The sequence below is a fragment of the Buteo buteo genome, chromosome 17, assembly GCF_964188355.1.
Source record: "Buteo buteo chromosome 17, bButBut1.hap1.1, whole genome shotgun sequence".
Lineage (NCBI taxonomy): Eukaryota > Metazoa > Chordata > Aves > Accipitriformes > Accipitridae > Buteo > Buteo buteo.
Genome location: NC_134187.1, coordinates 21651983 through 21724071, shown reverse-complemented (window position 1 = coordinate 21724071; position 72089 = coordinate 21651983). Strand labels below are relative to the sequence as shown.

Below are 72089 nucleotides of genomic sequence, written 5' to 3'. Positions count from 1 at the left end.
GAATAGTTTTACTGGGAAGCAGTTTAATCAGTCTGATGAAAACTTTCTTGGCTGGAAAGATTGAAACTAGGTAATGAAACTGCAAATGTAAGACTGCTTGTGAAAAATGTTTTGTTTCTGTGCCTGTTTGCAAATGTAATATTTGGGAAAGAATCTTATTAGATTTTAAATTAACTGGGTGGGAGGAGACCCAGCTACCTAAGCCTCCTATCTGTAAGCATCTGGTATCACCCTTTATGTGATAGGCATATTAATTCAAGCTAGTTGGGACTTTAGGAAAATTACTGTGGGATTTTTAAATTGGAAAATGCTCATTACATGCTCATCCATGCTTTGCAAGTACAAATCCATTTCTATAAAGCTTATATCCCAGAGGTTTTTTCAAATTCAGCACAAGAGAAGGAATAGGTGAAGAAAGCCCCTCTAGAGAAAGCCCATTATCCCAGTGCCTGGTGGTTGTATTTGACGTATAGGAGGATCCATTACCACGTGGACCTGTAGCTTCCCCTCTTTTTTTCCTTTTAGAAGAACTTTCACTCTGGCATATAATGAAAAATAATGCAGAACCTGTCCTGGTATCAGCTGGGATAGAGTTAATTTTCCTTCTAGTAGCTGGTATAGTGTTATGTTTGTGGTTCAGTATGAGAAGAATGTTGATAACACAGTGATGTTTTCAGTTGTTGCTAAGTAGTGTTTAGATTAAGTCAAGAGTTTTTCAGCTTCTCATGCCCAGCCAGCAAGAAGGCTGCAGGGGCACAAGAAGTTGGGAGGGGACACGGCCAGGACAGCTGATCCAGAGTGGCCAAAGGGCTATTCCATACCATGTGACGTCATGTCCAGTATATAAACTGGGGGGAGTTGGCCTGGGGGGATTGCTGCTTGGGAACGAACTGGGTGTCGGTTGGCGAGTGGTGAGCAATTGCATTGTGCATCACTTGTTTTGTATATTCCAATTGCTTTATTATTGTTGTCATTTTTTTATTATTATTATCATTATTATTTTCTTTCTTTCTGTCCTATTAAACTGTCTTTATCTCAACCCATGAGTTTCAGGGGTTTTTCCCAGTTCTCTCCCCCATCCTACTGGCTATTGGAGGGGAGTGAGCGAGCAGCTGTGTGGTGCTTAGTTGCTGGCTGGGGTTAAACCACGACAGAACCTTTGGGGTTTGTGTGTGCTCTTTTGTGTGACAAAATTTTTGGCTTTTCAGCCAATGAAGATGAATCTTTGTAATCCTGCTTTAGGAATGATTCCTACCTGCTACCACTGCTCCAGGCTCATCATCTATTTTGGATGCTTTGCAGTGGCAGTAAAGAATGGCTGAAGGCAGCTGTTCACTTCAGTAGTTTGCCTACCTGAAAGAACAAATACACTACAAAGAAACCCTCTCAGATTTTCACCTTTCCCTTTAAGCCATTGAATGCTATGGAATCCTGCACTGCACTCTTTCTACACAATAGTCCTTGCCAGGACTATATTGATATTGATATTTATTTAATTTTAAAGGGCGTTTGGGTATCAATGGTGTCAGTACATATGCCTGCCAAAGAGTATAGCACCATGAGCATGTATTTAAAAACATTATGCACAAGAAGTTATGAAACCTATATTTTTCTAAGCATAGTTAATCACTATTAGGCAAAGAAATACTTTTGGGAGTCTCTAAAACATCCCTGTTGTAAGTGCTGACAGAGGTACTCTTAGTGCCTTTGACAGCCCTCTCAGATGCTTTTCCCTGTAAAGCTGATGGCAATATCCTCACCAAGCTCAACAGTGCAATTTGAGTGGAGCCAAAACCTTGATTGCTGCTAGCTGTGTTAGCTAGCATTAAATTCTGTAACTGATAAGGAAAGGCTTTCATATCTATGAAGTAGCCCATACAGAGTTCCAGGTAAGCCTGGGATTGTAGTCTGGCCAACAATATCTGCAGCATGGTGAGAAAAGAGATGTCAAATATTCTTTTATTTCCAGTAACCTTGAAGTGTCAATTCCTGTGCTGGAAAATCTTACACTATTATGTATTATAAAAATAAGGTATAACTTCTTGAACTGTTTAAAATAGGAATTCCCATCATGAAATACATTTATTCAGATTTTAAAATGACAAGTATAACTGTCTGAAAACTAATTACTCATTTCTGGTGGTATCTGTAAACTTTCAGGATTCTGAAAAGAAAATGAAGTTAGTATCTACTTATGTTAAATTACTGGACTGAAATGCTCCCCTAGACCCCATTTTGCCATGGCAAAATTCCCATTGACATCAACTGGACTTTTGTAACCATTAATTTTTCAATAATTTCTATGGAATTTTTTAATTTCTATGGAATTTTTTAATTTCAATAAAATTTCTGGTGAATTGGGTCCATATCATATACACAGGGCTCTAACTTTCTGTTTCATCATCTTCTAATTTTGATACTTTTGTCTAGGATAGGGAATTTAGGAGGAAAATAGCCACCAGATAGATATCAACAGTGCTAAGAGTTAATTTTTATTTAAAAATACAGTATTAATTCACAATTTTCACAAGCTCAACAGGTATAACTGTAGGGAATTTATTATATTTATTATTATTTTAAAAATTTTTATTCATTATAATTACCTCTGCTTTCACTGCAAGAAAACTAAAATATTATTGTAAAAAATAGATGAGTAAAGTATTATATTAAAATCAGTGGGGGTTTTTTGTATGGCAATGAGACATTATATATACCACATGGAGTTTTTGTTAAGTAGCAAGACGGGTAAGATGTCGTGTTTAATATCCATTAAACAGTAACAAAAACAGATTCCACAAAGTAAAAAAAATTATTTGTGAAGCACTGGGATAAAAAAGGTAGAGAGAAGATAGTCTACCTGTGGAATAAATTTTTTTCTCAATATTTTCATGGCCTTTTAAACTCTTGTCATGCAGACAACTTCGCATTTATAAAGCTTTGTCTTTCAACAGAACTTCCAAGACAAATTAAAAATTACAGGGAAGATTTTTTTCCACAAGTACCATAAGTACAGATACTACTTTCCTGGTTAAAAATAACATGCTGCACAAAGATTTGAAAAGTATAGTTTTGAATGGACTGGCGAAACTTTCAGGCTTTGCCACTTTAAACTTCTGATACATGCCAAACAAAATAGAGCACACTGTACATGTTTGGCATATGGTGGAGCATGGTGGTCTTTAGAAAAAGATCCAGCAACTTTTTTTTTTTTGCCTATTACTAATTTGGTTTTAGCAAATCCAATAATTTATTTCAGAGATTAGCAGAAAATTGGAGTCTTTACATATTTTTCATGATCTTTTTTCATTTACATGAGTGTTTAATGCAAAGCTTAAGGGGCATAAAGATAAATTCTACAAAACTAATTCAGACAAAACACCTGTTGAATTCAACAGAAATTTTTCATAGCTAGGCTTGGGGATTAGCTTTGTTGCAACTGAAAATCTGTTACATTGAAGGTGGTCAGACACTGGCACAGGTTACCCAAAAAGGTTGTGGTGCCTTCATCCCCGGAGATATTAAAAACCCACTCACACAGCCCTCGGCAACCTGCTCTGGATGGCCCTGCTTTGAGCTAACTCAAATGGCCCAGCTAACTCCAGAGGCTCCTTCCAGCCCCAACTGCTTTTTGGTTTTGTGATTCTGTTCTAAAACCAACATTTTTGAAGAAAGACAATTTTTCAGATTTTGCATATTGGCTTTTGGAAAACTGAGTTGGTACAAAGAAGGAAGATAAAAGTTCAACTAACTCCCTGAAGACAGGGAAAAACTGTTATAAAACCTCTTATGGTTTGTGAGAAGACACAGTCAATACATTTAGAAGATCATTGCATCTTCTTATTTAGCTCTATCCAGTTGCTCAAGGCATAGACAATCAAAGTTCTCTAAAAAAAGGTGCAACAGATGCAGCTAGCAAAAGAGAATGGTTTGGCGAGCTGATTAAAAGACAACATCCACCCTGGTAATATTCCTGATGCAAGGGGGAAAACAGCCTGTAAATGGCAGTGAGTCAACCTAATGACCAGGGGCAGGTATTCAAAAGATTCAAAGCCTTAACCAAGGCTCCTCCATCCATATTTTGTAGCTAAATAATGTCCTGACTTTCAGGCATGTTGACCACAGGAGAGTAAAAAGAGCTGCATTGAGTAAGACCAAAATGTCGTGCCCTGTCTCTGACAGTGGATGGTCAAGGACACTTAAGGAAGAAGTCTAATAACACAACAAATAGAAAGTGTTATTTCCTTCACTGCAATCTCTGAGCACCCCACAGTGTCAGTCTGGAAACTTTTTGAGCGAAAGTGCCACAGTACTGAATTTAAGAACCAAAAAGTGTGCTGTGGCTGTGAAAGATATAAGCCCAACATCAAAGCTGTAAGCCAAAGAATTTCTAGACACATAACAGTGAATCTTCAATTACTGAGATTGCTCCAAGTCGAAATTACTGACTTGTGCTGTACTTCTAATTCATCTTCTTTCTTCCAGATGATGTCAGGGCAAGAAAAATAGCTTACCACATTGAGATCTTGTTGATCTGATCTGTAAGTAATGTAAAAATAGATACTCTCAAAATACAGGACCTACTTCTACTTTCAATAAGAAGCAATAATGATTTGACAAACATCTATCTTTCACCTTTTAAAAGGAATGAATTCTCAATAAAAATATTAATGGGATAACCTGTACATCAGTTCCTATAAGGTTATCCTATTTTTTTACTGTAGATGATCAAATACATAAGGTACTGGGGCCTTTACAGTTATTAGGAATGAATTATAGGACCCATCCCCTTTAGATTATTGGTTGGAATACAGATCAGGTCACTGATTAATGAAAATTGTTACTTTTTCATGGATGTTCAATGACCTATCTGGAATGAACTGATGGCCTCTGTTGTATTTCAGCAGGTGTATGCTTATATCTGAAAGCCAACAGAATTACGCAGGTCTCCTCCATATCTGACCTGGAGAGGTCATGGATTTAGTAGTCCTGAAAGCTAAACGCTTCCTTGCTTTTCAAGACCTTTTCTCTGAAATACTGGTGACTTACGGTGCGATGCCATGATTGCCTTTATTGGTCTGCTGTGAAGCTGAGAACTGTCAGACAGAAGGAAAATCTTTCTAGATGAAAAGGCAAGTACTTGAAAAAATTGACAGGCTGGAATTACATTTTTAGAACAGTTTGGACAAATATCTATCAGGAATGGTTTAATGTCACAGGCTTGTGATACATAATTGAGGTTCAGTTGGGCTGTGAATTGCTTGTAAAGCCTCTGCAAAAAAACTAAGAAGAGCAAGCCCACATTTCCTATAGAGAGAGCCAGAAAATTTTTTGGGGTGCACAAATGGAACAAGTTCAGACAGAGTTGATGCTGCCTGACAGCAGGAATGTAGAATAGATGATTTCTTGGGGTCATTTCCAGCCTGTTTTCTATGAATCTATGATTTCATAAGATTATTCACTTGACTCTTTCCATCAATTCCACCACCAGAATTAGATGGAAGTACATTATCAAGGTAAGTAAATATAAGAATTGTAGGACTGAATGCCTGTGTAAACATCAGAGTGAGTCCCCAAAGGAATGCAGCAGAAGTGAATATTTGAAAGATAATTCTGATGGCAAGATGACAGCAAAGCATACTTTAATAAATACATAACAGTAAATTAACATGCTACAATTTCAAAATCCTGACAAGAAGTTGGGTTGCCAGTTGGGAGCCTGTATGCTTGTGAAATTTAACAGTAATTGGTTCCTATCATATCTGTGACACACACTGTGCTACATTACCTATTGTGTGTCCTTTAAATGATGAATGTGTTTGTCCCTCACAATCTCATGAGCATAATGATTTGTTTGCTTTTGTTCACTTTCACTGTTAATCCATGTTAGAAATTTTAACCTAGTAAACAAACCAAAATCCAATCAAACAAAGAGGTAATAAGTGTCTAGAAGCCTGAAGCTAGGCTAGCTAACAAGACTGCTTATCAGAACAAAATCTCAGTGGTGTAACTGTTTGTTAAAATGTTGGTATCATATGCAAAAACCCGTGAATTTTCTCCAGGTAGACATTTAACCCATCCACTTATTTTCCTTCCACATAATAACAGATCATATTTCAATAACACCATTGCCATAAACTGGTAAGCTGGTGTTATAAAATTTGCCATAAAAAACCTTGAAATTGTTCTGATTTATCAGAGGCTTAATCAGTTTTGAAAACTGTTTTGAGATCTATACTGCAGTGATTTAGCCTTGAAAGGAAATGCTTTTGGTTTTCAAGCATTTGTAGTGCATCTTCAGAAAGCCTGATGTATTGAACTTCATGCAAGGTAAGAAAAGGAGATGCAATACACTGGTTCCCAAACTGAGTGGAAAGAAAGTTTGATTTATTAGCACTTGGTCCTGTGAATCATGTACCCACCCACAGATTCACAGATCAGATATTTGCAGGTCTAGGTTTGAGCTGAGAATTTAATGAAACAGGATTTGATGAATTCTATGAATTTTTTTTCTCTATTGGGAAATTAGGTTTCTATACATACTTATGGAAACAGAAGGATTTCATTTCCAGTTCTCTCTCTTGCTATTTTTCTTTGTAATGTTTAGATGCTAAAAATTAAAGACTGAAACAGGGACCCAAAAAGTTATGATCATGCTAGTTTATCAAAAAGCAAAGGACATAAGAATATTAAGTCCCTACCCTTGTCTTCAATGTCTTCAACCAAGTCAAACAGAAACCTGTGTATCTGTTTTCTTTCTTTCACCATGATGGAACTACTGCTAAATATACCACAAATAAAATTTTAATATGAGTGTACCTGTATTTATATATTAGTGTTTTGCTACATGATGCTAGTTTTGATATTGAAGTGTGTCCAAAAGTCATATAATAAGTCTTGCCATATTGTTTTTGTATTTACAATTTCTACATTACTAATATAATAATGCTTTATTGATCTGTAAGCACTCATTTGATGGGTAGTTCAGAAATTGCCATTTCTGTCATTATTAAAATAAAGAGAGAGACTGTTATTTAGGTATATATGGGGGATCAGGAAATTTTTTGCAATATTACTTCAAAATATTTTTCAAGAAAGATGCAAGCGTTGCGATATTCTCTTAAGGACATAAATAAAAGCTTGACAATTTTTTAATTAGCACACTTTTAAACAGGTGATAATAATTTCTCAGAGCTAGAAAAAGTATATTTAAAGCTATACCAAAGTTAAGAGGAAACTGCAGAACTGGGATTGAAAAGTATTGACAGAAAGGAGAAATGAGAATCAGACAGGGTCTAAGAGTACAGTATGTGAATTACTTCATGGTAAATTAATAGTTGCTCCATTTCATTTGTTTACAGGAGGGAGCGAAAAGGGCAAGAAATCAGATCAATCAGATACATTAGTTTGCTGACTAAGACTGCAGGCCACAGTAGATTGTGAGTAAAGATAATGGATTAATATGTTTTTCATGATCCAGTTTTCTGACAACCAGTTTATTCTATCTACACTATGACACCACTACTGATACACACCACCTCTGAGAATAACCTCAGCTGTAATTTGGGATGCGCTGGCTATGACAAGGAATTCAATTCAACTGTATATACAGAATAAATGTTCAAACCTGAGTTAGTATTAAAAGTCAGACTTGTTTACCCCTTTTGGCATCAGGGTTGTTCTCATGTCACTCTTTGCAGAAAGAGCTCAATACATGCAGTGTAAATCTACATTTTTCCTGATTTTAATCTCATGAAAATATACATCTAGTAAATATGGCTCAACCATATAGAAGTGCATAGAAAAGCAAAGTGTTATTAAATATGTATACTACTGACTTAATTATAGGAGTTAAGGGGAAACTTGAGAAAACTAGGATTTTTTGGTATGTTTTTCTTCTCCTTAATCTAATCAGACAACACTAAAAGCCCAAGAGGTATATAAACTTCAGTAACTAGTTATATTAAACCTGTGTTTACTTAGATGATTTGTATGAGATAAATAAGTAATTACCCAAAGGACATTAAAAAATGGAATATATGAGACTGCATGTGAGCAAACTAACACAAGGCAGAGAGCTTGACTGGTGCATATTTAATAAGAAGAATTCCCTGTGCTTTTATTTCCTCTTCCATTCTATAGAAGTCCTTATATCACCTTTATCACCATAGTAACTCAGCACTTTGCAGTCTTCTCCTTCTATTCATCATATTATTTTATCAGTTTAGTAAAGGATAAAGTGTTTCCCTGATCATCTACTATTTGGTACCCTGCCTTGTGGGCATTCTGCTGAGAAGTATTGTGAATAATGTAATAGTTCAGCAATTTTCTACAGAATGAGAAGCGATCCCTGATTTATATTACTGTACAATCAATTTCTCATTGTATTTCATCCTAATATTTAAAAATAATCATGTGAGCTTAACATCTTTTAAACACTTGATAGAATTTCTATAGCCTTCTGAGTTTGGAGTATCAATTATTATAGTCATAAACCTTGCATGGGTTGAAGACTGGCTCTAAATTGTCTCTGTCAGAAAGCTGCATTCAGAAAAGACAGTCATTATTTAGGTTTCCTTGAGGGTATTTTTTTTTTTATCTTCCTCTATTATAGTACCCCCAAAAGGAGGGAAGGTGCCAGGAAAGCATGTTTTGTAGCCCCACTTTGCTATATTATTAAAATATGAACAGCCATAACAGACTAGTAAGAATAAGAAAGTATTTTCATTTACATCCATATCTAGTCATTTCCCTTTGAGCTATAGCATATGAAGTTAGATAAATGTGTAGTTACTAATTAAACGTTACATGCTCTCAAAGTACATACATCAGTTAAAAGGAAAGAAAATTTGCACTTAACTAGTTCCATACAAACAGGAATGGCAAAGATTGTATCAGTGAGTAAAAACAGTTTAATAGAGTGGACTCAAAAATTTAGGATATTTCTATTTCATTTAAATATTTTTTTCAAAGATACCACCTCCATAGCTTCTAAATATGCATTTGGCTTACTCTTATTTATTCGTACTGAAGCAGTGTGCCGAGAAGCTTTGTCAAAAAGCTTCAGTTTATCTGCATGAATACATACTTTACCACTTTGAAACAAAGCTGACATTTCTGGGGTTTGATCATTTAGCTGCAGACTGTACATACATGTGTCCTAGCTTTTATCTAACATTGCAAAGCATTCTTCTCCTGTGTTACAATACTTCAGTTCTGTGTTCACTGGTTAACCATAAGATATGATAGCTAAGCTGGATGATCCAGAGAAGCATTTTAGCTTTTATTCTGAATGCAAGTTCCCAAAGTCTATTTTGATCTGTTTTTATGCTTAATAGGACTTACTTCTTTACACACAATTTTCCTTACTGTTACTGACTAAGCCTTGGAAGGAGAAAAATGTTTTTTTTCAACTATAAAGTACTATTGGTACGTCAACAGATATCTGGTCCACTAAACTCTGCCATAAGAAATTTAATTTAAATGAACAAACTAGTTTCAATCCGTTAAAATTACTGTCATGACTTGTGCAGTTTCACTCCATTAATTTCAGTCGTGATCTGTTCTTTCTCAAAGGAGGAAGGCAAGGTACAAATAAAAGAGTACAAAATTCATCCCGTGGTGCTTCAGCCAAGAACTGCAATAACCATACAGCTCACGAGAGCAACTGACTATTTGTTCTAATTAGCAGGGTAGGTGGGATCTTTTGGTCAATGCAGCCTGATAGAGCTTCAGGATCTGACTCACAGATTTTAAAACACGAGATGAGGAGTGACTGAGGCAAGCTAAGTTGTTCAAACTACGCTTAAATACTTACTGTGATATTTCCTGCAAATAAAGAGTTAAAGACTCCTGATCTAGATAGATGAACCTAACATTTACAGAGGCTTATTTATCCAGCACCGTAGACTCAGTGAGTCTCTTTTCTGCCTTGCCTCAGATGGCATTTATATACTTTCTCCACTGTAGAGAGTTTTCCTAGCAGGGTTATTCCACCGAGATTACTGATTTCCTTTTTCATACTCCTCTGATTACTCTTCTTTTATTCACCTGACAGCTGAGCATGATTAAACATCAACGAAGAAAAGGAAAGATTCCACGACTAGATTCTTGTGAAATGTTAATATTTATTTTTAATCTACTTGGAGAGCTTATTTAGCCAAAGGAACAAAAGAACAGAAATAAAACCATGTAAACTTCCTTTTAACATATACAGTGCCCTTTATTTATTAGTTAGTCCTGTGTTGGCTCTGTTTTGATCTTAGCTCCACAAGCCTGCTCTTGCTGCAGAAGTTCTGGTTCTACTTTCTCACAATGGCAATGTTTGGTGTGGACTCGAGAGTTACAGGGCTAACAGTGATGAAGCAACACTGGTTCCAGTTCTCATGAGCCACACAGGCTCACAGTCCCTAACAAACCTCTCTAGAGCTTCTGCGGGTGCTAAACGGGGATGCAGCGTAGCTCTTCTGTTCCTAGCAGCAGATGAAAGAAAGACATTTTCAGACTCTGATTGGACAATAAAGAAGCTAGAAAGTTACAGAAATATTGTCTTAAAAGAAAACTTCCCCAAGTAGTGCCAGAAGAGCTTCCTTTTTTGGGGTATGTTAATGTGGATTGCAATTATTTATAATTTTCTACAGAATGCAGTTTTAAAAAAACCCAAGTCTTAGCTGCTTGTTTCAGGAAGTGAGTCAGTTTTGCTCTGCTTTGATTATTTGGCAAGCACATATCCCCTTGCTATTACGTACATTTTAGTCTGCATGTCCATCACTGGAACGTGAATATGATTATGTTTGGCCCAGTAGGTTCATGTCTTTTAGAACTATAATATTACTTCACTTGAACAGTTATTAGGGCTGCAGAGATGTAACTACAATTGCTAAATGGGATAATGCAATATGAATGAAGTGAAAGAACCCCTGGAGGCTTCTTGATGTTTACTCTTTCAAGTAATGCACTCTTCTAAGTCTGTCAGCTCATCACAACAGAGAATTATTTAGGGAACTGTGTGAACAGTATTGCTTCACAAGTCTTACAGCCACCCAGAATATAAAGTGTACAATACAAGTCATAAATAGACATCTCCCTGTTTTCTGCAAACCACTCTCAGTACAATGTCTTGTCTCATTACAGCAGTCCAAATGGGAAAGCAAAGACATAAAGTAGCAGCATACTGTTGTGGTTTATATACTATTTGCCAACTCTATTTACTGTCATAAATAAAGCTAACCTACTAGGCTGATTATCACTTATATTCTTCTGAGGATAAACTAAGACTGTGACATTTCATTCTTACCCAGTATCTTTTAATAGGTCAGCCACAGTAATGCCATTGCTAATGCTGCTAGAGATTTTAATACTGAATATAAATTTATGCAAGTATAATTAGCTTTATAGCATTATAGGTGTAACATGAGACAGATGTTACAATTTAAGGATGTACAATCCTTGTGACACCATTGGGATCACATGCAGGAAGAATTAGTCAAGCACCATTCTTTTGTGGAGTTTTCACACACGTGCTTAAAAGACAGCGTACAGTACTATTTATCACTAACAGAATAGAGATAAATATTTGAAGTGAAATACAATATATATGATTTAACAACAATAAAGATGTTTAAATAATAAAGTAAATAAGTTTAATAACAATAAAATAACAATCTCTAAGGAGATCAGCCTGGATGATCTTGTGAGTTTCCCTCCAAACTAAATGGTTCAGTGAATCTATGATCTTTGGGGTCACACAGGCTGCCTGTAACCCTAACCTTTACACTTGGCACCAATGATACATGAAAAAAATTCAATCATCTTGTCCATGTTCTTTCCACTGGGTCAAACAAGGAAGTAACGGGAGGCTGAGGTGATAGCTTTTTGCTGGAGGATGGAAGTACAGACAGACCTGCTGTCTGCTGAAGTTCTGAAATGTAAGTTTTACCTTTGTATCTAAATTAATTGATTCCAGAATTATTTCAGGCTCGAAGTAATGAATCTGACCTAGAGTCTTAGAGCTCTGTTTCATGAATATAATTGCTTCCATTTCCTCCTAAACCATGGCATGGAAGGGACAAAATATACCATAACTAGCTTCTCTTCTCTGAAGATTCCAACATACTTATTTTGAAACAATTGGATTCAGAGACTTTGATGTCACTGGCACAGTGGCAAAATGTACAGATTACTATTTCCTTACTCTTGTTTGACTGCTGTTGCTGTAATTCTTTCATTTCATTTATATCTTATTCCACTGATGTATCTTAGAACAAACTGTTAGTGTACTTACATGCTCTGGGTGACAAAGCTCTATTGTGAAACAGTCAGTTTGCTAGTCTATGTTTAGCATTTCTGTGTTTATTTATAATTTATTCCCATCTCATCACCCTATTACAGGCAATGAATGTATAAAATTGCAGAGGCTGATGTGTTCCTTGACTGTCCCCAAAGAAAACCCAGTCAAATAGATATCCAGTTGAATGATGAAATATTAAAATAAATATGCAACAAGCATCCATAGTAAATGCTACCTCAATCTTCATTCCTGTATTCAGAGAGAGAAGACATTCCTTGATGAAAAAGCTTAGGATCTAGCTTTGTCACTGTTGACAAGTTTTGGGGGAATTAGGATGTTTCAATTCAAATGTGCAGAGGAAACCATAATCTAAACAGTTCACTTTTCCTACCTCAAAGGAAAACCAGAAAACTCAAATTACAAGCCTGTTTTCCCATGGACAGAGAGTGAAGTATGTATGCTTTCTTCATCTACTGAATTATTCCCCACTCTCCTTTTTTTTCCCTTCCTTTGATGTAAAGGACTCCTGTCTTCTTTTCTTCTCTCTTGTTCTTTGCATACTTCACTTTCCCAGGTCTATTATACATTTCCTAATTTGGTTCTTGTTTATCTAGACAACTTATATGAACTTCCTTTAATAAGGTTAATTTTTTTCATGTCTTAATATTTACTATATTAGCCTCACAATGACTCTGTGAAGTGAGAAATTGCTATAATTCCTCTTCATTAATAGGAAAATTGGGCACAGATCCACAATATAACAGTGGTGCCTGAAGTGGGAGTTGGATATATAAGTCAGTGAGGGGATATCAACATCTCTCCTTCCAGAGAAGACTTTAGTCATGAAGTAACAGTTTATTCCACATGAATCTGAGTGAAAAAGGAGGTACAATCCACACCTCCTTTGGAAGCTGTGCAACTGTTTAGAAAATAATGTAACTGGATCGTGAAAAGCACAACTGAATCCTCTATGTTTAAGCACGTAATGCTTAAAGCTTGCTGTGCATGGAGCTCAGGCACCTAACTTCAGTGTAGAGTCCTCTTAGGAGATGGCACAGCTCCATTAGATGTGGCATTTTTAATACATTGGTTTCCTTCCCTTTGCAGAATCCTGTGTCTCCCTTCTCCCGTCTCCTTTCAGCTTTCTCTGGCTCCTGCTGCCTGTCAATAATGTGATGGCACTAGCTTGTGCTTTGTCCATCTTTTAGCTCAATGTCCAGAGCCCCAAGCAACTCTGTTAGAATACAAATAAATAATAATAGAATCTACTAGCTGTTTCTGTTCTTGTCCTCAAGGCATTGGCCCCAGACCCTTCAGTCTCTTACTATGTGAATTCAAAGAAAGGCATGTTTTTCCTCTTAAAAAAATATAAATCTATGGAACAAGTGAAATTAGTCTATTCATAATAAAGTCTGTATTTAACTTTGACACAAAACCAAAACTTTGATGGCCTAGAATGTTAAAAGCTTACTCAAAAGCTTGCATGCTGTTGCTTAAAGATTTAGAAGGGTCTTTCTGTAAATACACTATACCAACCACTGTGCAGAGGACATGAATGACAATCCACTGCCTTCCAGATTGGATAACAGTTGTTTTTATCTTCTGACAGAAAAGCACAGAGAATCCAAGGAATTTCATAACCATAATGTGTGACATCAAGCCAAACTTTGCACATACATAAAGCCACAGTTAAATCCAAGCAAGCAAACCCATCCAAACATCTCTGGCACCACCTACAGAAGTAATTCAGTATTAGCTTTAAAGGTTTTCTGTTGAAAAAAAAACGAATAAAGACAGAAAAATGAAAAGGAATAATAAAGAAAGAAAGAATGAAAGGAAGAAACAAAGAATTTCAGGAACTAGAATTATATCGTTGCTCAGCCCCCTGTCAATGAAGTGCTGTTTATTAGTAGCTGCTCTGCTTCCCATGCGACGTATTCAAACTCCAAAGTGTGCTTACATGCTTGTGAATGGTCTACAGGAAATGATTAAGTGTCACGATACAATCTGTAATGTGTGGAAATCAGTCTGTACTAAGGAGAACTTACTTTCTAGTACTGGAAGACTATGTATATAGATTAATCACATTTCCACAGCTGGATTTTTGAATAGAGCCTCATTAAACTGGTATAAATATACACCATATTGTTGTGTCGTTGTTTTTTTTTTTCTCATCAGCATCAAGATCACTTTGGTACGGAAGAACGCTGTTTCATTATATCCACTCCAGCTGTGCTCTTCCACAGACCTAGCATTTCCCAAATGTAAAACTTGGCACTTGCTCACAACAGTAAGCTGGTAAAGTTGATTGAATGGGACATAATATGGAGAACAGACTAGGTAAGGGATAAAAAGAACTTTAAAATGGAGAGAAAATTTTGGTTAAAAATATTTTTTGTCCCTTTGGTAATCGCTAAGGGTGCTGTGGTTATTACTGTAAATAAAATAGACACTACTGAGCCCCATACCAATAAAAGTAAAAAAATATATATGTTTTGCCCCAAATGACAGATAGCAGCAGAAAATCCTATATAAGATCATTATGGTTGTATAAAAAGCTACAGAACCTGCATGTTATATAGTTGATATTGTGCTCAGACCTCTATAAAGAAAGTACTTCACAGTAACAGTGATCTGAAAAGCTCAGTAAAGGCTTAAGTATGGGCTTAAACCTCAGTAAAAAAGATAATAAAAAATCATGAGCTCAGTGATGTTAAGGCAAAATATCTCTTTAATTTCATCAGGGTCAGATTTCATTTGTGGATTCCTTAGAGGTAAAGCAGGTATTTGTATGTCTTCCAGAGGCAGTTCTAAAGGATGCAGTCAGTTGCGGGGCTGGATGCCCAGGAGGTGCAGGTGGACGGCTGGCTGGTGGGTCTCTTGTACCCTTAGAGCTGTTTACGCTTAGCTATACCAAGTATGCAGCCTCTCTGTGTCAGATTGTGCTCCTCACCGGGCACTTAAAGAAAAGCAGCAAGGTGTGAATATGTTTATGGAGTAGCTTAGCCAAGATCTTTGTTTTTCATGATGTTTTACAATTTGCCAGCTTTCACTTTTGTCCTGGAAGTTACTGTGTAGTCTCCAGGTAGGTATAAGATTCAACACAATTGCTGCATATATTCATATTTGCATTCTTCACAATATTTTATGGGTATATAAAATGTCTATAAACATTCTTTATTGATACTCTTTATTGAAAGTAGCTCCCTGATGAAATAATTTCAGTTGATTGCAGTGAGGTAGCTCAGAGGGAAATTAGCCTTCAGATTGATTTTACATCATTGCATTTCCTTAAAGATTTTTCTCTTTTACCTAGAACAAGTGACATATAACCATTACATTTTGAAGTGAATGAGTAATTATTAAACTGGAGATTGTTATGATCCCATTAAAATAAGTCTATTCCTGTACTAAGAGCAATGATTCACTGTTCACAAGTGAGCTTAAACCATTGACGTTAAATGCTAATCCTCCAGCCAAACCAGAGCTAGAATGATTTTATTCTTGAGCTGCAATATAAAATTCCAGTAAACAAACCATTTAACCAGTGTAAGAGTGCAACAAATATCAATTAGGAGTGAGATCAAGTCCCATATTGTCACAGAGGGCATCAGAGAGCATATAATCCCACCCAGAGTGTAGGGAAGTAGGAAGAGCTTTAGCTGATGGACTGCAGAGTTCTATTCAGGTAGCAACCAGTATCCATCTGATGGAAACAAGGGTGGAAAAGGAAGGGGATGACAACCTAGTTAATGCACCAGGTTCTTCCAGGTGCAGCATGTAATATAATTATGAAAAGCAACATGCTTTTGTTCGTGGGTGAACAGTTGACTTGCAGTGACATCATCGCCTGCTGTTACCAAAAAAAAAAATAATAAAAATCTGTGAGATTATTATAACAGAAAAAAGATTTTGGAAAAACCAATCTCTCATCTATTTTCAGTTCATTTGCTTTATACATTTGATAGCACTTTTGGTATTGCCATTTTCACTTCTCTAAATTATTAAGTTTTCTCTTCTCAAAGAAAAAAAAATGTCCATCAGGCTTTGGTTGCTTTTATTTCATTTTTTTTAACTGATCATATTTCACACTCATGGCATCTCCACTAACACATTACAGTTAGGAACAGGGAGGTCTTTTATATAAGGAGTACAAGATATGTATCCTACTTTATTTACCTAATCTACTCTATGTTATTATTTCTATAGCAACTATTGCAAATTATTCTGTATTTATCCAGTGTATGTAACAACAATTCCTTTCATAACAGGAAGTTTCTGTAGAGAATAAGTCAGTTTTACATGCTCTGGGTAGGTTTCATCCAATTAATTTGAGATGCCAATTAATATGAGCCACATAGCAGGTTTTGTTATTGGAACAGTTTATTAATGCTTTCCCTTGAGTGAGAAGATGATTTAAAATCGATCACTTAGCAGCTAAGAGGTCTGTCAGTTACAGCTCTACTTCCAGCCTTCCATGGACTAGGTGATTTTTGGGATGCTATGGCAAATGATTTTCATATAACTGTTTTCTTCTGAATTCATGGATTTTCTGTGTCACTGGTGAGAGAGAATTGTTCTTATACTGTTGACTGAGTAGTATTTTGGCAGACTTCTAGCAACCCTGCATACTCTCAGTGACAGAGTATTGATTTTTACTCTTCCTATAAGATCAGGCAGGGATGGAGAAATTGTTTTCTTTTTCCCTTTTCTATTGTTTGGAAGCACATGTTTCCAACACTGTGGATGTCATATTGGCAGTGAAGATTATGCTTTTGTTTTGGGAGGCTGATGCACTTCTGAAACTTTTTTGCTAATTTATATAGTGAGGTTACATTATGTTTTCTTCTAATTTTTTTGCTTTGGACTCCTTAGAGTGTAGTATGGCCCTCTAACAAAAAATCAGATTCATATCACAAATTTAACTGCTGGGCTTGAAGAATAAGCAAAGAGAAATTTGTAAGATGCCACAATCCGTGACTATGATGACTAATGCCCCAACAAAGCAGCGGAAAAATTTTACTAATAATATCCAAGTGGTGTATTCCACTAACCTCATGCCACTGACTCACTGCTTGATTAGATACGGCAGGCAACAGCTCCAGTGAACACAGAGAGGCAGCCTTCAAGGATAGATTGCAAGGCTCTTATCACAGACCTTCAGAAATCTCTAGAAGGTAGCTGATCCTTGCTTGCAGTTCCCACTGTCATTTACACCTCATTTTTCACTGTATCAATATTTGCTAGCTCTTCCAAAATATGCCTGCAATAGGTAGATGTGCTGATATCACTCAGGCGCACAAGCTTAAGCTAGTCCTTGTAGTTAGCATTAGAAAGCGTTGTGGTTTTCAGAAGTTACTTGTGGAGTAGGCACTTCTCTGAACCTTAAGTCCACACATATGCAGGTATGTAATCAAATATAAATATATTACAATATATTTCTGATTTAGAAAAGACTGGAAGTATGATAAATCTCAATCTTGAAGCTGAAAATTAATAAAATTTCAAACCGGGAGTGTTAAAGGGATGTTTTCATCCTTTTTTATCTGAAGTTTGAAAAATTATACTGCTTTGTGTAGAGAGTATATATTTACTTACACTGTCTCATGCAGCACATTGCTAATAAAAATAGAGTAACCAGAGTATTCATAGTCTCCTTAGGAGTGAAATGCCATATTGACCCAAATTAACAGACTCTGGAAACAAATGGATTTTATTTCAGAAATTAAAAATACTGAACTGTCTTCTTTAATGATGAAAAGATACAACAGGTTCTAATAAGCCATCTGGCAGAACTTGCCATAATTGCATCACTTTCTTGGAAGGTAAGATTTTAGGGAATATTTTTTTGCTAAGCCTGACCTAAACTATATTGCAATTTAAGCCTGTTCTAACTCCAAAGGGGACAACAGGTTGTTCACTTCCTTTCTTCAGCAGCCTTTCATAGATCTGAAGAGTGTTTTGATGTCTTGCCTCAGACTTCTCTTTCTTCTACTCAGCAACTCCTCCACATCTTTCATGAAGAGCAGAGCTCCAAACCTGCACACCACTTCAACTGAGGAAACAGTTTTGAAGAGGAGGAAAGATTATTTTATATGTCATGTAGGCTATGACTCTCTTCACATGCTACAGGCTGTTCACCTGTAGTTCTAGAGCATGATATCACTGGCTTTACATTCATTGTATTGGCCATTATAATCTCTAAATAGTTCCTTTCTAAAACTGCCAGCTTGTTAGTTGTTCTCCATTCTGTATTACTGAAGTAGATTGTCTAAATAAATCTTACTTTTTACTTTGTTAAATATCATAGTGTTTTAAGACTATTTTTCCAGCTTGTCAAGGTCATTTTGAATTCTAATAGTCTTTCAACATATGGGCAGTCCTTCCCATATTGAACATCATTGTCTGCTGTTTTCTCATCACTTATTTGCAACTGTTCCAATTCTTTGGTTTACTAATAGTGTTTCTTTCTTACAACTGCAAAATCAATATGACAAAATGATCCTGCTTCTGCTGATCCCTAAGCAGTTCACTATGTCTGAACTACAAAGTTGAAGTATTCACAGGAAAACATTCATGAAATACTTACATATTATTAATGGAATTAATCAACCCAGAATACAGTCCTGGACACAGAAGGAAACACAATTTTTCTGTGGGTAATATAAGTAGTATCAAAATAGTCTAGATGATTGCATGAATAACTGATTTTTTAATATTGGTTAATTCGGATATAATTATTTTTTCTTATAGGAAAAAATAAACAAAACTTTTTTGCAGTCAAATAAAATGCCTGCTAGACTGATTCAGAACATTTAATTTGGGTGTTTTGTTTATTTATTATTATTAGGTTTGTTGGGTTTCCTATCACTCAAAAATGAACAGTGAGTAAATGTATAATTGAAATACTTGTTTTAATTAATACTTTATTTATTCCTGTTTGGTTTTTTTTCAGTTTTCTTTTTCATTATTTTCTGAAACTACTGAAGACCTACTGCAGGACTTCAAAAAAGAAATCTTACAATGAGACGGTTAAACACTGAAATAAGTTCACTAAAGATATTGTGAAATCTCCAACCCTAGAGACTTTCGAGACTCAACTAGACAAGGCCCAGAGCAGATGGATCTAATTTTGATCTTTGAGTAGGAGGTTGAACTATAGGATACCCATAAGTCCCTTCCAATGTATATTTTCTTGTATTCTATGTAAATTAAACAAAGGACATGTATATTAAAGAGGAAAAATAGCAAGAATTTGCCTACTTGGTAAATGTCAGAATCCATTGTTTCTTCCAAAATTAATAAGCTAGTATTTTTGTGCCCAGTGTGCTTGTTAAACACTCAAATAGATAGGTTTATTCGCTGAAGGCAGGATGATTGGAGTACATTTCTTGCACGTCTTGATAACTGAGGAGATGATCCTGATTCTTGGTGGGAAGTTTCATCACTGCGTCTCTGAACATCAAAGACTACCATCGGTTGTTGAGATCCATCAATACTTTTCTCTGGAGTGTTGAAGTTCTAGTTCAAGGACTGAGCTGGATTTGCCAGCTGTGTTTGTTTTGCCTCGTGGCCTCATTTTATGAATGTGATTGTGGGTGTGGATGTGAGGGTGGGAGCACAGACTTCACTCTGACTTTTAGCAATTTTATATAGATAACTTTCATTCCTCTTGTACTAAACAATGCCTGTCCTGTTTTTCATTTCTGTCTCTAGACTACTAATGGAGGTTTATGACAATATTGTTTATCTATCAGCTAATTAAATCAGGTCCTTATTCAAGTTTTTGGATTCAGCTGTGGTGGTCCATTCCTCATAAAGAGCAAGATCAGCGGATGCTGTTACAGGTGGCGGCCAACAGTGGGGCACTTGAACTGACTTGGAACGGAACAAAACTTATGTGAGAACAAGTGAGCAGCAAAATTGTTGCAGATAGGTTGCACTAAGGACCTGAGGAAAGCAAGGTTTACAGAAGCAGGTACATCTTCTAGAAAGTGTTAGAGCTGGACAAAGCTGAGAAGCGCAGCTGGGGACCACCGGAGCAGCCCCAGCCCCAGGCATCGGGCACCTCGCTGGGGACGGGGACGGGCTGAGGCCAGGTCGGGACACGGCCCCACGGGTGGACCTGACTCACCAGGACCCATGGCTGGGCTGTGGGGAGCTGGAGACCGGCTCTGCTGTGGCATCACTGGAGCAGGGGCTGACGGCCCTGGGGACTGACGTGAGGCCCTGGGCTGTGGGCAGGGTGGAGGGAGGCCATGGTGGGGGGCCGGCAGGGACTGTCAGGGCTGGCGATGCCCTTTGTCCAGACCCAGCACGCCTTGCCCTCTCAAACACCCACCTAGCATGAAAATGACACCCAGCAGTACAGAACATGAAGCTTCAGCATCATGATGTGAAAGTACCATGCTGGTGGGCTGTGGTGGAGCCTTGCTGTCGTTCCAAGTACGCTCAGTGAAACGCGCCCCCCCCGAGGAAAAATGAGCGTATCTCAGCAGTGCTCTGTGGAGCCCAGGGGGATGCGAGCCAGAAGCTATGTGCTGCAGCTGCCAGCAATGCCAGCAGATGAAGATGCCAGCTCTGAGCCATGTCCACCTACCTCACCACTGGCTCTGGGGCCAAGGTTCTCCTCCTGACCCAGTCCATGCCCACAGTAAGGATGTACTTTCTGTTCAGCCTTGAACCGGAGACAGTACCAGGCTAATAAATCCCAATACACAGCATGGTTACTAGAAGGAAAGACCGAGCGACATGCAGCTGTATAACCTGAGGTCAGACACTACAGGTGCCACTTGGCAGGCTGTCAGAGGCGTTCTACTTGCAGCCACGCTCTCGTGCTTGCAATGAGGGTTGGCAGTCTTGTCATAGTGTTTCTTCTGCTGGAGTGTCCTGGTATACAGTTATTTTTTAATGGTTTCAGACATTGCTATTCTCAGCTTACACAGTTTGATAGATGCTGCCACTAAGGTTTTGTTCTTTACTAAGGCTTTATTCTTCAACTGCTCATCCTAATAAATCTCTGTGTGCTGTGGTGTGAAAGTCTACGCCAATGAAGGGTACAGCTCTGTTGAACTCAACTTTTTTTCATTACTATTCAAAGTTCTTCCCCTTTTTAATGACTTTGCTGTTCACTCCCTTGGCTATGTCCAGCGGGGGACTGACATCAAGTTCTAGGAACAACTTATTGCATTGTACATGGATTGTCAGATCAGTATACCTGTGGTTTACATTTTCTGATGAAAGTTTACTAGTAGAAATGGTTTAAATCTCCTTTCTTTCACCTTCCTTCTGCAACCAACCATTCTGTTGGAGAGATGAGCATAAACGTGAGCAACAACCTATGGGAAGTATCTCAGTAAATTTATTTTTAACAAATACTCTGTTTGGGAGTGTCTGTATAACAACCTGCATTCAACCTCCAAAGTCCCTTCGAAATGTGCTTCATGGTGTATCTGAGTTTAAATTCACTGACTAGAACAGCTTTTCTTTTGCTCAAGGACAATGCCACAGTTGACCCATGATCAGCCAGCTTTTCTGAAGTAAAAAATGTTTAGAGTTAAAATCTATGAAGAAAAAACAGAGGTCAACACATAAATTATAAGCTATAGTTTACAACTGTATAGATGTTCAATAGTTCCAGTTCACTAGCTTTTCACATCATTTTTTTCCAAAATAAGTGTGTCAGTGTCTCCTCATCAGGGCTGTCTCTCAGTGTGCATTGTAGCCTCTCTGCTTTTCCAGGCTTGTTAACCAGAAGTGACCATGATGTATTATCCCCTGGACCTCAGTTGAGGTGATACTTTCACAGATTTCCCACCTGCAAGAGTGATTTGATTACCCCCTAGTGACTCCAGCTTCTAGAGGAAATAGTTTTGTTAGGCACAGGTACTCAAAACATTTAGAACCTTGCAACGGTATTAATGGTTCATTCATTTACTGTACTGGCCATGTCTGAATACAGTTTTCTTTAAAATGCTCATCCTCCAAAACACCACCTGTCTCAGGATAGTCTAAGGTGCCAAGCAGAATGTGTTCGTAACTTGCATGTGTTCTTACATGCTCTAATTCTCTATGTGAAGAGAGAGGTTGCCTGTATTAGATCCTGTTTGCTATGTGGCATTGCTGATAGTGCTGTGAATTAAACTAGCTTAAATTAGCCTACTTTGCCTGTACAGTTCATATTCTTCCCACTTGGCATGTTTTGCTTTCACTCAGACAATTTGCATAATTATAAACCTTCAGCTGATCCCCAGTATATTGTGAGAATTGTTGAAACCTCATAGCACATTTTGGAGCTCTAGTAAATGCAGTAACTAGAAGTCTAGATACACTGAAACCAGTGGAAATACTGCCACAGAGTCCAGGTCAATAAAACCAGATCACACTCAATGAAACTGTTCCTTCCCTTCTTTTATGCATCCTCAGATCACTATCTCTGCAACAGTTGTTTTGGGAAGACAAGCAGGTTGCTCACTAGCAAGAACAGAATTTGGAAACATCTTGCTGGATGCATCAGGTGGCTGTGATTTATTCTAGGGCTCGGTCCCCGATTGTGTGTGTGCTCCACATACCTAAAAGGTTGCATCCAGGCTCCAGTCTGGGACTTGCCTTTGCAAAAAAACCTGGATACCATTGAAAGGGTAGTTTGTTCTAGTGTCCATTTGCTAGAGCCAACATGAATACCAGCAAGTCTGAACCAATTCACTCATGGAAAAGGCTCAGTCCCTAGCATGGTATAGCAAAGATGCTATAGAAGCAGTCACTGTGTGCTCTGGCTGAGAAGGGGACGGGCCATTTTTCAGCAAGGATGTTTGAATGAAATCTTGTGATTATCTCAGCCATTTCTGTAATTTCTCTACTATTATCCAAAAATCATTCCCAAAGTTTTTGAGGTCTGCTTCAATAAACTACATAATTGCGATGGAAGAAAACTGTGATTGCAATTACATTGAGAAATGTTGCTCAAATCAGCAAGATATGACATGACATTTCACCCTCAAAAAAATTAAAATAGAGCTGATTGTGAAGAGACACAGATGCATTAAGCAAAAAAACCAGAACCAACAGAGGCAAAACCACAAGATTTTTGTTCCCATTCTCTTTAGTGAGGTTAGCAGGGAATTTTTGCTTTCTTACAGGATCATTATCAGTTTTACATTCTAGCATCTTTGTATTCCTCCCAATAAGACTGCTATATACAAGTAGTAATAGTGTGGTCAGTGCAATAGTAGTAGAGTAATAGCTGCTTTAAAAGGTCAGGAATATAAGATTTCTAGATGAGCAAAGTTTGACAGGGAAATAGCAAGAAAATCATAACTTTTTGTTCCATAGTATTAGGAGCTAACAGGTCAAATTACACAGACAGGAAACATTACAAAAGAAATAGGCTTCTGTAACTGAAAACAAAGAACGTGGTATAATCAGAAAGAGGCATTACCAATAAGTTGCAAAAACGAGACTTCATTAGAAGAAAATAGAAGGTGAGGGAAAAGCTCATTTGGGTTTTCCAACATTCATATTTTAAATGTTTACTTCATTTTTCACCTGTGCTGGTAATAAAACAGCTGTTGTCCAGATATCTCTTTTGTGTGATCCTGCAGGCTAGCCAGGCCAGATCAGTGACTCAAAGTAGGATTAAAAGAGCTGGGCAGATCCATTAAGTCATTGGGAGAAGAATGTGAAGAAAAAGAGATATATTAAGTGGGATAGTGTTCTTTCCTTTTTGTTTTGGTTCTTTTGAACTGTTAGGATCCATTCTTACACTTAAGTCAGAAGAGATGTAAGATCTCAAGTAAATTAAGTGAATGTAAAGTCTTCTTTAAAACAACAGAGAACAGGGAACTTTTATACATAAATGTAGAATCTCTAGTGTCTAACAGATTGAATACACATACTTTAAGTATGTGTTTTCAGTAAAAAGAAATCCAGACACTGGATCAGTACTAATAATCTCAAATTAGAATCTACTGTAAACTCATTTTATCCTATTAGAAATATTGATTTATGAACAATTCACAAACGTGTAATTTTAGTATCCACCCAGCACTACATTGCAAAAGGGCTCATTTGCTATTTTTGAGCAATTGCCCAAATTCTTATTTCCTCTTTAGCTCCAGGAATTTTAGAAATATTTAACTGCGCATTCAGGAAATCCAATACACATCTGATCAATAACAATTTTACTCACTTACCCAAGCTGCCACCTTTTTGGTAGGATGCACTTCCACTAAAAAAAGAAATGAAGCATTATACTGGTAGTATTACAATTTTGTTGAATAATTAAAACAAAATGTCTTAAAAGGCAAAGGTTTCCTAAAACTGGCACAGACTTATTTGAATAATGTCCTGGAATAAAAAGGTTAATTGTATGTCAGTTACATGTAATTAATATCATACAATACTGTTCATGCTACTTTTCCTGCATCTGTCTCTAAAAGATTATGACATGTTGAAGTTATCAAAATGGATGTGTTTATATAAACTTGACAGTGATATGTAGTAGAGATGACAGTTCTTTGAAGATCATACAAAAATAGAACAAGAAGATACACTTCATAGAGACCCAGAAGGATCATGGCTTTTAAAAAAAAAAAAAATAAAAAGAGGAGAGAGTAGAAAATACAAAACTCATGAAATTTTTTTTTAGTTCTGCATAATAGTTGCTCCTAGGTAGTTGCACTAGCTGAGGTGTGTTGTTAATTGTTACGCGATTGATTTTAGAGTTGCCCAGAAAATCTTGAGACCTTATGGCCAAAAGCTTGCATGACAAGAAAACAGTATTTTGCAGAGGCTTCAATGGTGTTAGATGGAAAACAGTGTTTAGACTGTCTAACAATGGTAACCTTGGGGTAAGTGTCATGTACAAGGAGTCTGGTTTTGTTTTACAGTTAAAGCTGATTTTGGCAGAGAGGCAAAATTGGAAACACTGAATACAAATGAGCTATTTATGACACTATTGTAATCAGGATTTCTCCATGCGATGAAATTAAGTATGGCAAAATGGGTTCTCCAATAACTGTGCAAATAAAATTAAATTAAATGAAAAACCATTAAACATTGTTATCCTTATCAATTCTTAAAGAATAAACAGTTAGAAGTTAAGATCTAAATTGCATCCTTTAATTGCTTATTAAACTTTAAAGTTACATTTTAAATATGAAAATATCAAATGTGAGAGAGATATATATATATAAAATTAATCATGCACGTTTAAACTTAGAGTTGTAAGTAATCTACCACCAATGATTAACCAGAGAAATAATTCAGATAAAGGTTTTTTTGCAGTCACAGTTAATATCTTTGTAACATATTTTTTAAGTGACTGAGAGTTCATTTAATTATAAAGTGTGTTGTGTTTCTTTGCTCCAAGATAGGTTAACTCATACTCTCGGGAAAAGAGTAAGTGACCCTTTGCTTCCCATGTTGATGGTCACCTGCAGATGGGGAGCAATGGCTTTCTGGTAGCCAAGAAAAGCAGCTTCCTCACCTTTCTCTCTCTCTCCCCCCAGACAGAACATGTACATCCTTAAACTTGGTATATGTGCTGTCTTCGTGTATAAAAGGTAATAATGTTTACTAATCTTTGTGAGATGTTTTCAAGGTCGGTGGAAGGAAAGTCACGTATAAGAGCAAAGCATTAGGATTTGATAAAGTTTTCATTAAATAAACCACAATCAATTGTACAGCAATATTATTCAGGCAGCTCACCAGTCATTTTCACAGCTTGCTTAAACAAGGATGAATGGTATATTGGCAGCAGTGAGATATTTTTAGCACCCTTTTTCTACCTGGATTCTTCCAGCACTTGCTGCTCACCAGGCATTCACACCCTGGGGGTGTGCAACCTCCCCTCCCCGCTGGCAGGAAGGGCAAGAGCAGTATCTTCTAGGACCTGAAGACATCTCCTCCTGTGCTGCACCCGCCTCCGGGGCATCCTGGAGCAAGCGTCTTTCTTACCCAACCTTCGATCCCGCTATACTTCATAGTGTTGCTGTGACTTTCTCTGTCATCTCATTTCAAGATATTTAACTCTCTGACTTTTCTCTTTGCAGCCAAAATATTTGTACTTCTAACGTGACAATGTGAGACTTCAGTTAACTACTTATAATTTTCTTATCTCATTCCTGTCAATTTTCAAAGAACAAACAAAACTGGTTATTGCTAGAGGTTGTTGTGAAGATGAAAGTTACCTGAATTTTATTGTCAGAATTTGGGGGTGGGAAGAGATGGGGGGAGGGATGGGACAAGGGAAATGCATATGTAGTAAGAGAACAGATGGGGGAAATCTTATGCTTCATTGAGGCTGGTGCTCACTTCACTACCTAAGGAATGTCCCTCCTGAGAATCACAGCTGAAGTCTGTGTCAGGTTTTGCCCTCAAACTGTAAGAGAATTTTAGGCATAGCTTTGACCTACAGGTTGTGAGTTAACTGCCATATTTTTTTTATAATTAGAGGAAATGAGAACTTCTAAGGTAATGCAAGCAAAGGCTCTCACATAAAAAAATTTCTCATGTTGATTTTACAATTCACATGTTGATTTTACAATTTAAAAAGCATTTGTGATGTATACTATACAGCTTTGTTCTTTCATGCTTTTGGAAATAACATCAAAGTTTGTGCAACACTAAGAGGCAAACTATTACACAAAACCCCAAACCAGCATTCTTTTCTTTCTAGAAAAATAATCTGGCTAATTTCAGGCACAATTTTGGTAGGGAAAAGCAGCTCAGAATTTGTCAAAACTGTTATATACTTATTCTGACCAAAATTCCAAACCATAAGAATTTATCCATTTTTCATAATGCTTTTCCTGTCAATGTCTTTGCCTGAGTTTCAGGCAAAATTTGACAGTGGGACTGACACAAGTGAAACAATAACACAGCAACACATACAACATTGATGGACATTCAGAAAAGCCTGTGCATTAAGACTTAATTTATGTTCTTATAATACAAAAATTAGGTATCAAGAATATTGAAACTGACCAGCAGTGGAGCATTTAATAGTACAAAGCAAATAATATATTGGCACATGATGATACTGTCTCATGTTCTGTGTATTTTAAGGCTGCAGTTTTCTCATATGTTAAAGTAATCAATCCCACTTGCACTATAAATGTCAAGTACTATATATGAAGGTTAATGTAAATTTCCCCTCTTGCAACAAGAAAACAATATTCTGTAAAACTGGAGAAAAGCCACCATATAATACTAAAATGTTTTCAACAGTTAAGCAGGAAAACGCTGTCAACAACAGCAAGAATAATGATCATTTAAGCTGTTACAAAAAGATTAGCAACAGTCCTTCCTTGCCATATGCAAGTGGTTAAAAGTTAATTTTACTGTACATATTGACAGTCATCATCCTACAAATTCCCATGTACATGAACAATTATAATCAGGTAAGAAAGAAGATTATTTAACAAAATTATGCATATATATAAGCTTTTGCAACACTATATTTTTTCCTTGAAAGTTGTACAGCAATCTTTTTAAAAAATAACAAAGCTTGAACTCTGAATTGTTACTACTGTATCTTTTGACACTTTGTTTCAAAGATTTCTTGTTATTAGCCAAAATATTATGAACATGTAAACTAATGCTACTAATTCTTAAATTTATTTTGCAGTGATTTCCATTTTTTTAGTGATCCAACTAAAAAACTGCCTACCTATTTTCACTAGGATACTTAAAGTATAACTTAAGATTTATTCAAGCATTCCTAAAAGCATTTCCAAAATATATATCCTTTATTTACATTTACAGTCAAGACAAAATACAATAGAAAGCCTCATTCCAGAGTATTTTGATGGCTAGACCATTCACCAAGGTTGGAGACAAACAACAGCCATGACTGCAAGTGCACCTTGTCACATCAGGTTAGACTTTGAACCAGGTTTTCTCATTGTCTAATAATCGAGCTTTTTCTCTTGGGCTAAAGTGGCCCTTGACAGAAGACAGTAAGAACAGGCTGCCCACAAGATCTAAGAGGCTGCTGCTAAATGCACTCCACTGGGGTGAGTCTCAAGCTTGTGTCTAATCTAGGTCAGGACTGTGAATCTAGTTATATCACTTTCTAAACGACGGTCCCATTCTTTGAGCTGTGAGTTACCAGGAGGTTCCCTCCATCTATTTCTGTCTGATCTTTATGATCAGCAGTTTCAGCTTAGACTTGAGAAATCTTTAGCAACAAAACTGTTACTGAAAAGAGCTCATTCTTAAAAAAAAATCCAACCCAACCCAACCCAAAAAAACGCAAAACATCAGTTTCAATCAATTATTGACATATACTTTGCCAAAAAAATCCCACTCACGCCCTCTCAGGAGGACAATAAAGTAGACACATTATACATTCACATTGCATTTGTCAAGCTATAAGGTAGCAGGCCAGATTGGCATCCACTTATCATTTTAAACAGGGACCAGATAGTCCAGTTGTATGGAACATGGTACCAGATCTCATGTACTGTGTACAAGTTCACATGTATTCACATATTTTGATTTCAGAGCTGACTACAGGTCATTAAAAGCTTGGAAAATGCTGAAGAACTTCAAGCAAATTAGCATTATCATTACTAAAACTTTTAATGAGTTAAAAAAAAAGAAAAAAATCTTGGAGTAAGAAAGTGCATCAAAGGCTACTTAGCACCAGTGTTCTTACCAGGATGTCCCACAGCAAAACTCACCAGGTGGTGTGCGGTGGGATGCTGGGGTCATATGATTTTTTTGTTCTTACATGCTTCACAAAATAACTGCTATTGGCCACTGTTAGAGACATGGCACTGGAATGGATTTGGTCTGATCCCACAAAGCCTTTATTTTATTCATTTTTCCTACTACCTCTTAGTACAGGAATATCATATTCTGTCTTTATAAATCAGTTATTTTTATCCTTTAGAAAAACTAGAAACATAACCTACACAACGAAAAGACAAGCAGTATTCTAATGTCAAGTAATGAGAGTCTTGTATAGTCCAAGCGGTGTCCACTCCACAGTGTGTAACAGTGTCCTGGTTTCAGCTGGGATAGAGTTAACTGTCTTCCCAGTAGCTGGTGCAGTGCTATGTTTTGAGTTCAGTATGTGAAGAATGTTGATAACACTGATGTTTTCAGTTGTTGCTCAGTAGTGTTTAGACTATAGTCAAGGGTTTTTCAGCTTCTCATGCCGAGCCAGCAAGAAAGCTGGAGGGGCACAAGAAGTTGGCACAGGACACAGCCAGGGCACCTGACCCAAACTGGCCAACAGTGTATTCCATACCATGGGACGTCCCATCTTGTTTAGGAACTGGGAAGTGGGGGTGGGGAATCGCCACTCGGGGACTAGCTGGGTGTTGGTCGGCGGGTGGTGAGCAATTGCACTGCGCATCATTTGTACATTCCAATCCTTTTATTACTACTGTTGCCATTTTATTAGTGTTATCATTATCATTATTAGTTTCTTCTTTTCTGTTCTATTAAACCATTCTTATCTCAACCCATGGGTTTTGCTTCTTTTCCCAATTTTCTCCCCCATGCCACTGGATGGGGGGGAGTGAGTGAGCAGCTGCATGGTGCTTAGTTGCTGGCTGGAGTTAAACCACGACAAACAGGTTTCTAATTTATTTATAAATGAAGTAGATAGCCATAAACTCCAATAAAGAGAAACAGTAATCACTTCTGAAAACCAGGATGGCAGGGCATAAAATCCTGAGATGATCTCAAAATGAAGAGTGGAGGGCAATATGTGAGTTTACAAGATTACTTCCTTTGCTTCAGTGAGAAGGTCCTCTCCTGCATTTTCACTTTGCTTGGAGCCTGTGGGCAGAACTGGAAGCATCGGCCACTGGTAGAAGGTGGAGTTCCCTGCTGCGAGAACGCCTACAGAAAGGCTAAGCCACAATCAATTTCCTAAACTACAAACAGTGATGAACAGAGGGTAAGGAAAAGCACAGTGCCTCTTACTGCAAAGCTGGATGCATTCTGTCAGGCATCAAATTAAGGGATGTTAGTTTTCATTAGTCTGGATGATTCTCTGGCCTTGAGGAAGGGTAAGAAAGAGAAGTCTTGTTGGGATCCCTGATAGGGTTTCCTATTCTTCCTTACACTGGATAGATTATAATGAGCTTTTCAAATTGGAGTCAAAATAGGAATCCAAAATAAGATAGCTTTTTACAAGCATTTATCCCAGAGACTAAAGTGTGAAGGAAATGTCTGTTAGAAGAAAGAAAATGGCACTTAGTAAGTTTGGACATCCTAAATGAAGAATTTGGTAAACTTTATGGAGTGGACTCCATTTCCCAGCTTTCGGCAGAGAAAAAAGAACTTCTTTACTCTAAAACTGTCAGTGTCCTTAAAGATTTGAGTTAGTTGCTATTTGAAAACAGAAAAATTCTTGAATACATTGAGGCTGAAATTTTGGACAGGTCTGAAGTATTTTGATCTGGAGGGACTTGTCATCTTTTTACATTTTCTAGTATCAAATTAAAAAATCATTTAAGTGGAGGAAGTAGCCACTGAGAAGTTCAAGCTAGTGGACATTGAATAAATCCTTCTGCCATAATTTGTTCTGTGACAGCCTGAGTGCTTGCCAGCCACTCGGTGTTAATTTGACATGCTTGTGTGGTTCCCCCACTATCAGTGAACAGCTAGCTGGTTTAAACCCAGCTGAGAATGTCTATGTGAATTGTGATTGCTGCATTGGATCATGTAGATGTACTTAAAAAAATCTCTGCAGCTGTTTCATTCAAGAACATTAAGCTAAGAATTTATGCTTCAAAAATGAAAGTAAGAAGATTTAAAATGTGAAAGAGGGTTTATAATTCTCTTCCAATATCTGCTTCTCTAGGAGAGTTATGCTACCCTTCTTCTGCCTTTTGTGTCATAAAAGGAAAGGCTATGTTTGTCTTATTTGTATTTTTCTATTAGCCTTTTTAATAGAGAATAGAAAGTTACATCCATAAATGTATTTTGTGATATTACTTAGCATTATTTCAGTATTTTGTGCTTTTAATAAATTTTAACAAATAGTTTACAGTACATCTTAGTGAAGGTGAATAGATTTCAGGCATTCCACAATCTATATAAAAGAAAGGTATAATTGCAAATGAGGTACCTTTGAGACTGCAGTCTTAGAAACGAACATTGAATACTTCATCTTTGTATTTAAGTGGTGAAGCAGATGCTATTGTAATAGTTATATTCTTTGAGAACGAGGATTATAGCTTTTTTCCATTTACCGACATAAGGAATTGGAAAGTTTGCAAAGTAAAGCGGTCAGATCATAGAATCATAGAATGGTTTGGGTTGGAAGTGACCTTAAAGATCATCTAGTTCCAATCCCCCTGCCATGGGCAGGGAAACCTTCCACTAGACCACGTTGTTCAGAGCCCCGTCCAGACTTTGAATGTTTCCAGGGATGGGGCATCTACCACCAATCTGGGCAACATGTTCCAATGTTTCACCACCCTCATTGTAAAAAATTTCTTCTTTATATCTAGTCTGAATCTACCCTCTTTTAGTTTAAAACCATTTCCCCTTGCCCTGTTGAACACGCCCTGCTAAAAAGTCTGTCCCATCTTTCTTAGAAGCCCCCTTTAAGTACTGAAAGGCTGCAATAAGGTCTCCCCGGAGTCTTCTCTTCTCCAGGCCGAACAACCCCAACTCTCTCAGGCTGTCCTCACAAGAGAGGTGTTCCAGCCCTCGGATCATTTTTGTGGCACTCCTCCGGACCTGTGCCAAAAGGTCCAATGTTATTACCAATTACCGGTTTGTCTTTTTTATTTGGAACATTGGCCACACAGATTTGTCTTCTATCTTCCTCTCACTTCACTATTTGTACTTCCATCCCTACCACTAACAGTTAGCATACTGTCACACTGCAGTTAGGCTACAACTGCTCTCACACCATATTTGGGAACCTTTTCTCTTTTGTTGCTACACTACCATTTGGGAAATCATAACTAAAGTTCATATGTTGCATAATGTGTAATGTTTAAAAGACATAAGCTGTCTTGAAATCTTGCTGTAGTGCAAAGTTTATTAATATTTTCAAGTTGTAAATCTCATCTAAGACGAAAATACTGTTTTCAGAAAAGTCAGAAAAAAAAAAGGAATATCCCAACTGACTGCCCACTGGTCTCTACTGTTTTCTGTTTCTCCTCAGTGTCCATCTCGTTCCTTGTAGATATCACTGTACGAATGCTTTAGTAGTACCAATTTACTTCTGGATATGGTTGGTTTTTTCACATCAGAATTGTAATATTGTTCTAATAACTTACTGCTAGTTCTGTGCAAACACTTTCCAGGGTTAACTAAGTGCTGCTTGAGGAAAGGAAGTGCTGGCATCACCTCAGGGTAGGAGAGCAATCATAAAAACTGGCAAAGTGAAATACATCTGATCCATTACCTCCTTGCCTAACCAAGAAAGAACTAAAAAAAATGAATTTGGGAGATCACACCAAGATAGATACAAGCAAAATAAAGCTTCAAAGAGTTTAAAAAAATACTGGTCTATACTGTCAGCTTAGGGCCCAAGTCAATACTCCTTGATTATCCAAACTGTTTATGTGTTGGCTCTCACTCTGCCTAACAAAGGAACAAACCTAGGCCCAGCAAGAGATCGGCTTAAATTCAAACCCTTCTAGTTAAGAAATTTGAGCCATGTGGTGTAAAGAAGTGAGACAAATCTAATGGGCTAAACCATGCCAGAAATACCTGCTATAAAGTAATGAGGGCAAAATCCACTCACTGTGATTGAATTGGTCCATGAGGAAACATTCCTGCAGTAGTATGGCTGCTTGCATTTGTTAGGGCATCATCATAACATACCATCTGCTCTTTTATATCCTTCTTTATAGCTCTGACTTTCAGAGAGATGGTAGTGATTACCTCACATCTTTATTATATAAAAAGAGCTGTTTGCTAGTTCAGTGTTCAGAGGAAAAAAAAAAAAGTTTTTGTCAGTTACTCATCAATTTGCTCATCTGTTTGTCCTATGCAACATGATAATTTCAAGTCTGCTGACACTGTTACCCAAGGGAGTATGATTCATGCAATAATTTTTCTTCCTTCCTGCCTATTTCTTTTAAATTTGCTGGAACTTTAATATATCCCATACATATTTTTCACCTTAAAACTATTCTATCCTTACTAGCACTACAGTCATTCATTTCACTTTAAAAATCTTATTTTCTTATTTTAGGTAGGAGGCTTAATAGTATTAGAAGAATACTTTAAATTAAGAGGGTGTAAAATCTTGGTTTCTTACTCTTAACATCCCATTCTTGCCAAGATACCTTTTTGCTTTTTCTCTGCTTTTGGAAAATGAACTCCTTCTTCAAGAATAAAGACTAATATTCATAACAATACCTTTTTGTTTATAGTGTCCATTATCACCAAGGCTATGAAAGAATCTTAGCAATGTGGGTATTTTCCCCCTTTTCAGTAGGGAGGTCATTTAGCATGCTCCAGGATGCATAGTCAACCAGCGACCTTCTGAATGAGTCTCCTGACACGGAATTCAGTAGCGACTACAGCATGGTTTGTTGTAAGGAAACCCATCAGGGACTTCTGGGTGGAGCAACACAAGACTTCCCATTCCACTGCAAGGGAAAGGCAGCTGAGCAAGAGATCACGCTGGCAGCAGCTTCGCTTTGGAGAGCTCAAATCAGGTGAGTCTGAAAATGCACAGCAAAGTATTGATCTTGGCAAAGGCACCTCTTCATAGTTGCCTCATTTGTGAGCTAAAACGGTCATGGCTAATTTCTTCATGCTCTAGATGAACTGAGATGAGGGAAACATTTTGACTCATAAAGCACACCCTAATCCACAGAGTAAAGGAACAGGGAGTAATATCTTGTGGTCAGTCTCCCTCTTCAGCTGAGTGCTGGAGGCAGTGCGTGAGGTTAAATGGCTTTTAACTCTCAGCGCTGATCTATTTATTAAGTGTTTGCTTGCCATTTCCGAAAGAGAGTTTTCATTCTCATGTTTGGATGGGTTTAGAAGAGTTTCCAGCTTACACAAGCAAGGTAATTTTGGTCCCTCTCACAGGAGCTCTTGCGGAGGATCTTTATGCACAGGCATGTGCCAGTTTCTTCCCAGAGAAAGCTGGCAGGCTGTAAGGAACGCTTCTTTTTACTTCATTGTCCATTTCTCTTTTCCCTCAGATAACTGTCTTCTCCTTTCCTTGCACCAGATGCAGAAATGTCCAGCTGCTCTCCTATTTCCTCAACTTGCCGCAAAACTTCCACCTCATCATGCGATTTTTTTTTTTCATGCAGTTTTTCGTCTGCTTATTATTTGCCTTGGTTTTCCTACCGTTTCCTTCAAAATATTAGCTTGTTTAAAAAAAATACTTTAAACAAACAAAAGCACATTTGACTTCAAAGCCTCGTTTCACCCAAGTTAGTTTCTATGCACGCCTCACTTCCAGTTCCATTCCAGACCCCTTCCCATTTGCTGTGTGTGATGGATCCTAAGGGAACCATCTGTGGAATTGCAACTGTCCTTCAAGGTCTCTCATGTCTCACTTAGTGTGGCAGCCCTCACTTTGGCCTTTAAAATAGCATCTTCTTCCAGACATAGACAGTCAATAGGTGGATGCAAGTTCACTGTTACCACATCTGTGCTCGCTCTGCTCTTTCGTATCAAACACTTCTTATTTGTGATGCTAGCCCTTTGCTAGAGCTACTGTTACTCTTAGCTTTTTCATGCCTGTAGAAAGGAGCTGAGTCACACCCAAATCCCCTGGAAGGAAGAAAAGGATGGACTCTTACACTTCCTCCCCAACAAGAGATTTGTTGTTTGGAGGCAACACCCTGGCCCAAGCTCTTTAAGTACATCAGCTTGTTAAAGAGAAGAAAAAAAAAAGCTGCAGTGCAACGCTGTAATTTACACACAGACTCTGGAGGGACAGTGAAGCATTTGTAAAATCATGAGAAATTATTAAGTCATGATTTAATCATTTTGCCTCTGGACCAGTCCTCATGCTTGTGAAATTTGGGAACTGAGAATCCTGTCACATTTATGATACTAATTCGGTAAATCTATACATAACAGCTTTGTAGACATTCTACTTCATCTCACAATCCTAAAGCTACGTCATCAGACCTTTTAACCAGCTTGGAAGGTTCTGCACACGGTTAAAACCATGTAAACAGAGTTAATATAAGGCCTAAATTAAATTACAATAGATGTCAGAATACGTTAAAATGTCAAATTAGCCTATTTTCCAGTACTACATAGCAATGGAGCCCTCTAAGGGTTACAAAGCAAACTGATTGCTTTCTAGCTAAGATGTAAGACTGCCAATTATGTATGTAATTGAAACAATTATGTATATCCTCTTTTTTGATGAGCTAATACAGCTATAGTGTATCACACTTAACCGGGTTAAATTTAAATGAGATGACCATTCTGTAAGAGTATCTTCTACGATAACAATCTAAGTTAATGATACTGAATGATAATGGCTGTTGCCAATTAGACTTGAATTAATATGTGTCTACCTAATGGGCATACATACAACAAAGCCAGAAGGCTTTGGTGTTGCTTAATTGAGTATAATATTCTGACTGGTAGTATTTTAACCCATAATTTGCTAGGTAAAATAAAAAAAAGAAATGCAATGAATATTCATTTTAATGCAATTAGTATATCTTTAGCATTTTCATTCAACATTTTGTATGAAGCCTCAGCTAGACTTTTAAAAGACGGTAGTTTTTATTTGAGAGGACAAGGTCTCCATCTTTCAATTGAAAGGATTTTTGGCGACATTTTTAAGCTATTGCAGCTTGGAATTTGTCAATAATGATATGTATTAACATGCACAAGAATTAAATAAGCAGTCAGTTGAAAAAATGTGATAACAATGTCCATTTTTTCTGTAATTTTAGCTTATTTGGCATTTATTTTATACTTCTTGATCATGATACAACCATGACAAGATGTCTTTAAGTGTATTGATATGCACTTTACAAATATATTGATATGACTTCCAGTCTATACTATGAAAAAAATCTGAAAGACTCCAATGTATCTCACTCCCCTTAAAGTGTCAAAATTATGATTTCAGAGTCTTTTTGGATAATTTCTCTTAACATAGAAGTCTTGAAAGTCATAAATTGCATGAGTTTCTTCAGAGCTTGGAGAAGAGCTTGATTCCTCTTTTCTGACATAGATGTATAAATCAATCTCTCCAGTATATTTCATTCTAATATAAAACTTGCCAAACTCTTTATAAACTTTATACAAGTTAATGGTTTAGGGAATTTCTAAAAGCGTGTTTCTACCATATTAAAACCCTTCCAAGCTTAGTGTTCCTCAAGATCAAGCTGTATGAGTCCTAATTATATGAAAAACTTCACGCCCTGCCCTGCTAGCTGAAACTACCTAAGTGTATTTATTACACAATCCTGAGAGATAAGTATTATTTCAGTGAAGGGTCCTAACCTAGATACCTCTTTGTCCAGCTGAACTTCATTCTGCCTCCCCTCGGGTCACTGTGCAAACCCTTCTGCTCAGGTTTTTGCTGGATCAGAAGACAGAAAAGGTATACAAGACTGTATTTCTTTGATTCAGGGCTGGATTAACAAGAGTGTTATAAATGACACTTGGAACTTGTCCATTTTAAGAAATGTGCCTTGTTTCAATCAGTTCTGCTGAATGCCTTGCTAATTATTGTAACGTTTTCAGATGAAAGAGGCAACACATTTGATCCTGATGTTGGTTTCAACTGGTTCTAACTCTGGACAGTGCCAAAGAAAACAGGACCATGATTTCAGTGGGACCACTTAAAGTCAGTGTTTGTAGCAGTGTAACATATTACTAGTTACAGCTCTTTTTTTGGCTTCATTATGCCTGTGAAACTATACGAGAAAGGTTCCTACAGTTCATATTTGTATGAAACAATAAACACAAATATAGGGAACACAGAGGTCTTCCTTTTGAGTCCTCTGAGATATCTCCTATTCAGTACAACACTGTTCTAGCTTTGCAGCAAAAGTGTGGTATACGCACGGCCACAATTTGGAGGAACCGGTCAGAAGAACATAGATTACAAAACAAAGGTCCATAAGGCACATCAGTTTTGAGTCATGAGGCTGGCATTTCACAAGCATGCTGGGTTATAATTGTCTAATCTTTACAGAGTCGTTATGTGCATGCATGTAAATCACAGGAAGGGGACTGAAGTCCATTCAAACTGAAAGTCTATACTCTTAAAGAGGTGGCGTGTGGAAACAGAACTCAGATGAATTCCAAGGATAAGTAAAAACAGGCTTAAAACCAGGTACGCAAAGGGGAACATCAAGTGGAAAACTCTGCATTTACAATTTCTCAAATGAAGTCATAAAGCCTCTGAACACTGCTAAGTATCGTTTGCCAGATGGTGGAGAAAGACTGAAGTGACTCCTGAGAACCTTGATCATGACCATAAGTGACTGCTAGCTATGTAACATACTAAGGACAGTCTTGGTAACGATGCATTATGCAAAGGTAAATCACAAAGAAATAGAAGACGTGCATAAACTCTGTCAGTTCATGAACCAGACTGCTTCAGTAAGCTTTCCTGCATATTGTTAACACAATGTAATTATTTTTCACTGTTATACTTCTTTTTAATTGGTTGAAGACAGGCTCCGCCATAGGAAACGCCAGTATAGTGAACAGGGTATTTATTTCCTTGCCACATTAAGAAGCTTTAAACCACAAAATACTCCCACAGTCCTGGCTCTGGAAGCATACGTGCACATCATCACTGCTACGAGAAGTACTTTTTAATGTAAAAAGCAAGAGTGTCAATAAACACTTGAAAGTGACTGGAGATCTATCTTGGAGCTCAGACAACAACTGATGCTTTCAGAGGTTACAGTCCAAGCCTTCCTGGCCATTACGAAATGCTTCAGGAAGTATGAAGCTATGGTGAAAAGCTCTACAGAACCGGCTCAAAAGGAAAGCTTTGAGTCAGCTTTTGCGTGTAAGATAGTGACATCCAGTGGCCAGTTCGGTTAACTGTAATGATCTCTTCCCCTGATGCACAGAAAAACACCAATACTTGTATTTTGTTGAAACACACTGAAATATTTAAAACATATTGAAAAATATTAAAAACATTTAAATAGAAAAATATACACAATGTGAGATTCCTAAAGAGAGATACTTTGATATATTAATGATAAAAATGGTGTGTTCATCTAAGTGAAAAATTACATTTTGCTTGTAATTTTTAGTCAAGCTTACAATAACAGTAAGCAAAAATGTTTAGCTGTTTTTAAAGAAATAGAACATTCCCTACATTACAGCTGTATTCTCTTCTATGTCGTTCACACAAAGAATCACTACTCCTTTTTTCCCTTGCATTACCAGTTCCCATAAAAAAAACAGAGTTCAAGATTTGAGCTTATGATTCTCAAAATCCATAAAGCAATTCTCCATAGACTCTTCCTCCATTTAGGATTCACAGCCACAGCAGATCACCATCTAACATAGCTTTTCTGGAGTAGATCCCTTCTTTTAAGATCCAGCTGATGAAAAGTAGTAAGACTGCCCTTCATAGTTCTTTATTTACAATACACACAAGTATGCAAGAGACCTCAATTTACTGTCCTCCCGTGCCTTTCGGAGATATGTGTTTTTTTATGGGAGATGGGGATATCTAAACCACATATCTACTAAGCTAGCAAATACTCCTGAGGAACAGACATTCAAATTCCCTTATTGGATCTGTTCCATTTTGCCTAGAATAATGAGATTCATTGGACCAAAAAGAGGTGAAAATACACTCTAAGCTAAGGATATGGCATTTCAGTGGATGTGGAAAAAGAGAGAATTCTAGGTTTTCATTCTTGGAAACTCATCTCATCTCAGTTACTACTTTTCCACAGGGAACAAGGCCAACTTCAAACTCCAGGAAGTGTGCCAACTAAATTCTGCTAATCTATCTTTTCACAGATTTATATGCAACAAACTACTTACTACTATGGTAAAGTTGCCAGGTTAATATTACTTTCTCCCTTTTAATGTTTTTCCACACTGGCTGACACCATGTGCTGTTGTGGAAAGAGACATTAAGGCTGAAGACTTGAATCACTGCCTGCAAGATACACAGAACCAGTAACAAATCACCTCTGTCTCGTCTTACTCTCCCAAGGATCCAACTGAGCAGCTACCAGCTTTTCTGTACGCACGTTCCAAACTGAAATAAATAGGGTCTTTCGCAAGCAACCTAAATTCAGTTCTCCCAATTAAAAGCAAAGGTATTCCACCAGCCTTAAACATTTGGCTCTCACTTATACACACAAAATTCTAAGCAGGCAAAACAGTCTCTAAATTCATGATGTAATTATTTTGGTTTGTCAGCAAGCAGGCACTTACATTATGTTATTGCACTATCACTTCATAAATCCAGACACATAACGAAGAAAAGCCACGCTTTACTTAATTCTGAGGGTTTCTCTTATGGTTAAAGACACCTACTTTTTTTTTTTTTTTTTAAACTTAGCTCTTAAACTTAGTGTTTCTTAGGCAGGGTTAGCTAAAGGACAACTCAGATAAAAGTTTGAGTCTTTCTGAAACGTAGAAAATGGGAATATTTTCTGACAAACATATATATGGAAACCACATATCTGTGTTTGTGAAAATTTATCCTATATAACTGTTACATTTACTTATAGTTTCAGTAGTCAGGGAAGGTTTAAAAACACCAGGCTTACAATTCTGAAGTGTACATTTTGAGATGTTTGCACGTCAAAGAAATACTGATTTAATTGTGGAATTTGGAGCTGTCTGTACTTTCACTCGGCAATACTTTTAGAAGAGAAAAAAAACCCCACCATGTTGATACTTTCTAAACCAAGTATTATCCACCCCCTAGCTCTCGCATTATGTCAGTGGTATCAGAAATCAAGAGATAATATACAGCTCAAATGGATTTTTACTTGCTAATTAAAAATAAACTGCCTGCCACTCACACTCTAGGGTTCTTTGCTCTTCAAATTTGTTAAAGGGCTGTAATGACCTGGGATCTTATATTAAAGGGCAAAATTACTCTGGTAATGCAACACAAAATGAAATACTGCCTGAAAGGTCAACTACACTGAGAGGAAGAGGAAAGAGAATTTAAGCAAGCACAAGACTTTTTTTTTTATTTCCCTTGGGATCACCAAAGGTAGAGAGAATTTCTCTAATAAATCTTGTGCCAAGCCAGAGTAACACAAAATCGGACAAAACAGAAAAAGTAATTTCTGTTATCTTGTTTGTGCTATGCTAGAAAGGACAGCGCTAATTGTTGTATCTCACCAGTTTCATATACTTACAGGAGAGGGAATTTTCATTTTTTCCAACTTCACACACAAGAAAGAAGACAAAACACTGAACTATTTGCAGAAAGTTTGCCTTGGATGTACTAAATAAGGCACATCACTGTTTTCCACTGCAAGAGACTTGCTGCTTAGCTGCTCTGAACCACCTCATTTACTGTGAATCAAATTCATACATGCTGTGAACAAAAAGGCTATTGATAACAGGTGGTATCTCAATATAAGGTACTACAGCTTTAAGTGTGTGACACAAACAATTGTGCATTGATACTGTTGCAGAACAGTTCACAAGAGGGAAGTCAGGAGCACAGTATTTGTGTGGTCATGCTTAGGGCCATGTATGAAAAACTGCATACCTCTTCCCCATCCCATCAAATCATAAGAGAAAAGCTGAGCTTTTCTAAACCAGCCTGGGAGGACTACATATAAAAATTAGAGAGGCCTGTTCCTTGGTCCTGAAGACAGGTGCCACAGCCTATCTTGCAGCCATTTGGATAGATTCTGTTCACTCCTTCAAAACAGGGACTGCTCCCAAAAGGCATGTGCTATCTAACAGACCACTAGAGATGGTTTTCATGGAGGAGTGACAGTTGACACCACCCAACATTGCATCAAGAGTTGCAACAGAATGGACAATTATGGGACAATGTTGCAAGCCTGCATCTATTTAGTTTGCTAATATAAAGTAGCCTAGCTGTATGTAATTCTTGACAGAGCAATGAGGAGACCATGCTAAGTTAATCCATGGGAAAGGTAAAGAAATGGATCCCAGACTAACACTGCACTGCCCTTCCACAACGTTGTGAAGCCCTCCAGAAAGTTTCACTCTCTCCCTAACTGGGAGACTCACAAACTGTGTATGCATGTGCATCTGCTTATCTCCCTCGGGTCCATATTTCCATGGTTGTGAAGACTATTCAAGTATTTAAAATTAATTTCACAAATACTTAGCCTAAAAACTTACTAGTGTTCTGTGTTTTTGTACCCAACTGTTCTTCACATTAGTCTAAGTTCAATTTTGTAGATCTTTCCTATGTCTTAAATGACATCTATTTTAGACAGAAGTTTAGGTCTCCACATAAAGGTTTAACTGCTTCCAGATACAACTTTTACTAAATACGTATGGACACTGTTCCATTGTGTTCACCCCCCCCCCATTTCCTTAATCCAATAAAAACAGGTTACTCTGAGCAAAACTGAAGTCGTCTTCATTTTTACCAGAGTTAACTTTTCATTTTCAGTTTTTTATTAAAAAAAAGGTAAAGCATAAAAAAAAAAAGGAACAAAATTGCATAGAACATAGAAGTTTCTCTCCTTTTCTGTTCTACAAATAAGCAAAAACTATCAAAATTTCATCCAGTTTTCAGAAGAGATATTTATCTAGTGGCATTAAAATCATGAAATGTAAATTGAAAAAACCCACAGAGATCGTTTTGAATTACTTATATGAATTAAGCACAAGATTTTACCAAACTGGGAATTTTTATAAGAAAAAAGAAAGAAAAAATCCATCCAATCAAAAAATTAATATAAATTAACTCCATTTAAGATACAGTAGACAATTTTATTTATAAAATGCTACTGGCACATGATACACATCAGAAGTATGAAACTTGATTTATAAAGAAGTGAAATGCTTCATAGAAGCATGGATTCCTGAGGTATTCTGAATACAATCCCTCATTTACTGGAATTCACAACACTGCTCCAATTGGCTTAAGCAGCAAAAGCCTGGATATTTGATAAACGCACAGTTACAACATAGTTAAAAAATACACAGGCAAATGGAAACAGCCTCGAAGACTGTGTCTCACCAACACTAATAGTCTTGGTCATGGTGGAAAACTATCTTTCATAGAAGGGCACAAAGACCTGTTTCTCAGTTTCGCAGCCAATTCAAATGTATTGTACCTGCTTTCACCTCATTGTCCGCAGCCACAGGTTGCAAAGTCCTCTTGACATCAGACAGAAAAACACTGCTGTTTCTGGATAAACATACAGAATGACCTGGACAAGTATTATTACAATTAAAAAAAAAAAAAATAGTGTTAGGCGCTTTCAATTCTTTTTCTCTTTCTCTGCTTTAATTCTCTGCTGTAGTGTCTTCAGTTCAGTCATTACATTCAAAGTTCTGTAAACCCAGGTGACCTGAAAAGTAAGTAAATTATTAAATTTAACTAATCCACATACATTTACTTATCAATTTAATGAAAGCATCCATATAAATGAACACATACATACCACAATTATAACAGTATTCACCAGCAGTGGTGCTGAAAATACAAGTGAAATAAACATTCCTCTTGAATCAAAGTATTGGTATTTAGAAAACAGCCTGAAAGAAATAAAATAAAGAAAAATAAAAGAGGAAGCTTTATTCAGTGTAGTTCAGATAACATTACTTTCACACTAAATATTCAACATGGACATTGTACAGATTATCCTACTCCTTGGGATCCCCAAGCATAGGCCAGCATTCTACTGTATTAAGTCAGAACGAAGACAAAGTCAGTATCTCATCAGTTACGAATATTTATTACAATACCAGCCTTTCTTTTCGTTAAAGTTTTACTGTGCAAAACCTAAAGAAAACAACTATAGATTAAGTAACTTACTAATGTGACTACAATAGTATATATATATTTGTGCATCAGAAATCATGCTTATCCTGAAGTGTCAAAAATTACTTTCTCAGGTATTTTGCTTAGTCATATTAGAAAAGATAACAGAAATAATAAAGGTAGCAAAGCTGTAATTTAGGTCGTGTATGCCTGAAGTGAAACAAAGACTTACAATTAGATGCCTGCACAAAGTAGTGTTAAACACTTGATTTCCAGTTACACCAGGGTAAAGTTAGTTCAGTGCTTATGAAAATAAGCCATCAGTTTAATTCTGGTACACAGGCTTAGTAAAATAGACAAATGTTGATGCTTTTTATGCATTTAAATAAGTATATAAAATAGTAGTGATATTTTTGAGAAGTGGTGCTTAACTTCAGCTTATTAAAACATGAATAGCTAGAAAGAAAACTCAACAGAAACAAACAAAAAAAAAAAATCAAAGCTCGCATCCTTTTCCCCTTAATCATTGCACTCTGCTTTTCTCTTAGCTCTCTGACTAGTTAGTTTACAACCATCCATATAAACACAGATTTTAAGGAGTATAATAAGTACATGCTAGCTATTAAAAATGATCTTTTCTTATAAGCTAAGTGATAACTATGGTATACTGTATGGTTTTGTTCAAAAGTTTTACATTAATCAATGCAACAGACCCTCTGCCATCACATTCTACTGATGATGACTGACTAACAATGTTTTCTGGGAATGATACGAAAAAAGGAATATTTTTAGAACAACATTCATTTAAATGCAAAAATGAAAGTGAAGACGTTTACCTCCAATTCATGGCTGCTAATTCATTTATATATTCAGCGCAGTACACTAAGCCCACTGTACAACAAAAGAAAAATATCAGATTCAATACTTCTTTAAAAATAAACTGCCATCAGTTCTGCCACGTGTACTAAAGTGGATACATACCAGACACTGTAATTCCTTGATCCTCAGAAGATCAAATTACACGTTTAATATTTAATGGCACAAACCCAGTTCTGATTTAAATGTCCCATATAGTTACCAAGAAGTATAAAGTGATCACAGAACATACCCACTATATTACAGACAAACAAACATAAAATCTTACTCCTCTGATCTTACATACAAATGAATAATAATTAAAAAAAAAAAAAACAAAACAGTATTTTTTCCAACAATCTTCTTGGTGACTGCTTCTAAGTTATGTCTGTAAAAGGAAATGTCAGCACTCCCCCAAACTGGTATGGAATTAAGTTATCATTTTAGATGTTATGGTATCATAGTGCTATATTTAACGTTACTATCTGAAGTTAGGGTACTAATTATATATAAGCATTTTGGTGAAATACAAACTTTGTTTTAATTGGTGTATGGCAGAGTAGTCCACTGCAGTCAGGTGAAAACTAGCATATTCTTACTCAACAATTACACGCGATACGAAGCCATCAAGACAGTAAGAAAATTCAGTGCAATCACATGTTTAACAGAAAAGCAATACAACTACAGAATTTAAGTTTGTCCTTGTAACATTTTCCACAAGAAACAAAGCAAGAAAAACAGATTCAGTGGCTAAAGATGACCTGCACAAGGCAATTAATTAACTAGCCCTGTGATATGAAGAAGTGTTATCTTGTTTTGCATCATCTGGATTATCTCTGCTTGGTACTGCACAGTATAAACATACCTACAGCTGCTCAGCTGCCAAGGTAAACCAATGCCATAATTTCATAATTTCCTCAGTTATTTCTGACTATCTGCGATACAAAATTATTTATACTGCAGACATATTAAAAGTGGTTCAGTTTTTCAGGTACAAAGCTTGGACTCAGTATAGATATTTTTATGCACTCTTCTTGTTAACAGCAAGTTTACATCATAGCTGGCTTAAAAAGCCAGCAATGATCAGTTCCACTGCATTTTCCAATGCAGTTAGACCACAGGCATTCAAACTAGTGTTAGTAAGATTAGGAATACTTTAGATAAAGAGTCTAAAGTAAACAGCATGTCATTAGAAATTCTGAATGTCTAATATTAAATTTAAGAAAGAAAAGCTTGTATTCTTATAGGAAACTTCCAGGCTCAATGTGTCATTAACAGGACATTGTTATTATGTCCTCTGTAGATCATTTTAAACTCTGCAGTTACAAGTGGATGTACAGAAATTACTAAGGTTTCTAGATTCCTTTTGGGGAGTACTTAATGTTATTAAAACCTTAGCTTTAGCTAAGTTATTTGCAGTTTTGAGGAAGCTATAATGCCTCTCCCAACTTGACTAGTTCGCTAAATGGTATTTTAAAAAGTCAACGTAGTCTTCACGTGGCTTTTTGCCTGTGAATCTCTTTCAATTGCTCATTCCTCCTCCACTACCCTGCAAGCATGACAGAACCGAGGTACTGTGTAAAAAAAACCAACTCACCAGAAAATCCAAAGCATGGCTAGAACCAAGGTACTGCTCATAATACGTGGATCTAACCCAAATCCATGCCATCTTAATTAAACCAAATACCCTCTGCCAAGCTGCTAGATCTTCAGCCAGTCAGCCATAAAGACACAGCTTTGGCTAGGCAAGGCCACTGTGGATTCTCTGGCTGAAGTCTGATAAACCCTGAGATAACACAAGCTGTTACTGCAATGTACCAAACCAGCCTTGCTCTTCCTCGTGCCATTATCACAGCTGTCAGCGGAGCATATGGTGAACCTGCTCCAGAAGCAAATCCAGTTGAAAGCTGACCATACTTGCTGAACTGCAGCATTAGAATAAGGCAGAGTAGAAAGCGACTGCTGGCTTTCAGCCAATTTCTTTCCCACTTCTCCAGCACAGCAACAATTTCTTGGGAAGCTGTGATACACACAGCATTTACCATGCAGAAACCTTACTTATCCCGGATCCCTACTAAGGCCAGAGTTTTAAATCACTACTTCATACAGTCTTGCAAACGAACTAAATACATATTTATAGGTCATAGCAGCTTCTATAACGGTTTATCATGTATAGACACACGCATTACTACAAGAAAAATACTCATTTGCATGCACTTTATCTGCTGCAAAGTGTAAACCCGTGCGCTGTGCAAGTACACGAAGAAAAGGGTTATCATTAAGAGACCAAAAGAAGTTATTTGACAGTACTAGCAGCCTAAGCCACGCACACGCCCTCTGCCACCCGAGGGCCAGCTCACGGAAGAGGAACGCACTACTCACCCATGCAGAGGAAGTGCCCTATTTGCACCCGGTAGTGCTGGAAGGAGATGCACGTTAGGAGGAAGCAGAGGACGTGGAAAACCGCCAGCCCCACCAGCCAGGGCTCGGACCAGTCCGTCCTCTAGGGACAAAACGAAAGCAGATTAGGCCCTGGCAGGAGAAGGAGCGTCGCTAGGCAGCTAGAGCGAGCACCCTTCCTTCTCCCGCCCCGAAACGACAACCGCTTTCAGTCACGAACCGCGCTCAGCAGCCCTCCCCGTGCCAAGCTGGGGAACCGGCGAGCACCCCAGCGCGGGCTTCCCCCGCCCACAGGGGGCCCGGTGCCTCCTCCCCTCTCCCCGGGCGAGCAGCCAGCCCGGCCCCGGCTCCCTCCATACCGCCAGGACGGCGGACAGCCCCGGCGGGCCGCTCAACGGCTGCTCCATGGCGGCGGCGGCGGCAGCGGCGGCGGCAGCGCCGCTGCTGGCGGCAGCCGAAGTCTCGCGAGAAGCCTCCCGCCGGCGGGCGGCTTCTCGCGAGACTTGGGCCGCCACCCGTTCCCTGCCCCGCGGCGGCAGCCCGGAGGCGTTGGGCGGGAGGGGGAGCTTCGTCTCTGCCGCTGGGCCGGTGGAGGGGGAAGGGGCTGTTTGTCTGGCACGGCTGGCACTTCCAGCGCTGCCCTCATCCCTTCGGAGCGGGAAAGGGTGGTGGCTGGTCCCACGTGTGGGAGGACGGGCAGAGGAAGCTCTCCACACCCCAGTGGCTGCCTCTCCTGAGGCTGGCGCCGAGTCAGAACCGTCTCTCGTGGTTCTGTGACTGAAGTTGTGTTCCTCAAAAATAACCCTGGCTTTTCAGGAAAGGGGCAAGAAGCTCTGGTTTTGTTTTAAGCATTCAACACTGAAGTTAGGAAGCTAGCGGGAGAGGGGTTTTTGTCACGATCTGCCTGGTGGAGTCAGGCTGGTGTCAGGGTGTTCGGGGCACTTTGGATGGGTGGCCCAGCACTGGTGTGGGCTTTGTGGTCTCTCAGCAACACTCAGTGGCTGGCTTCAGCTGCTGTAGGGTTGGAAGTGCAGGAAAAGGGGAGTTTTAAGCCCAACTGGAAATTTCTGACAAAAAAAAAACCAGTTGAGCACCCCAGGCGGGAACTTAAGTGAAAAATATTATATTTTTTTCCAAATTAAAAAACAAACAAACAACATTAATTACTGTACAATGCAAAGTGAATAAGACCTCTATAAGTCCTTTTGCTGAATGCATATAAGTCTGGAAGAACTGACCACTCTTACAGACGCATCACTTACAGAGACATTTCAAACTCAGATTCCTATCTACTAAGCCAGGAGACTTCACAAATCTTACTAGGGTTAGTTTTGTCAAAGAAACCACACTGTCATATAGAGCTCCCCATTCTGCTTTCATGAAATTATATTTTCTGACACTTCGGCTTATCAGACATGAAGCTTTGGCTTTTTTTCAAAATGTTTGGAAGTGTATGTATATCTTAGAAATAAATACTTTTTTTCATTTAGTCTACCATATAGCCAAATACAGGTCATCGCTGTGAACTAGTCTCTTTTCACTGTCACACTTAGGCAATTTAGTGTGAGATACCTGAAACTGAGGATGTGTTTCTCTGTTTTGCTTTAGGGTTTTGGTAGTCTTTTTCTCAACAACAACAATATCTGAAGGCCAATCGAGGCTTTTACTTAAAGCATTGTAAAATTAAGTAAGGTGATGCAAAGGTGGGCATTTCTACTACTGTTCTGCTCTTAGTTTTAAGACTAGGGGAAAAATGATGTTTCGATTTCACATTGTAGATTGGGAAATAAGACAGGAAGAAACTGTCTTGTCATTTGGAAAGTCTTGTGGCCAATGTAACAAAACAAATGGTTTTGAATTTTTGTAAATGAGGAATCAGTTTCTTGTAATTGCTCAGTATTGACTCCAGTAACCATCTGCAGTAGCTGAAGGGCTTCAGTGAATGAAGGATACAGCAGCTGCTTTATGAGCGGAATATGCTGGTCAGTGGTGAATCTGTGATGCAGACAAGCTGGGTGGATAGGAAATTACTGGCTTATTATGGCTACAACATACTGTATTAAAAAATTCATGTGGCTTTTACTGTCAGCCACTGCAGCAGCAGTAGAAACTTTCTTATAAGGAAATAGGAGTTGCTTCTTTAAGATTGACTAGGATAAAGTCAATAATGCTGTTTGTCAGCAGGTGGTAGCAGATACATGAGTATTACCAGATCTTTTGTGTGGTATCAGTTATCTTTCATTTATTTTTAGTGGAGAATGAAATGTCAAACAGAAGATAGTTAAAAGGTAACAGATGCATTGCTCTTTCATAGGGAAAACCCTGTGTATTTGTCCTTTTAAAGCTTCTTCGCAGAGCCAATATGCTACATTTAGATCCAAATTTTAAAAATACTCTAATAACCTGAAATATACCATACCAATGACAATATATAAGCATTTCTCTTCTTGATACTGTTAAGTAATTTAAGTAGTTTCTAAAACTCAGTCTCAGTTTTCTGTGGTAAGATTCAGATTCCTCTGTAATTTCCTTCCGCACTACAGTACTATCCAAGTAGATTGGATCAAAGATCAAAAAAAAAGTAGATTGGTAAAAGAATTTTTTTTCCCTTTTGAAAACAGAAAATCTTCATTTACTTTACACAGGGAAGGATCTAAAATCAGACGTTTGTCTTAAGTTTAGGTGGCTGAAAAAACAAGCTGGGTGGTAAAAAAAGACTATTTATGATAGGGAATCCCAAATTTAAATGCTAAATTATGTTTTTAGTGGTAGCCCTAGATGTTTGCTAGCAGATCTTAGGGTGCTGTGCTAGAGACCACTTGGAAGTGCCTTTTGTGCTTGGTGCTGAGGGAAATGCAGCTCTGATTCTCCACAAGAAAGGAAAAGAATGGGAAATGCTTCATGTATTTTATTTGATGAGTCAATGAATTAGCAGATATTTAGATAATTTTTGATGGTCTTGTTTCATTAAGGTCCTAAGATATAGATTTGCTTTTGTGATAATGCATTTTTAGTTTCTGCCTTAAGAAGCTAAAGTGCTTTGCAATGTAAGATCCATATTTAAAATACCTTTGAGAAATTAAGTATAAATTTCTGCTGTCCTTGTGCTGAGCAAACCATGTCCTACACCATTTTATTCTTTGCATTTGATATATTAAATGTTCTATTTTTGCAGGGCATGTTCCATTGTAAACTGGATTTTGTTTACAAGGGATGGGGTTGTCTTGAGCTATCTAAGCTTTTCAAGCTTTTGTGGGTGGAACAATTTACAACAGTCTCAATTTAAACAGGCAGTATCTTGGGGAAATGTGAGGAACTTTCTTGTCTTTAAATGTGAATGAAAACGTACAAAATGCACAATATAAATAGCTATCAATGTCTTAGTGTGATGAGGTAGGTCAGTGTGACAACAGATGCATCCTCTGATGAGGGATCAGAGGTTACATGTCAGGATTGTTGGATCACAGCCTGTGGTTATTCTGCTGTCCTTGTCAATAACAGGCATGTTGATCTACAGCCACCCCGTCTTTGAGGGTCTTCTTGGGAGACGGTGAGGCTTGGGGTTTTCTTTCCCTGCGCTTGATCTCCAGGCAGAGATCTCTGAATGCAGAACCAGGAGTTCTTACAATATAGTGTTTTCAAGAGCACCTGAGTTGTTGACTGCTCCATACAGATGTGTTGGCCCATTGTTCCTTGGTTTGACATGTGGATTGTTACTCGCAATCAGAAAGTGTGACCACAGCCTTACCAGATGACTGCTTTCAATGAGTTATGAACAGATCAAGCCAGCAGGTGCAGAAGTTCATCAACCTCAGCAGCTGTAACCTTGGCAAACAAGCAAAGTACCTGGGCATCCCTGTCCCATTACAGTTCCAAACAGTTAACTCAAATAACAGTAATATAGCAAAGTCTACATAACTTTTTATTCACTAGTTCATGTGAGATTCATCTCATCAGCTGGATCTGTGCAGATGTAGTGACGATCTTTGTGTGAGTGGGTGGTTTTATACAGGTTACACTCAGTGACAGGGTTGGGACGCTTTCACTTTTTTTTGCCATTCTTCTGTTTGACACTGCAGTCAGAGTGGTGGGTGGCTGCCTTTACCAGGCAGGGTGGGTGAACTGCTGCTTCCTGCTGCTTCTCCTGCCAGCCATGGGATGCTTGGTTCTGAGGGCATGATCTGAGTCATCCACAGCAAAAGATGTGCAGAACCCCGGTGAGGATACACTGGTTTTCTCACTGAGAGGGAACTAAGGTTGCAAAGGGATGGTACCAGAGCTGCCCTTTGATTTTCCCCTTGCTTTTTCGAGGCTGTCCTCTCCCCTTTCTGCATTCCCCACTTCCCATCTCTTCCTTTGTCTGCTAATGTGTCCTGGTTTCAGCTGGGACAGAGTAAATTGTCTTCCTAGTAGTTGGTATAGTGCTATGTTTTGAGTTCAGTATGAGAAGAATGTTGATAACACGGATGTTTTCCAGTTACTAGGAAGACAGTTAACTCTATCACAGCTGAAACCAGGACATAATGTAATCATGAACATGTGTCTGGCAGTGCACTGGACCCTGCCGTCTGCCACCCCAAGTATGTGAGCAGAGCTGAGATTCTCCCAAGGGCACATGGCAGGTAGCTTGGGGGACAAAAGGAAGGATTAATGGGTATCTTTGGTGTCTCCATTAGGGAGAGGAAAAGCTGTAAGAAGATGAGCAAGCTAGTGAATGGGGCAGCCCCTCACCAGAGCCTCAGTCAAGGCACAGATACGAGGTGGGCACATATGGGGGTTAGTGACATGTATACCCAATTTCTGTGCTTTGCAAAGATCCCACTGCTGAGTTCTGCTGTGGGTACAGGGGCTGCTCATCTCTCTGTCTTCTGCCTGTCTTCCAGCCTGCTCCTGCTGGAGTAGAGCAGTCTGTTGCACTGACTGTCTTGGATAGTCTTTTCAGAGCTTTGAGAGGCATGAGCAGTTTCAGTATGAAAATAGACTGAACCTAGGAGAGGAGTCTGGATGATCATTGTTGCTGTGGTCACTTCCAGGCTGTCATTTTTATCTGTCCTGAAGATTTTCCTTATTTTCATGGTTGTGCTCAAAAGCTGTCTTAAATTTGCATTTGCTTCCCAATGCAACTGAAGTGAACCTGTGTCTGGTATTCATTCTAATACACGTTTCACTAAAATCCTTCATTTCCCTGTCCTTGCCATTATCGAGTAGTTATTTTTGAGTGCTTCCATTATTTTGCAGCTGCTCTAGCCTCTTTATCTTTTTATAGTACCAGCTTTTATTGGTTATGATGTACTTGATGATGATGATGATGATAATAATAATATTGTTTTAAATATTTCTTTAGAAATAGAATTTAAAACTTGCTGTGGATTGTTTTGTGTACGTCATTTGTGGGTTTCAGGTTTAGTTGATGGATACTACTTCATCTAACCTTGAGGTTAGCCCTGCTTTTGAGAAAGAGAGTTGGACTGGATGGCCTCCAGAGGTCTGACCTACATTGCTCTGTAATTTTGATTTCCCAGTGATACAGACAGGGGCTGACTGGATGGGGAGCAGCACTGCTGAGCACGACCTGGGGAGCCTGGGTAGCAAAAAGCTGAACATAAACCAGCAGTGTGCCCTGGCAGCAAGCAGTGCCAACAATCTCCTGGGCTGTATTAACAGCATACCCAGGAGATTAAGGGATTCAGCATTCATTAGACCACATCTGCATCTAGCTTTGGATACCTCAAATACAAGGACGATAATGATAAGAGGAAAAAGTTCAGCAGAGAGCCATCAAAATGTTCAGGGAGTTGAAGCATTCGTCCTGGGCAGGGCTGAAGGAACTGGGCTTATTTTGTCTGGAGAAGAGGTGGCTCCAGGGGAAACCTAACAGCAACCTGCCAGTGTTTATGAGTAGCTCATAAAAAAGATGGAGCCAGGCTCTTCTGGTGGTGTGGTGGGAGAATGAGATGCAGTGCGCGTAAATTGAAACTAGAAGTTTGGGCTGGATATAAGGAAAAGCTTTTCCCCATGAGGACAATCAAACAATGGAAAAGGTATCCAAAGAGGTTGTGGAATGTCTGTTTGTGGAGGTTTTCAGGACCCAGTTGGATAAAGCCCTGAGCAACCTGGTCTGGCCTCATAGCGGACCTTGCTTTGAGCAGGAGGTTGGCATGACCTCCTAAGGTCCCTTCCAACCTGAATTATTCTGAGTCCATGATTCCACAATTTAAATGAGAAAAATCAACTGCTTAGTTGTGTTCACTAAACAGTATTGCTTTAGCCTGGAAGTGAAATGAATGTTTTTGTATATTTTTTCAGAATCTTATTCCCTTAACTTCATCTGTTTCATCTACTTTCTGTCGCGGCTTTTTCTTCAGTGCAGAATAGCTTCAGGCTTCTTCAGGCTTACTTTTCTTCCTCCACTATTCCCAGACCATGCAGGCAGTCTAAGATGCAAATATCTTTTTGTTCTCTACCTACTAACATGACCACCTATTAAATTATTCCACTAATCCCACCAAAGATCTCCTCGGAATTCTTTCAAAGCCCTGCTGTGTTCTGGCAAAACAACCATTTTTTACTTCTGTTGGGGTCTTTGTCCAGTCAGGGTGGAAGAGGCCAAATGTAGTTGGAAGCAAAAAGTAGTCCTGACAGTCTTAGATCCTGTGCTTAATTATAGACTTTACTTTCTCTTTGACTCCCTCTGAAGCTTTTTTCTCTCAGAATTGCTGCATTGATTGTTTTTCAGCTCAGAAGTACCACCTTGTGTCATTCCACAGGATTGTATGGAAATTAAGTACCTTTACATTTCTTTGATGTGTGACTGCATTGCACCTGGCACATAATACAGTGCATTTAAGTTGCAACACAGCAATTGCAGGAAAAGGGCAAGAATAGAAATATTTAGGATGTGCAGGGCTGATCACATACAATCATGTATCTGATCTCATTCCAGAACTTGATGTCAGCATCGTATTTCCTGCTTAAGGGCATGCCCTTAAGGCACATCCTAGCCCCTCCTGCCCCTCATTCTTAATGTACAGGCTGCTTGGAACAGGGAGTGGCAGGAGCAGGATCAGCAACTGGAAGAGACATTTTTCTGAACTTATCATTGTTCTGAGAGATCTCAGCCTTTTCATCTGTGAGACTGAACACTTGATATAAGTCTTGTACTTTGGGGCTCCTGCTGCGTCTTACTGATCATCTTCCTCTAATGAATCAAGAGTGAAGGGAAGAAAAAAGGTTAATTCAGCAACAAAGACAGCTAAGAGCTAGAAAGCCGGTATATCCACCTATTGATCCTGAAGGTGTGCATGGTCATCACTTTCTGGTGTTTGTCTGTTGCGATCCTTAAGAGTCCATGGCTCTGATGGTATAGTTTGGCCAAATGGCTCCCACCATCTGAGCACATTAGCTAAGATATGATCTCTGGAAATAGAAATCAAGACACACATGTTATAAGCACTTATATAAGGTACTTTCAAATATGGCAATAATTGCAAAGCTATAAACGTTTGTACATTTAACACATGACAATACTGAGTTAGTACCTATTGGCCTATTCTTACTATCTGTGTGCTAAAAGCATATGACCTGAAAGTATTCACATGTTGCAATTTTCTGGCACAGGTGTGGGAGCTCCACTACATCTTGCATCAGGAGGGTTGAGAAGCAGTTAATCCTCCTCCAGCTTTTTTGCACTTTGAGGTTTTACAGATTCATGGGTTGTTCCACAGTGTCGTTCCCTCATGATTGGTGGGGTATGTCTCTAGGCTTTGATGGTCTATTCCTGATTGGCTGGGGGTGTTGCTGTGGTGATGATGTTTTGACTTGTTCACACATCACTCTTCACAGGCAATGTGATAGTATATGTATTTTAATACAAGGTTGTCTCCCATAATAGCACGCCAGTGCCCACAAGTCCACTGTTGGGAAGATCGCGACAGAGGTTTTAGATACTGTTCCATACATGGATTTTATATGACATTTCTGTGTTGGAAATTTCAGTGAAATCATCAGAGAGTTTGAGTTTTGAGGATTTCCCAACTGAGCTGAGATACACATCCTTATCAGATGTCCTGCACAAGAGATCCTACAGCAAAGAAAAGGAAACTTGCACATTAAACTTTGTAGGTGCCTGTGGTAGGGACAGAGATTTGAAGTTCCTCTCAAACCTTAACCATCCTCCTTGTACAAGGAATAAATCTGTGGATGGAAGCTTTGAGGCACTGGAAAGGGAATTGTATGAAAGTCAAATCAGCAAAAATGTTTAGGAATCTAACACACAGGATCCCTAGAAAACCTGTGGGAAAGGTCAAGTTGCACAGACAATTCAAGTCAATGATGAATGCAAGAAGCAGACTGCTTAGAGCTTTTGGGGCAAAGATTAATTTTTAGAGCTGGAGACCAAAGAGTTGTAGACCTAATTGTAGAATTCTTAGTTGCAGACCTAATGTTTGCAGTTGCAGGATTGTGTGATATTTGGACACAAAAAGAATCTGTTTTTAAAATTGCCATTGGCAAAGAAACATTATCACAGGAGTGGTTGTACATAGGACACGTTGAAGTGCTGTAGGTTGCAAAAGGTAGCCAATTTCAAATTGAGAGCTGCAGGGTTTAGATGGAAAAGCTCATGTTCTGTTGAAATAGAGGAATTCATCAAGAAATATGTATCTGCCCTGTCACTACATCCTGCCCTTCCTTCCTGGGAAAGTATTGTGCAACCGGAGATCCTCTCCTCCACCTCCCTCCTCCCATTTTTAGTTTCTGTGTCCAGTCCTTTCATGCCCTGCTTGTACCATAACCAGTACTGCCAGAAAGTAAGGTAGTAGCCATTTGTTTAAAAAAAAAAATATCCCCTGCAGTGCCTTTTGATGGCATACTGGAAAATAGAAAATAAGAAAGAAACACAGCAGAGGAAGGAAAATGACAAAATATGGTAACACCTGGGGCACCACAAATCTATTCCAGAGCCTGCATTATCAATTAAAGGATAATGCTTCTCTGTGTGTTTGACCCCCCACACAGCAGTATGTAGAACAGCACCTTCAATGTTCACTCTTTTGCAGTCTTCCTTGTAGCATCCTTTCCTTGTTACTGCTGTTTTCTCTGGAGTGGGATTAAATTTTACCCTGCTTAACAGCACTGTCTGTCTATGGTTTCAGAACAGACTCTCCTAATGCATTGGCAGATGCTGCATTTACATGAGTATGGGTAACACACAGTCACATAAGGCCAGGAAGAGAAACTGATTCACTGTAGTCCTAATGAAAACAAATTAAATGTATGATCATACAAAAATAGCTGCTCTGCCTTCCTTTCCACCTCTCCCTTAAGTCAAACTACTGCAGCTATGTGGAAACATGGCTTCATTGTGTCATTAGCTGTTGGTAGGGGAAAGATGCGGGCAGAGACCTTTTCCTTAAAGATTAGGTCTAGGCTTTCACCACTAGCAATAGATAGGCAATCTTCCAGAAGTCATGAACCACAGGAATTAACCATCTCACACCAGTACTATATTGAGTCAAAGTCAGAGCTCTAACATTACCAAATCTCTTCTGTTTCAGAAATTCCTCTGCTGAGACTTCAGGGTATTAGGAAGTTCTCATTGGGGAGGGTGGTTAATCTCTTTTTTCCAAAGCATTGGAATATCTCTCCAGGGTCCTCTGGTCTCTTCCATTCCCCAGAGACTGCAGGTTGAGTAGTGCAGTAGCCTCGTGTCGTGGTTTAACCCCAGCCAGCGACTAAACACCACGCAGCCGCTCACTCACTCCCCCCCCACCCAGTGGGATGGGGGAGAAAATCGGGAAAAGAAGGAAAACTCGAGGGTTGAGATAAGAACGGTTTAATAGAACAGAAAAGAAGAAACTAATAATGATAATGATAACACTAATAAAATGACAACAGTAGTAATAAAAGGATTGGAATGTACAAATGATGCGCAGGGCAATTGCTCACCACCTGCCGACCGACACCCAGCCAGTCCCCGAGTGGCGATTCCCTGCCCCCCCCATCCCAGTTCCTCAACTAGATGGGACGTCCCATGGTATGGAATACACTGTTGGCCAGTTTGGGTCAGGTGCCCTGGCTGGGCATGAGAAGCTGAAAAATCCCCGACCATAGTCTAAACACTACTGAGCAACAACTGAAAACATCAGTGTTATCAACATTCTTCACATACTGAACACAAAACATAGCACTGCACCAGCTACTAGGAAGACAGTTAACTCTATCCCAGCTGAAACCAGGACACCTTGTTTTCCTTCTCCCAGGCAAAATTCTTCAGCTCCCTGTAACAGGGATGGATTTGCCTGGGTTTAGCAGAGACTTAGTGTCTGTCCCTATTTTTCAAATGTTGCCTTCATTTTTTTCTTTTAAATTGATTCAACATCAATTCTGTAGGATGGGACTCTGCAGAGACCAGCTTCCTTGTGACCTTGGCAGACTGCCGTCAGGTTGTTCAACCTCCCAATGAAATTTTTGGTTCTTTCTCTGACTGCGTTCACTGGAGCAACATAATCTCTTGAAAGAATCAAGGTGGTGATGCTTGGTAGCTGCCCTTGGTTTGGTTCTCCTGAACTGAAGATGTAATGGTGGTATAAGATCACTTACACTGATGAGCTAAACACTGTGTTAAATTTGTCCTCTTTGAAAGTGGAAAGACCAGGTATAAGTTTTTGTCTGTCAGCGAGCAGTTTGCAGTGATGATCCCACCAAGATGCTGCTCTGGCTTTTATTTTTTTTGGAAGGCCCAGAAGCTTGTGACTGATCTCCAGTTACCTTCCTGACCATTTTGGATTTACTTCAACTGCAGAGGCAGCATGACATGTAATTATTTCCAGAACTGTTGCTTGTATATAGCAGGAGAACTTCAGAGTTGCTGAATTCTTGCTTTAAAGGCTGTCCTTTGGGTCCCCACTAACAGTGGGCACTCTGGATTGCATTCAATTGTGAAGCTTTTTGCTTAGTTCAGGAGAGAAACCATAGTGTGTGCACAGGCTGTGTGCACAAAGTGTGTTCCTTGTTACTCTGACCATGGATACTCAGTACATTCATACCTAAGAGAAATTATGCTGCTATACTAAACCACTAATGTAGATACATCTTAACCGTTCAAGTTAAGTATGTTATCCTCAGTTAATTAAAATTATGTAAAGACTCCGAAGTTCATCCTTACTGGAGACCATAAGCTATAAAATAAGACTCCTAAGGGCAGTCTGAGGAAGAAGGCCTAATGCAGAATATTTGATAATTGAAGAACTCCGTGAGAGTTTTCTTCATGGAAACATTCAGAGTGATAATTATTTTAGTCTGTTTCTGTTTAAATTGAGGGAATTAAACACTTGTCTGTGTATTTGAGAGTTTATTTTATTTGATCTGTTTAACATCTATAAGAAAAAATGAAAACACTGGATTTAGTGTCTGTTAACTACTAATTATTGCTATTTTCTTGCAGATATCAGGGGTATTTTTGAGGGCTTACCTCTGTTTATTGTTTTAGTGCTGTTATCAGGCTAAGGTTGTTACAGTAAAGCATTCCTTTTATCAACTATTACTGAACTGGTACAACATTAGGATGTGCTTGTCAGTGTCCAGTAATGGGTTCATAGGGAAGAATATAAGAACAGGACAATCAGATAGTGATATTTGCCCAGTAAATTCTCTCCGTATCCTGCAGCTCTTTGCTTTTGCATGTTGAGAGCTGGAAGAAATTTTCTGTGACTGAGCTTTGAACTGAAGTTGCTAAAGGCTCAGTGCAAAACATAAAGCAATTCCAGGTGAACTCCAGAAACATGTTTAAAGAATGTTATCAAAATACATATGCAATAAAACCGGTATCATTCAGCTAGTTGTGAAGCTAAGCATACTTCAGTGCATTGTGGAAGGTGAGGAAAAGAAACTGGCATTCCAGAGTTTTCTGTTAAACGAGAACAGTAGGCGGCACTCTTACTTTGTTTTTCCTCAGGACATTACTTTTTCAGGAGTATTGTATCATTTGAAGTAGCATTCACAAAACAGGTTTTGAGATACACTCAGGGGAAGGAAGTTTTGTGCTATAGACCCTCATCCTAATAAAAAGCTCGGCATGCCTTTTAAGTTTATGGAACAGTACCTATGTTTCTCCCAGGTGTTAATAATTGCCTATTTAGTCCCTACTGCTAAATATATTCTGTGGGTACAAAGGCCATGCAGACTTCTCTAGGACCCTACTTGTTGTTGCTGCTACCAGTAAGAAAGGGAAGTCTGTGTTTGGACCATGAGAGAGCTGGTGAACAAGAGGGCAGCAGCTAAAGCGATTCTGAGCTTTCCAGGCATGCCATACACACAAAGCCTGAGTGCTCGTGTTTAGCTAGTAGTGCCCCGTGACTTGCTTTTACTGAGCAGAATTTGTATACTTGGTCACTGCTGCCTTGTAAGCACATTTATTACTCTTATTTAAGGCTAATTTGAGTTTTATGGGGACAAAGGAATTATCTCAGGGTTCTGATTGCTGGGAGATTCTACCATGCTCCCTGCTGCAACTTAAAATGTGGACCCTAGTGGCTGTTCTTGGTGTCTTTATTGAGGCTGGCTCTGGAGCCTCAGCTAGCTGCAAAGAAGAGAAGCTCGATGTGATGGACAGTAGAATCCCAGCATAAAATTTAGTTTTGCAAAGAAGGGAAGATCTGACTTTCTTTCCAAGAAGATAGGTTGCATTACTAGGTAAGTAGTTCATCCTCCCTTAGTTTCTTAACTTTGAATATATAGTGCTCAAGTGTTTGGCTAAAGCAAGTTTTGGCCATCTCTTAGGTGAAAGCCGATTTTTATGGGCAGATGCTCTTGGGCTTGCATTCACAAGAATCCAAGTTCCTTGTAGTCTCTAGACACTCATGGTGACAGTGTAGGGAGAAGCTGCCCTAAAAATGAAAGGAGTAATTTCCACCTTTTGGAGAATGATGGTTTTCGTAGAGAAGGGGTTAGCATGCTGTGCACAGTGGAATAGGAATTAGGGTTTAGTGTGAGGAGGGACATGTGCCTCTCTGGCTTACTGAGATGGCTCTGAAGATTATGGAAAACCCAGTATGAAACCAGTCTTGTTGAATTCATGTATATATTGTCAGTAGGTTTAGCACTGAAGTGCAACCTGATCTTTCTGTATGCCCATTTCCATCTTTAGGAAAAGTATTGGTATGCAGCAAAGTTCAGTCTGAGTATGTGCCCAAATGTAGGCAATATGCATTCAGGGAAAGAGAAAAATCCTAAAACTTGAGTGCAAAGTCATTATATGATGGATGGATTCCAAAAAGTACCCATGTGAGAGATGGAGGAAAAAAATAGGGGAAAGAAAAAAGCAACTGAAACTTGTATAATATAAACCTTTATTTTTTTTCTGTGATAGCTAAATATTTGTTTTGTAAACTGCAGAACAGAGTGTTTGATTTCCCAGTATCAGTCTCCCAGAAAACACTACTGTTAATGACTCCCTGTTTGAAGAGTCATGAACAGAGTGTTTGATTTCCCAGCATCAGTCTCCCAGAAAACACTACTGTTAATGACTCCCTGTTTGAAGAGTCCTCTGTCATGAATAGTGAAGATCTGTGTTAGTTGCAAGCACAAAAGACATGAAGAAAGTGCCTGGTTATACATATTAAAAAACGGACAACTTTAGGAGTTCTGATTAACACTTCTGTGGAAAAAAATCAGATAAACAGAAAAAATTCGATGGAACATATCTGAATGTTATTAATTGAATAAGGAGGTAATGAAAGGACAATGGGGTTTTTAGCTGTTCACATTTTCTTGGGAAACCATAAAGAATATGGCAGTGATGCGTATGCAAAAAAACCCATAGTAAATTGAGAAAAATAGTAAGATAGACTGCAGTTCCATTACATTGACATCAGCCATAAGCAATCTTAGTGGTAACTTGTATTTTGTAATTAGTGGATTCACAGTGTAATGATTAGTGGGAGATGCAAAGCTGAAACCATTTTATTTTTGAAATATATCATGCTCTGTCTGAAATTGTAGTAATTAAAAAGTTTAAAAACAGATGGAGTTAAGAAATTTGCTGCATGTATGACACATGAAAATGAAATAATATTTGGTAGCTAATATTAAAGGAAAACTCGATATCAAAGGAAAATGTTAGAAATGGGAACTTGAATTGCAATGTCAGAAAATAAGAACTATTGACTTACTATATTGATTCTTTTAAAAATGTGTAAGTGCATGAAAGTCCATGCACTTCGTGTTTGTTCTCTGCTAACAAAAAAGTTTGAGAGAAAAGTGTTAATTACAGAAAACACTGTTTTCTTGCAAATGTAAATAAATAAAATAAAAATAAATAAAAATTATTTAGGCTATACTAATAAGAGGTTTGACTATAACTGCTGAAGGGGGCAGGAGTACTGAAAGCCTTGAAGACAAATTCAGTTTTATGGGAATTGTGTGCAAGAGCTAGTCAGCTCCCTGATTTTACCTTTTCTCCCTCACTGCACTCTTTAAGAAGACAAAGCTTGGTGCAAAACCTAAGGAGGAAGAGTTCTGTATAGGGCATTCTGTAAGTAAATGCTTAATCCACCTTTTCCAGGCAGATCAGTAAGTAGCCCATCCAACCATCGTTCCTAGCCCGTCAGGCTGCCGGGGATATTCTGTTTTCCAGTTTTCAATGTATTTGAAAGTAAAAAATTGTTGGTAGCTTGTTTAGTCACCCATCTTCAGACATGTATTTGTAAATACTGGAGAATTACTGGTCTAGAGCAATGATGAGCATAATTAAGAATATAAAAAATGTCACAAATGTCACTGTTCCTTCACAGTAAAGACTTTTTTTTTTTTTTTTTTTTTTTTTTTTTTAGGTGAATGCTATCAATGAAAGATTGTGGCATCTCCATCTATTTGGGTATTTTCAAACCTTGAGTGGACAAGGCTCTGAGCAACCTGGCCTAACCTTGAAGTTGGCCCTGCTGGGAGCAGGAGGTTTGATTGGATGGCCTCCATGGGTCCCTTCAATTGTAAATTTTTGTATGGTTGTGAAGACTCAGCTTCAACTATTAAAATACCCCTTTTATAAAGGACAAGGTAAGTCAGTTCTATTCTGACACAAACCTTTCAGTATAAGGCATATATAACAATTTTTTCTCAAATTTTGTAAGAATTTTTCTCTTTAAAATAATGGGTTTTTTTGAATGAGGAGGTTCCTTTCTGCATACTTATATCTTTTCATTTGAATTGATGATGAATAGTGTTATTTTTTATGAATAAGATTTTTATGCTTTTAAAGAAAACAGGCTTTTCAGTCAGATCAATCCCTATGAGTCTGCCTTTGCTAGTCACAAAATATTCCATTTGCTTTCCCTACATGCTTTTTTTTAATATATATATATATTAGAGGACATTTCTTCTTGTGCAGGAAAAGAGTTTAATTTTTGATTTTGTTGTGATAAATTTGGAGATACAAAAATCTCATTCCAAGGGACAGTTCCCAAAGAAGCCATTTAGGGGCTAGAATGTCTGAGAAGGGGGGGAACAAAGAAATTGGCTTGGTGACCATGCAGCTTGAGGCCCTTCCAGGATCAAATACCAGAGGAGGAGGAGCTGGCATGGTGACAGCCATGAGCCAGCTCCTTTGGCCTCACCAAAGAGCCTTTAAACAGGTGTCTATGCTCAGCTTTGAGAAAATGCAGGTTTTGATAATCCTGTTGAAATATGTCATGTTAGTTATACCTGTAGACTCATTTCAGCAGTTGATCAGACAGAGAATGTGTTAGCAGAGTGACAGCCCAGTGTGTTTCAGTTCATCAAAGCACTGGCAGACTTGGAGTTTGGTCTCCAACTCAACTTCAAATTTATCTAGATCCATAGACCCAGGTGAAGACGAACTCAGTCCTTTAAAGTCTAGGCTGATTGCTGAGGATTCTTGGCATCATTTTAGAAACCATAAGGTGGCGTCTTGGCCTGTGAGGTGAACATGGTAGTAGTTTGCAGCACACAAAGTTGTTTCACTAGCATGTAAAAATATTGGAGTCTTTTCATATTGTGGATTGTTAGTTCAAGATCCCTCCATGGGCTGACATGTCCGGGTTCAACCTGAGGGTCAACCTAAGCAACCTATATTAGCACTTGCATCTCAGATCGGTGATAGACAAAGAAGGAGAGGTTTTGGGTTAAAGTTTCTGTAATTCATGAACAAAACCATGTATTTTGTGCATTTATCAGGAGCGGAAGCCCTGCCAGAGTTCTAATTATTTGTGCTTGTTATTGACAGCATGGCTTGAAGTCGTGGTTCACGGCACATAGAATTCATGACAAAAGTGACTCATACTTGGATAAAAAGACCAAGAATTGGTACAAATTATATGTGTTTGGGATTAACAGTTTAGAAAGACAAAGGTTGGAATTCCTTAGAGTGCTCTGCAGAGAAATGTGGTGCTTAAACAGTGGAAGATGTAGGAAGTAGATTCACAAACTCTTAGATGCTTTTCATTGACTAAATTGACTGAAATATTATAAACAGGTAAGTTGGCCATGGTAAAATGCTCCTGTTATGTGCCAGTGGCACACTATCAATGTCAAATATGTTTTAGCCATTATGAACACTATCTGAGACTTTTGTGGTCTTCTACATACAGAACTGTATTCAGTAGTCAGATGAAGGCTGCAATATGAGATACATCTGGAGGGTTTCTGGGGAACCAATGAGTTGTAGCTGACTCTGGGATACCTCTGGGTGCTCCTCCAGCATAATTTCTCATTTGATATTGCCTTGGACTTGGCAGTTTGTTTGAAGTACCATGTTTCATGGGTTTAGCAGCATGAATGAAGGCACAAGTAGTGCTATGTGTAAACTGACACAAACTACTGTGTGCACAGGAATTGCCCATCCTACCTTTGTAGAAGAGACAGATAAATATAGATGTCAAAATGGAAATCAGTAGAAGTATTTTAATCTTTCAAGGCCATTTCAAACTTAAAACACCTCTACTCAAACTGAGAGAAATTATTTTTAGATACATGATGCCTGGAAAATATAGAAAAAGAATTGTATTTGGGGTTGCTTATCTTATTACTTAACTAGTTAAGAAAGATTAGTTAATTTCAGACTAGTTAAGGAAGTTTAGGATGTTCCTGCATTTTCTTATCCAAGGACAAGTCTTACATAAGAAGAAATACAGTAATATTGTCAGATAGAAAACTTTAACATTTTGTATACAAATTCTGGAATTCAAGGTTCATAAATTTCTTTTTTTGCTTCTGAAATACTGGAGTGTATATGAGAGAATGTGTTACTGTGGTTTCTCTTTTGAGTCTTTAATTGCATGCTACAACTAATATAAATTACTTTTTTTTTTTTTAATCCAAAGATAATCTGGTTGATAGACAAAAAACTTCTCAGGATCAAAAACACCTCTTTTTGATAGAAGATGTTATTTCAAACAGGAAAAATATTGTAGATATGTTTTTATTTGGGACTGTTCAACTAACAGGATAGTTTCTGCATGAAAATGATCAGAGGGCTGGGACACCTCTCCTATGAGGTCAGGCTGAGAGAGTTGGGGTTGTTCAGCCTGGAGAAGAGAAGGCTCCAGGCAGACCTTATTGCAGTCTTTCAATATATAAAGGGGGCTTATAAGAAAAACAGAGAGAGACTTTTTATGAGGTCCTGTGGTGACAAGACAAGTGGTAATGATTTTAAACTGAAAGAGGATAGATTTAGATTGCATACAAGGAAAACAATTTCTGTGATGAGGGTGGTGAGACACTGGAACATATTGCCCAGAGAAGTTCTGTATGCCCTATCATTGGAAATGTTCAAAGTCAGGTTGGATGGGACTTTGAGCAACCTGGTCTAGTGAAAGATGTTCCTGCCCACAGCAGGAGTGTTGGAGTAGATGATCTTCAGAGAACCCTTCTGACCCAAACCTTTCTATGATTCTTTGAGCAAAGAATACGATATTGCTAATAGCTCCAAGAGGTGCATTTCTGATACCTGAGCCTTCTTACCAGACCTCTCAGCTGAGCCTTTCCAAGTGTCTTGACACCTTAAACATTTAAGGAAAATATTGATAGTCAGAAAATTGCCACAGAATTTGGCAAGGTGTTTTGGCCACTTTTGACTTCCATCTTCAGTGATGGAAACCTTTACAAACCCTTAAATGTTTCACAATTTTTAAGCAAACTTTTATTCATAACTTGTTAATGACATGAATGAAGAGTGGAGCAGGCTGTAGTAATAGAAAACACATTAACAGGGAAATGAGTCTCTGGCAAGGCTTAAGCAACACCTTTACTGAAGTCAAATGTTGCCACTCGTAAAACCAATAACAAAAGCTGTTTAAGATTACACTTAAGAATTACATTTTTAAAGGCTATTATGAGAACTGAAAATAATTTATATAAAAAAATCACAATATTAAAGCAGAAGAAGTAGCTCAGAAAGTAAACTTATAAAAGTTGTTCAGATAATTTTCTGCCATCAGGATGAAGTCAATATCATTGTCAGTTCAGGAAAAGTTACAAATTGCTGTGTATTTTGTAGTGTTACCCAGTGTTACACAAAGGCTAACAGTACAATCCAAACATGCAGTGAGACAATGACAGATTGTAATTACTAATATTTCAACCTGAACAAACCCACACATTCTCTTCTTTCCTTGAAATGAGAGGGTAGTTCTGAATTTTCTTGGTGGGGAGAAAGCATTCACCAAGCTATCTATTTCTGCTAGTTTGCCTGTAAAGCAAGCTCAGTGCTGTAAAATTAAAACCAGAAAGCTATGAAAAAAAAAATACAGAAGAGATTAGCACAATGTAAAGAGCTAGCAGGTATCCAATTGTTTATTTTTTCTCTTATTCATTATCAGTCCGGTTTCAGTGGTTGCATCACTGTGGGTGAGATGAAGTCACAAAGCACTAGCAAGTGACTGGATTTTTTTCTATGATAATTTTACTACGGTACTGAGGTGCTGTTGCAGTTTAAACTAACAGCTTATCAAATGAAATGCAGTGTAGTGAGCTGTTCAGTCTTGCAGAGGGGACATGAATTAATGTTAGCCATTGAAAGTTTCTACACATTCTGGCACTAGACAGGAATGTACTGTTACTAAAGGAGTTTAGAAAAAAAGGAGGCACTAACACTTTTGTGGCAAGGTGAAGGAGGTGGTGGCAAAAGCCAGTGTGGCATGGAGCAGGTGAAGAGAAGGAAGCAAAGAGAAAGCATTCTTAAAGGACAAGGGCAAAGGGCCTGGAAACAAAAAAAAAGCCTGAAGTATCAATGGATTAGAATAGCTATTCCACAGGTGTTTTTCACATATGTGCAGTCCTCCAGAGCTGCTGAGTACCAAAGAGAAGAAAGGCTAGAAGCAGAAAGAAGCTGTGTAGTGAGGACTATGGCCTCAGCCAGGATGACCCACATACTGTTGTGTTGCGAGATTTTTCCTTTGTCAATGTGAAAATCTCTTCACTTTTGCAAACTTTCCTTTTGCATCATCATTTACTTTTCCATGATCAAGCATTGTGGTGGGTTGACTATGGCTGGCTGCCAGATGCCCACCCAGACACTCTCATTCCCTGTCCTGAACAGGACAGGGGGAGAAAATAAGATAGAAAACCTCATGGGCTGAGATACAGACAGGAAGATCACTTGCCAGTTACCATCAAGGGCAAAACATACTAAACTTCAGGAAAATTAATTTAATTTATTGTCAATTAAAAATAGAGTTGGATGGTGACAAACAAAGACAAAAATTAAAACACCTCCCCCCGACCCCCTTCTTCCCAGGCTCAACTTCACTCATTCATTCCTGACTCCTCTACTTCATCCCTCCCACACACCGAGCAGTACAGATGTATGGAGAATAGGGGTTGCGCTCAGTTCATAACATTTCATCTCTGCCAATCCTTCCTCCACTTGTCCCTTGCTCCTGCATGGGTCTTTCCATGGGCTGCAGTCCTTCAGGATAAACCCACTCCTGCATGGCCTGTCCACAGTCTGCAGCTCATTCAGAGCACATCCATCTGCTCTGGCATGGTGTCCACCAGGCGTTGCAGTGTGGACATATGTTCCAACGTGGTCCACCATATGCTGCGGGGTGACAACCTGCTTCCCCATAGTCTTTCCTGTGGGCTGCAGGGGAATCTCTGCTCCAGTGTGTGAAACACCTCCTCCCCCCACCCTTCTTCTCTCACCTTGGTGTCTGCAGCTCTGTTTCTCACACTTTTTTCCTTACACTCTGCTGCACAGTGGTTTTTGCTCTTTCTTATATATGTTCTCCTAGAGGTGCCACTATCATGGCTGCTGGGCTCAACTGTGCCTTACGGTTGGTCCACTGGAGCAGTCTGGAACCAGCTGTGTCCAGTACAGGATAGCCCTGTCCTCTCCTCACAGAGACCCCCCTTGCAGCCCCCACTGTCCAACACCTTGCCACGTAAACCCAGCACAAGCATCATGACATCTCTAGCCACTTTCTTTAATAAATGTAGGAGACGGAGAGGGTATATATACTGTCATGACATGCTGGGTCATGCCTGTTTGAAAAATGTTAGTGTTTATAGGTTTTCTTATGGCCTAGATGTGAAGAATACTGCAGTATTTTATTGTTATTTTTTCCAAATGGGGACAAAAGTAATTGATGGAGTCATAGTGCTTATCTGCATGTGGTTGATGGGGTGAATCCCCTTTCTCACTGGGTAATACAACCTTAGCCAGACAGTAAAGGATTGCATTGCCAATTGAGCCATGCACTTTTCTTATGCCACAATGTGATGGAGCATTCCTTTGGTAGACTTTCTGCAGGCGGAGATGGCTTTGGGATTTGTAAGTGCCAATGTTTCAAACACTTCGAGAATAATCAGGGGTTGCTTTGCCCTTCATTAGCAATGTGAAGATGCAAGAGAAGGATTTTACTGTGGCTGAACTACAGTTTCTGCAACAGCTGTACTCCCAGCCTACAGCAACTGCTTGCAGCACATGTAATGCACAGGAGGATATCAGAATCTGAAGTGCTATCTGCAGACTTATTAGTGATAGTGTTGAAACTCTGCCTGTGATTAAAAAAAATCTATTAAATGATTGTTAGTGAAGTGTCATTTTAGGAAGAAAAATTACTTGTCTTGTAAATCCACGCTGGTTTTCAAAGACACTACTGTGGTGTTTATTTTCCAGTTCAATTACTTTCTGTGTTCTTTTCTGGCCTTTGAAGAGTCAGAATCCATGTAAGGACTGGAATTGTGGTGACTATGTATGAAATGAGAAATGCCCTATTTTACGGAAATATAGATACCTCTTTCGTAATTGCTGTAGTCTCTTCTGAAGGAGAATTTATGGATGTAATCTCCTAAGAAAACTACATCTATGACAGTTGAAACTCTATAACCTTTGCCAGGAATAATATAAGCCTCCATAGGACAGTGAGAGGAAGGGATTTCTAGCTCTGGGCTTTTACATATAGTAGCATGTGTGGGAATCTGCACGGCATCTTCTTGATAATATGGCTTGGGTGACGACAGCTGATACAACAGGAATATGAGTGAGTGAACAGAATACCCCAAACTTTTCTGAAGGGTGTTTGCCTAAAGCCTGATAGTACTAGGAAGAAAATAACAATGACCGAGTTTGCTTTAGATGACCTTCATCCCAATTTAAATAATAACCAAGAAATTACCAAGATACTTTTGAGAAAAGAAGTCAGCTTGAAAATTAAAAAAACCCTTGAAAAGTAAAAAAAAAGCTTGAAAATTTGTGATTGTGGGGAGACACCTTGGAGTGAGTGTGACAGAACAGCAGCTTGGTCAGATGCCATGAGCATCCAGCTACTGAGGTGACAATACAGGGGGCAACACAGAGACCCACACCTCAAGTGTGTGCATGTGAACTCAAGGCATGCTTTTTCATCAGTGTGTGGCTTGGCAGATTGTAAGGACGGACATGAAACTAGAGAACCCATTAGTCCATTAGCAACTGTGGGTAAGTATGGGGAACTTGTCCAAAAGTGAGGGTACATGGTGTGGATGCAGAAGGGAATGCATGTGTCATTCGAGCAGGAGCTCCAGATGAGTGGTGAATGGGCAGCAAAAGGAGGAAAACACACCTGCAAAGATCGTTGTATGTAAGAATGTGATGGGTAGCAGGCAGAGACAGGTCTCCTTTTAAAATCAGAAGTGACATGAATCCATGAAGAGTTCACATTTCAAGGATAAAAAAGGAGAAGGAAGTGGAATGATGAATGTGGGATAGATCAGCAAAGAGGACAGCAGCCTGGTACACAGCCATCAACAGAAGAAATGGGGAGGGTAGAGAAACTGGGCAAACGTAACACAGTGGTTGACAGAAAGTACAGTGCTTGAACACATCGGTCCAGAGAGGGAGGAAACGCCATGCAGCACTTTAGATGACTGCCAGCCAAAAAAGAACTGCATAATTGGAAAATGAAATACAGTTAAGGGGAGCTTTTGTGAAAACCCATATTGGCAAAAAAAAACCCAAAACATTGCTGCGAACGTGACTGGAACTTGTCCTTGCAAGGATAAGAAACCTTAATGAAGGAGAGCTATGTGCTGCTGAAGGAAGCTGCTTCCAATTCAGGTGAGCAGGATTGTGAAATTTGTAAGGGAAGAGAGTGGGAGAGATGAGGGGATTTCTTTGAGTGGTGACTGGCTGTTTTGGGGGAGGCTTAGCAAGTTTGGACCGTGGGGGGTGAGGTGAAGGCCTACCAGTGCTCTGCATTGAGGAAGTTAGAAGCTGTTCGCAGGAGGAGAGCTCTACATGCAGCTACTAAGATAAAGTGTTCATCTCTGCCTCTGCCTTTCTTGCTTTTTAATTCCAGCAGCCCAGATTTTAGCAGCAGGGAAAAAGAGAAGTTGCTTTAATGAAACAAGAGCAAAACATAATTCTTACTGGAACTAATCACAGCTGCTTGAATGACCGAATGTCTGCTAAAGGAGATTTTTCACAAACCCTTTATTTCAGGAAAGATGTGTGTGACAGCACTCTGAATATTCTCACCTGTACTTGGCTCTTCATACCAATGATGTGTGCATTTATGTCTTCTTAGAAGAGAAAGCTCCCCTGACCTGAATATTCTCATCCCTTTGTTTGCCAAAGATAAAGTGTAAATGCTATAAGTGCTTTCCTGCAACAGCAATTCACTATGTAAAAACCTCTCCTTCTGTTAGCTCCTTATTTCCCTAGCAGGGAGGGCGATGGAGGGCAATTGCCTCCTTGAGAACAGGAACCTCCCAGTACAGTGCTCATGTTCTAAACAAGATAAACTCTTAGCATTAGCACATGAATAGCTGAGGTGAACTACAGCCTACTAAAGATTAAATATAAGATTCTTTTTCAGTAGAGCTGCTCCAACTACCATTATTATCTCATTTGGACATACTGGTAAAAAAAGCCATGGAATTAATTAAAGACATTGCTTTTAACTTTGATGTTGACCGCCAATGTCACTGGAGTCAGGGTGGCGTGGCTGCTAGAAGAGAACTATACCATTCAGTGACATGTATTTATTTACTTGGTAGGAGAGGTATAGCAAGTGGGTAGCAATTCCTGCTCTATGAGCACACCTGCCCCCTCCCCCCAACATACACATGTACACAGATTTAGAGCTTCAGCCCCACCAGTCCAGTTTAGACCAGTTAAGTACCAACAGGGAAGCGAGGCACTTGCTCTGACTGGTTATGTGCTGCATGCATGGCGGACAGCTCAACGCTTATACGTGGTGGTTCTTTTTCCTTGCACTTTGGCTTCTGTAGATGTTAGACATCTGTGTATGGTGACTCCCTTTCAAGCAGCTTTTGCCCTAATTATTTATTGCTTTCTAATGGCTTTGCTAATTTTGTAGCCCTAGAGCAGCTCTTGAACTTCCTCCATCACTGAGGCCAATTAGCAGTTGCTACCTATTGCAGTTTATTTCACCTTTCAGGCTCTGCCCTGATGTGTTTCAGAAAAATGGGTATATTTGTTACCCAGATCCCACCAAATTAATCTGATCACCTTGTGCTGGGCAGATGTAGTCAAGTCTCCTTTTTCTGGCCAGTGTTTCAAGTGCTTCTAGTCAATAGCCAGACAGTTTGTGGGTAACCAGCAGCAGTCCATTGCACAGGTTAACCCAGTGTTTCTGCTGGGTAGTATGACAGCTGAAAAAGGTTTAAACCAATAGTCTGCAGAGTCTCCAGAGAGTTCCACTGGAACCTCTTGCCTAATTGGCCTGTGGCTTATTTAATATTGCTGGTAGTCAGATGAAAATACCTGTTCAATAACAATTTAGAATTGGGCAGTGTAACTGATGTAAAAGCCTACACATCAGTCTCAGGGAAGTTCAGATATATAACAGCAAGTCTGCTAAGCTGTCTCCATGCAAAGCTTAGGAAACAGTGCCTGAATTTCAATAATCTTCCTCACCTTTTCAAGCTTTCTTGACATGAGAGGGAGGGACATGATCTGTAGATGTTTTCAATATTGTATTTCTATGCAGTCATTGCTAGGAGAATGCAAGACCAGTACCTTACCTCCTGAACTGCAGTATCTTGTAGCCTCACTAGAGAAGGGGCACTGTGCATGGGCTCCAGTGTGCAGCTTCCTGCTTGGTTCTGTTGTCCCACAAACGGGGTTCGTTTATCTGGTGTGCAAGTCAATAACACACAGAGTTGAGGTATTTTCAAATTAATTTTATTGATGCGCATGAATGAGTGCCTGTCTCAAGACAGCGCACCTTTGTCTCAAAAATTCCCACATTTATATACTTAAGTAATACATACTCATTATCATTTACCTTAATGTTGGTTCTTTCTTCTTCATCTCTCATGTAAATTAGTATGCAGACTCTGTCTTCTTTCTTCATTCTCTTCTTTTGAGTAGGTGGTATCATTCCAGTAGGTGGTCAATGAGTTGTTGGTCCCAACCTATCCCGTAGGAATTACCTTTGACCAACTTCTTCCCTAATCTTGGCATTTCCAAGCGGTTCTTCAAGGTTTATTGACCAGACAACAATCCATTACCTTTTCTGATGTAAACATAAAGCCCCATTGTCTAATAGTTAGTTCCTAAACCCTAAATCATGTCTAGTTATTGTTTCCCTATTTTAAATATTAACTGATGGGGGCTGTACACAGGACTTTACCAGTTCCCTGGTTATTTCAATCATATTATACATATTAATTGATAACAATTTCACCAGGAAGAGCAACTTTTCTTATGTGTACCAACATTGCCTGTTATTGCAATGCACATAACTCCAGCTGTGGAGATATGTAGAAGTCACACCTAAAAAGAGTCTATGTTGCTCGCTAAACTGCTGATGTAGACACCCTTCAAGTGCTTCAGTTGGCACTTAACACCTTGTTTCAACCACAGAATCATACCCCATTCAATTTCTTCTAGTCTCCGAGAGCTTCATGGCTAGAGTTTTAGGAAAGCATTGTCTTCTTTCTGTAATAATGTTGGAGAGATCTTTGTGGGAAGAAAAAAAATCCCTTTTCTTTAAAAGACTTCCCACTATTATTGTGTCCTTACACATTGTCCTGGCAGGCAGAAAGGATGTCTTTGTGTTTTTAGCATTACGAACCACAGGAACTCTTTCTTGTTTCTGTGATGGGTAGAGGAAGGAGATGAGGTGAAGAAGGATCAGGGGCATGCCTAGCATTTCCAAACCTGCAGCTAGTGTCTATGAAAAGAGCTCATAGAACACTATACTTTACTATTTAGGGAGAGAAACTCTTTGAAAT

The 72089-nt window shown here is 38.6% G+C and overlaps 1 protein-coding gene and 1 long non-coding RNA gene across 3 annotated transcripts in view; one reads left to right on the top strand and one right to left on the bottom strand.

Moving 5' to 3' along the window:
• LOC142041217 (uncharacterized) overlaps positions 1–14424 on the top strand; it is a 14440-nt gene extending 16 nt beyond the window's left edge. The window contains exons 1-5 of one of the 2 annotated variants that reach the window (XR_012653381.1): positions 1–70; positions 4902–5129; positions 7359–7436; positions 11842–11924; positions 13896–14424. The exon at positions 1–70 is cut by the window's left edge and continues 16 nt beyond it. This is a non-coding gene — a long non-coding RNA (uncharacterized LOC142041217). Of the gene's footprint in view, positions 71–875; positions 912–4901; positions 5130–7358; positions 7437–11841; positions 11925–13895 lie in introns of those variants that run through there. The other variant, XR_012653380.1, reaches the window with a different exon arrangement.
• Positions 14425–42121: 27697 nt separating this feature from the next.
• On the bottom strand, positions 42122–46839 carry TMEM18 (transmembrane protein 18). Its single transcript, XM_075049220.1, has 5 exons — positions 46754–46839; positions 46377–46497; positions 43976–44030; positions 42820–42913; positions 42122–42726 (listed from the first exon to the last, which is right to left on the bottom strand). Exons 1-5 carry the CDS (start codon positions 46799–46801, stop codon positions 42637–42639), a joined length of 408 nt encoding a protein of 135 aa, XP_074905321.1. The 5' UTR covers positions 46802–46839; the 3' UTR covers positions 42122–42636.
• Positions 46840–72089: the final 25250 nt, after the last annotated feature.

Bases quoted from the DNA above. Each gene is read 5' to 3' on its own strand.
- TMEM18 (XM_075049220.1), bottom strand. From the start codon at position 46,801: ATGGAGCAGCCGTTGAGCGGCCCGCCGGGGCTGTCCGCCGTCCTGGCG. The intron at 42,914-43,975 runs GTAAACGTCTTC...TATTTCTTTCAG, and splicing joins TTAGCAGCCATGAATTGGAG to GCTGTTTTCTAAATACCAAT. The intron at 42,727-42,819 runs GTATGTATGTGT...CTTACTTTTCAG, and splicing joins TGAATACTGTTATAATTGTG to GTCACCTGGGTTTACAGAAC.